The following is a 72,089-nucleotide window of genomic DNA, read 5'->3' as shown; positions in this document are numbered from 1 at the left end:
CTTCTTACATCTTTTAAACCGTTTATATGCACAACTATCACCGTTATGTCATCTGTACGGGCTTCATATTGTAGCCAGCGACGATATGATTCAGCAACAATCGCAGCACAAGCATCACGAGGATCCTTATGCTTTGCAACCTGAATGAAGGGCAAAAATAAGCTTCAGAGGCACATGGAATCCGAGCACGTATACTAATTAATTAGCATGATGAGGGAAGACATAAATTACCATGTCTACTACAGTTTGGCTGGAGAGAAACTCAAAGACACCATCACTTGCAATTACGAAGAAAGGATGACTCTGTGTAAGCTCCAGAACAACAATCTCGGGGTTTGCAACGACGCCTATGGTCTCAGCAATAGAATCGCCAATGCTTCTCGTGAAAGCTGTACCAGGGTACATACCATCCTGGACCCATAGTCTAGGCGGATCACCATCATCGTCGTCTTCTTCCGTTCCCCAACACTGAGCATGTGGATTCTTGAGTCCTTCAATCTGATCCAAAGTCAAAACTCTAGCTCCACAAAGCTTCACCCTTTCAAGCTCATCAGGCCGAAAAGGCGTTTGATCAATGGAGAGATCAACAGCTACAACGTCGTTACCCCTTTTCTCGCCTACAACAGCCCTCGAATCACCAGCATTGGCAATGTAAAGCTTCCTACCACGAACCAGGATCGTTACTGCAGTTGTTCCACTCATGCTGTCATCCACTATATCAGCGTGCAATTGGGAGTTCGTTGTCAAGAATGCTCCGTGGCAGGCTTCAACTGCATCCGTGTGGAATCGACTATTCCCGAGCAAATTTTCACATAACCTCTGCTTCACAAACTGCGAGCATTGAGCTCCAAACTCGCCATGACCATCAAAAACACCGAAAAAATGGTCGTCTGGGCTCGTCCCAAATGGCGCGTGAATGCAAAAACTGTCTTGGTTGGCCTTATCAAGAGCATCAGGGTAGTAGCCTCTTTGAGAAAGAAATGAGTAGTGTAATTCATATTCGCCAGACGGAACTTTCACAGCTTTCGAGCCATCTGACGCCCTTGACAGTCGAGCAATACCTGCCTCGTGATCAGTGGCTGTACTAAACTGATATAGTTGATCTCCTTTCTCTTCTGTTTTTACAGCTCCGTTTTCTAGCAACTTAACATCTCGAGGGGCACAAAACTCGTTAATCCACGCCTTAGAATAAACACAACCCATCACTCGGAACTCCCAAACCCGAGATGTTAGGTATCCATTATACCGAATCCTGTCACAACAACACCACAACGATTCCTCACACCAGGACTTGCAATGAAAATGTATGACTAGCTTTATCAGCAGTCAACAAGATCAAATCAAAATGCTACAAAATCAGTTCTAGCAATATAGGAAAATACAGAAAAAAATGGAGGATAAAAAAGATGAATACAATTTCAATGAAAATGCAAAAGCACTAGAAATTAAGTTTAAAAACAGGCATAACTTTTTTACTAGTCTAGTATCAAACTAATTCCGAAAAAAAAACATTCAAATTCAATTAACATCAACATCCCTACGCCAAGCTGATGAAATCAAAAGCATTCAAACCCACTGTGCCACCAGATTCCATGATCTATTACTCTCTATTCCGCCAAGCAATAAGATTATAAGATTAAGACATCAAACGAAACAATCACATACAAAGCAATGAAACAACAAGCTTCACATGCCACCAAAACAAAGCGAGTTAGAAAAGTAGTAATAACAGTAGAAAACAATAGAAACACTAGTGCATGTGTTTGTGTGGGTTGAATGAGACTCTCGCTACAGATAATGCTGGACCCACTTCCCATGAGGAATGTTTGGATGTAATTTTACAATTTTGTCTTTTAATATACCACTGCTGTATTAGTGGAATTTGAATGATCGAATATAACATGATCTTTATTAATTTTATAAATCAATTGCTTTAATTTTATAAAAAACTAATCGATTTTCATTAGTTATATTATAAATTAATGTGTCAGAAGATAATCTCATTTTATTTAAGAAATAAAGTTATAAACGAGGATGTTTGGTACTCCCTCCGTCTCATAGTAGATCTCACTTGGAGAATGACACGGGATTTTAGAAGATGTTGTTATGAATGTTAGATGCAGAGAGAAAATAGTATATTTATCTAAGAATGACGCGAGATTTTAGAAGATGTTGTTTTGTACTCCCTCCGTTCCATAATAATGGAGTTATTTTGTCATTTTGGTACGTTCCATAGTAATAGAGTCATTTCCCATTTTAGTAAAAGTCAACACATTTTTCCACACCTACTTTACTATCTCTTACTTTTTTCTCTCTTCATCTCTCTACTTTTTTCATTTTCCACTTTATTCTCCATTTACTTAACTCACCTAGCACAATTTTTCTTAATCTTCGTGCTGAAAAGAAACGCCTTCATTACTATGGAACGGAGGGAGTATATTAAAATGAGAGAGAAAATAGTATATTTATATTAATGTGAGAGGCGGCTTTTTTGATAAAAGGAAATGTGACATCTTTTGTGTGACAAATTAAAAAGAAAAATGTGACATCTATTATGGGATGGAGGGAGTATTTGACATCAAGTTGGAGATATCGTGAATGATTCTTTCTCATTAGTTGAAATAGGATTTCGGATATAATTTTTTTATTTAATATTAACAAGTGAAGTACTTTATATGATTAAGCACTGTTAACAAGTTAACGGTACTTAATTGAGAATTAAATTCTAATTTTAATTTATAATAACTTTAGTTGACAATTACGTCAAATTTAAGTAATTCACCTACGAAAATGGATAAATCGATAAATATCATGATAATTCGATTCGTACATCACACGATACTCATGTCATGCATTTTCTTACATAATCAACAAAAAACATGTAAAACTCATAAATACAATGGAACAGAGAAATTAATTAACTGGAGAACAAGAAATTAAGAGATGTAATTATGGTAAGAATAATGAAGGAAATCAATTAAAGATTATGAAAAATAAAACAAGAAGATACTTATGGCAATTAGAATATATTTTTCATGCATAGCTAGAATTGGAGCTATAAAAGTTGGTGTAACCATTGACAGAATTCATAGTCTAATACAACGTACTCCTTCCAGCTCATAGTAGATGTCATACTTTCCTTTTTAGTTTGTCCCACAAAAGATGTTACATTTCCTTTTTTTTTTTTTAAATTCTCTCTTACATTAATATAAATATACTATTTTCTCTTTCCACTTATCAAACAAAATAATATCTCCTAAAATCTCATGTCAATTTCCAAGTGTGACATCTACTATGGAGGAGGAAGTAGTTGATAAAGCTTTTAGTGTCTTTTATTTTTCGCATTTTACTTTTTAACATGGTAGCAGAGTATGATCCATAGGATCGATCACCGTCTCTAAAGCAAAAATAAAAATAAAAATCCAGGAGGATCCCTGCATTTAGCAACTGAAACTCTGCCCAACAGGGAACAGAGACGGCGAGCAGGCTGGGCGAAGGCAGCATGGCGCCATGAAGGGTGGCATTTCCAAAGAAATCACCGCCGAGAAAGGAGCTGATGGAGAGAAGAATAGAGGCCTTCGAGAGGAAGGCCGAGAAAACAGAGGAGACATCCGAGAGAGATTATAATGGATGAAGCGTTTGGGAATGGGATGTCGTCGGGAGGACGTCGTGAACCCGCTGCCAAAAGACGATCTTGAAGGAACAAGCGATGGTAAACCCAAAGAGAGTTCAACATGAGGAGGAATTGTCTGATGTGTTAATATTTGACATATTTTGGGAAGGAATTGTTCGGTCGGATTTTCCTCTTCCCCTGTCAATAGAAGAAAACAGAGGAGGAGTCCTCGGTTTGTCGAGGGGTAGAGGAAGTATCCGAACAATCCCACTTCAATATATGTCTAATATTAACACATCGGGCAACTCTCGTAGTAGGTCCTCATGTTTAAATCTGTTTGGGCTTTCTGTTCAAGCTCCATAGCCATCGCGGAGAATAACTAGCGTGTGGATAGCTACCAAACCTAGTTTTCTTGTTGTTTTTGTGATATTGCATTACTGCAGAGAGAGTTATAACAATTGAGAAACTTTTCCTTTTTTTAATTGAGAAATAGTAACAAGCAATAAAAAATGATTATCTTTATGTGGATCGAGTTCTTAAAAATACAATTATGGATACATAATTGAAGAATGCTTGATTACTTATAGAGTTACTAGCTCTAATACACACTGCACATCAAGGAGTAGTGTAAAATTTTATCATCAGTTGGTGATGGTGATAGGCCCATTTGGTCTGGAGAGTGTGCAATACTTTCTAGAGCAGGGAATAACAATAATGATGCTTCATTTTCTAGATATTGATGATATGTGGGCTGGTTAGCCACCCCTGTCTCCATTTCACTTCTCCATCCATAATCGTCGACCCGTTCTTTTGAATTGGCCTTCATTATTTCGGTTATGGACCCGAACTCACCATCGGATGACTGGTTAGTCATCCTCGATCCATGATTCTAGACTCGGTCTTCTGATTTTTGTTTCTTTATTCGGGGCATGACCAAACCGCCTCAGCTTGTAGCTAGACGCCTCGTCATTGGATGACTTGGGATTGAGCCTTAGGGTTGATTTTCAGTCTTTGGGGGATCGACATATATTCCTCATTACGACATTTCTAAAAAATAATTTTTAATTTGAAATTATTAGGGTTTTCTTATATTCTGTCCCATTTTAATATATACCTCAAGTTTCGAACCAAATATGTTGAAAACATAGATTTTAGTAAAATAAGAACGAAAAGGTAATTTTTATACTTATAAAAAGTTACTATGATAGAAAAAAGAATATCAAAAAGCAAGCGGAACAAGTGGACTATAATGACAAATGATATAAATAATGGAAATTTATTAGGCATTGAATATACCCCATAATTTAGATAGTAACCTATAAAAATTGAAATGTCAAAATACTTTAGATACTAGTATAACTTATTGAATATAAGTATAAGTTGTTGAAAAACAAACCTGAAGATGACTTGCCACTTGCGCTTTAATTTGTTAGTCTAGACACATTCATCTTCTCCAATATCTCCTTTGGATAGATATCTATAATTTATCAAATTGAAGCAATTATTAAATGAATGTTAGCTAGTTGCAATATACCGTATTCATGTTACACAATTTTATATCTATGACAACATTAGTGTAGGAAAAACTCTTACTTCCCTTCCCTAGTTGTTCTACAGCATCAACAAATTTCTGGTGTAGCTCATCAGTCCAACGGATACATATCTTTCTCTTCATATTATTATCGAAGTTGTACTCCTTTTCAACATATTTTTCGTTATAGTAATAGTTCATTTTATTCTTCCCTTTATCAATGGCGAACAAGTTGCTAGGGTTTTCAATTTCCCCAAACCCAACGCCACATTGAGGCGTGGCATAGCTGGCTGCCATCGGCCTTTCACTCTCTCTCGTCAGCACGCGCCTGGTCTCCCTCGCCACGTGCTGCCATAGGTATCTTAGCATTTCGGGCTTCGTTGGCCTCTTGATGTAGAGAAACGCCCCATTCTCAATTGCCCACGCGCCCATGTTCATGATGTCGTCATCGTTCGACATCACTAGATGGGTACAAGATGAAATATTAAATTACATACATGCATGTACATGGTCAAAATAAATATTGAAATAATTAAAAGGGTCCAAAAATCACAAAAAAAAAATGTTCTTACTATTAGAAATGGGTCACTCACCATTTTAATAGTAAAAGCTAGGATCATCACATGTCGATGTGGGACACGATTTAAGAATTTTAACACGCCCTCTCACGTGTGGGCTGGAATGACGCATCGGACTTCCATCACAGAGGTAGGCAAGAGAAGATATAAAGAGATAATCCATCATCGACTTGGGTCCGGTCTAATATCATATTAGAAATGAGTCACTCACCCCTTAAAAAAGCTTATAAGAGGGAGGGTTATCCATACTTATATAGATGAGCTAGGATCTTCACTAATTAAGTCGATGTGTGACAAAATTTAAGAATTTTAACACTTACGAATTGTTGGTATCTCCATGCTTAGTGCTAGTTCAAGAATCTTTAATGCATCAAGTGTGGTGATATTTGCTATGATCAAATCGATTTTCGTCTTTCCATTTAATAATATTGCGATAGCATCGCCAGCAAGTTGGACAGGGTAACTAAAATACGAAAAAAGGATAAAATAAATAAAAAAGAAGATAATTTAAGTTATTGAAAATATTTAGAAATTAATATAAAAGAAAATGTAATGTATAGGGATCAAATACATAATTATAGATAGAGTTAAGCTTATGAAATATACTATAACATATATAGATTTTTGTAGGTGAAATACAAGATTATTCATGGAAATTAACTATAAATTAAAATAATCATTATATATCTTTATGACATGTTATTGGATCTTTCTTTCATTTTTTATTGTAAATACTTATGTTATAATGTTTGGGGCTGCGTTAAAGGCAAAACACCTCAGAACGCAAAACCAAATAAAATAGGTCAATATAAGAAGGCATCTAACGTCATTATTATTTTATTTTTAGTCTATAATAGTAAATTAAAATTTGAAGATGAATTGAAATGAACTGAAATTTGTGATGTTAATAAATGTGATTCCATAAAAGCTTATTTTTCAAACTCCATAATTAACTACTAATGTTAGATACAAGTGTTTGTTTTTCATCATTGACTGAATGTTGACAATTGAAGAAGATGAGTAAACATCAGTCAAAGCAAAATTAGGAAAGTCAGACACGTTTATGTCTTTTTTTTTTAATGTGTAATAAAGAGCAGTATTCTTATATGACTATACCGATACAACTTGCACATAAATTTATTGAAACATCAAAAGTATATATACCTCTGTACTGGCATAATTCCATCAGGCTTGTGGTGTATAAACAACTCCATTCATGGTTCACAAAGAGAACATGAAGTTCACTCATAACCGAAAGATATTAAGTCATTTTGAATTAGTGTTTTTGATCTTAATTTAATGCAACAAAATCTGCAAATGGGCACGAAAATGTATTAGAGTTTGAATGAGACGATTATGTTCATATAAAAAGTGAAAAAAGAACTAGAAACTTATGCTAGAAAATAAGATAAACACAAACCAAAAGTATATATAACATCAATAGATCAATGTTCAATTTTCCATACTGTCATGTAGTGCTTGTTGTTTATAACTCTAATTATAATGCGGAAGATAAGAAATGTGAATTAGTTTTAAAGTTCAAAGAATCAGTTGATAACCTCAAAAAATAATTATTATATATTTTGATGCAATCCAATTCATGAAATTGAGAAAAACACCTATATATGCATGTTTAATCTCTTCTATGTATTATTCTCTTTTTTATTTTACCATTTTTTCGCTTTAATTATTTGTTATCATTTTTATGAAACGACTGCAGAAAAGTGATCGGGACTGCTAAAGCGGAATGGGGGAAGTATTTTATTCTAATTATGAAGACGAGCTAGCCCACCACCATACACACCCGTTCCAAAGTTTTTCACAAATAAAATAGGAGAGACTAAAAATCTTATTTCTTATAAAAAAATGAAATATATGTATCTTATATTATCATGTCCCCGTTAAGATTACAAATCACTTAATTTGAGACGAATTGGGCAATAATTTATCTCTTCAAATTGAAAAAACAAATAAAGTTAGAATATCTTTCGATGCTGAATATCATAAAATTTGATTATCATTATTTTATAAAAAGGTAACTGAAAAAGTATATTAAAAATTATATTTTTGAAATGTGAAAGGTACGTCATTGTAATATCGCACTAAAATCTCAATAAATATTAGGTAGATATAATTATCAAAATAAGAAACCACAATTGTATCCCTTGTATATAGAGGAAGCGGTGGACTTGATGGGGACGATCAGCCGGCGGCCACCAGCACGGGCAGCACCAAGCCACTCGAGCTCCACCACGACGACACTACTAAAACAAAAGGAATATGACATTTTTAATGCAATTAAAGACACTAATTTCTAAATTTACTGCCAATGTTTCATAAATCATCCTTCTTTATTGGGTCCTAACTAAAATTAGGGGACACAAATGAAACATTCTAAAAGAACCAAAAGATTAAGATAATTTGTCATTAATTTAGGATGTTTTGTTTTGCATATTAAATTGTACTCTCCCCGTCCAAGAAAAATGAAGATATTTGGAATGGCACGGTAATTAATGTATAATTGGTAAAGTAAGAGAGATGAAGAAAAATATAGTTAAAATAGTGTTAGTCGATAGTATGACCCACATTATTAGTGTTTAATGGTGGATCCTGTGATATAAATTGTAAATAAATTAATGTATATTGGTAATGAGTTTAGAAGAACTTTCTAAATGAAAATGTGATATTTCTATGGGACATATGAAAAAGAAAAGTGTCCTTATTTTTATGGAACTGATGGAGTATATTTTAACACAAGTACCACGTCTCTGTTTTTGTGTCCTAAATATTGCAAGGGCCAGTGCCATTGCCATCATCGCTGCACCTGAAAAATCCTCGCTTATGACAATTATACCTCTTATTTGAGTCAAATCATCTTCTCAAATAAGTAAAAAAAATAGATAATGATATAAGTAAAAATAGATAATGATACAAAGATGATTGAACATTAAATATGATAATTAATTAATTTTATTCGAATTAACAAAGACACACATTGTAATTGCATGACTTCATTTATATATATAGAGAAATAAAGAATGTATAAGCAATAAAATTATTATCATTATGTGGATCGACTTCTTCAAGCTAGTTTAAACAAAACAATTATGGATACATAATTGAAGAATGCTCAATTACTGCACACATCAAAGATCACTGAAAATAGGAATAATCATCATATGATAAGTGGCTTGAAGAAGAAGAGTGTTTGTCTTGTGCAATATTTTCGGGATTTGTGTAGAATGTTTCGTTTTCCACATTATCATTTGTGGACTGGTTAGCCATCCCTGTTTCATTAGCCACACCCTCCATTTCTCTTCTTGATCCATGATCGCCGACTCGGTCTTTTGATTTGTCCTTCATTATTTCGGGCATGGACCCGAACCGACTTGGATTGTGGCTTGACCCCTGACCATCGGATGACTGGACCCGCTCTTTAAATTTGTCATGCAAGATTCGGGGCATGAGCCCAAACCGCTTCCGCTTGTTGTTGGACCTCTTACCATCAGATGACTTGGGATCTGTTTGGGTTGACTCTGGGTCTTCACCGCCAAGCTGGCGCATTTTCTAAAAATAATTTTAAAAAATTAGGGTCTTCTCAATACACCGTCCCCTTTAAATAAGCTTCATCAAGTTTACAACCATTAGTTTTTAATAAAATAAGAAAAAAAGTTAACAAGTAAAATTATTTTATCTATGAGTTTAAGAGAGAAAATTAATTTCAAAAAGCAAGCAAAAATAAGTAGGCTATAAAAATTGACATGTCTAAATATTGTTGATATAACTTATTGTAAGTTTAAGTCGTTGAAAAACAAACCTGAAGATGACTTGCTACTTGCAATCTTGTTAGTCCAGGCACATTCATCTTCTTCACTAATTCCGTTGGAAAGATATCTAAATTGAAGCAATTATTAAATAATAAATGTTAGCTAGTTTCAATAGTATGCATTATTCACGTTTTAAAATTTTATATTTAGGAAAATATTCTTACTTCCATCCCCTAGTTGATACAAGCCTCGTCAAATTTCTCGCGTAGCTCTGAGGTCCAATGGATGCACATCTTTTTTTTCACATTTCCTTGGCTCATCATACTATTATCGAAGCTGTGTTCGTTTTCAACATATTTTTCGTTATAGTAATCGCTTCGTTTACGCTTACCTTTATCCACACTGAACAAGTTGTTAGGGTTTTCCATTTCCCAAAACTCGATGCCACACGGAGGCGTAATGTAGCTGGCCGCCAGCCTTTCGCGCTCTCTCATCACGCGCCTGGTCTCCCTCGCCACATCCTGCCATAGGTATCTTAGCATCTCGGGGGTCGCTGGCCTCTTGATGTAGAGAAACGCCCCGTTCTCAATCACACTCTTGGCCATGCTTGGGTTGTCATCGTTCGACATCACTAGATGTGTACAAGATGAGATATTAGAGAAATAAATAGGTTACAAATTGAAACAAATATTGAAATGAAAAGGTCCAAATTTGGAGAAAATTAAATAGCTTACAAATTGCTGGTATTTCCATGCTTACTGCTAGTTGAAGAAGGTTGCCTACGTCAGATGAGATGATATTTGCTATGATCAAATCGATTTTCGTATTTCCACTTGTTAACATTAACATAGCCTCGCCAGCTAATTGGAAATGAGTAACTAATGTACCAAAAAAAAAAAAAAAAAGAGAAATAAAATCAAAAAGAAGAAGATAAATTTAAGTTAATTGAAAATATTTAGGGGTTTCAAACAAATACATATATGTAGAGTTAAGCTTATCAAATATACATAATAGATTTTTGTAGGTGACATACAAGATTATTTATAGAAACTATAAATTAAAATAATCACTATATATCTAAAATTTATGACAATTTGTTGCATCTACTTCCATTTTTTTTCATATGTATAGGTATGTGATCCAAAAACAACTCAATCTAAAAATTGTTTAATTGTTTACCGATATCTTTTTCGTAGGATTATGGACGATCATCACCAATGCAAACTATTTTTCATTATATGGCAACCTATAAATCAATACTTTGCAAGATTAAAAATTGCAAAAAGATGTTGATTCTCAGGTTCAAATTCACTGATGAGACCCCTTAAATTTATTTTCATTTAACTATAAAAAAGACCATGTATGAATATATCGGTAGAACTTAAATAAATAATTAAAACATTAAAATATCTCTACCTCTATACTGGCATGCTTCAATCAGGCTTGCGGTGTATAAACGATTCAATTCATGGTCCACAAATACAACATGAAGTTGATTCCTAAGTAACGAAAGATTTGAACTCATTTCGAATTAGGGATTTTGCACTTAATTTAATGCAACAAAAATCTGCAAAGAGGCAAAAAAAAATGTATAAGTTGATATTGAAATAAAAAGTGAAAAAGACAAGAAACATATGCAAGAAAATATGTATTAAGACCTCAAGAGAACTGAGTTCTATATTTTTGCACAAATAGAAAGTATGGATACAAGGTGGTATTTATAGTGTGTTGTGGATTTCAAGTAACTGATTAAAAATGTTTAATTAATTGAGTGTTTTTTAGTTTAGTGATTTTCTACTAGTTTTCACACGGCTGCTTTTAATAAAAGTGTTTTTTTTTAGGTAAATGATAGTACATGATTATACTTACCATTATATAATAAATTTTTATTTTATATAGTTACCCTTCAATGCAACAACTTTTGCTTACCTATTTCACGATATTAGTCGCAATTCTTTTTTCAGCTTTCCTTGTAACGGATAATTTGCACAAAACATTCATCAAATTATAGTTTTGCTTAACATATTTGAAATCCAACTGTAGATGATAGAACTAAAAATTTATTTTGATTTTACAATAAATTAATATTTCAGCGTTGACATAGCTTACATTATCGGATGTCAACCAAAATCATGTCATGTTTTACGCAATGAAATAATATCATTTTATACTAAATTCAACAATTTCATTGTTGAAGAATACTCCCTCAGTCCCCCAGTAGGAGTCACACTTTGACCGGACACGTATTTTAAGAATATAAAGAAAAGTTGGTTGGAAAAGTTAGTGAAATGTGGGACCCATTTTTTTATATTGGTTTATAATAAAATGTGAGTGAATTGAGTTAGTGGAATGTGAGACCTACTTACTATTTATGGTAAAAATGAAGTGTGACTCTTAATTGGGGATGGACCGAAATGGAAAAGTGTGACTCTTAATCGGGGACGGAGGGAATAGTTTATATGGGGTGCAGTTAAAATGATAACCAAGTCAATCAATCTGCTATACATAGACAATCTGTGATACGAAATCATAACACTATAATGATATCAACCTAGGCAAGCAATCTGCAATACATAGGGAATCAATCTACAATACATAGACAAACAACTCGTCATATGGTTCCAAGCAATATGTGATACGAATTCAAAGATAATCAAACAATCTACGATACATAGGCAAGCAAGCCTGCCACGTGGCAAACTAAGATTGAATCTGCTCCTAAATCTAAGAGTTCTCATTGTGTGGTACATTGTCATGTTAAAAGTGGTTGTCATCTTAATACAATCCTAGTTTATATTAAGCCATGTCAACACCAAATTTGTAATTTATTACAAATAATAGAACAAATTAATAGTTTAATAATTTGTGGTCCGATTTCAACTTCAAAGCTGGTGTACAAAACTTAATTTGACAAAAGTTTATAAATTTATAGGCAAAATATCCTTGAAAAAAGCATGAAGTATTTTTTTTTTGTTTATATTTAAAGATCCAATAATCAGTTGATAACCTAAAAAATAATTTTATATTATATTATATTTTGATGCAATCAATGTATAAAATGTGTTCTAACTTCATGAAATTGAAAAAGAAACACCTACGCATGTTTAATTTCTTCGTAATGTTGAGATATTATATATAATTCTTGTATTTCTCTTACTAATATCAATCAATTGATCTTTGAATTCTTGTCACAATTCTATTTGAGTGTCGTTAGATTATTGATTGTCTACAAAGTAGCGCTAAATAATTATAATCAGATTTTATCTTCCTTCTAAAATAATACTCCATAATTAAAATCACATATTATCTTCCTTCTAAAATAATACTCCATAATCACATTTTATTTTAGGCACAAAATTAAGTAATTTTATCAAGATTAAATTGATATTAACTTAACTAGTTCTAGTCATAATTATTATTTTATTCTACAGTTTTTTCCAAATAAAATAAGAGAAACAATGAATAGGAGAAATTAGAAAACTTAATTCTTATCAAGTAATTAAAGATGAAATGTATTAATTAGTACTTATATTTTAAGAATACAAATTAGTATGCTTGATTTGAGAATTGAGATGAAAGGGACAGTAATTTATTTCTTAAATCGCAATAACAAATAAAGTTAGAATATCTATGATGCTGGAAATTTTAAAATTTGATCATTTATTTTATAAAAAGGTAACTGAAAAAAATATTGAAGACCATATTGTGGTAATATGAAAAAGTACGTCATTGTAATATCGCGACTATAATCTCAGTAAATATTACGTTGATATGATTATTAATATAAAAAACCAAAAGTGAAGCCGAGCAAAAATTTCATACTCCTTCCATACTTCAGTGACATAATAAGTTAGTGTGTCACACCACTAATTCTCTGAAAAATGGCAGCATAGTTTGACTCATTACAATTATTAGAAATCCGGGAATAATTGTTTTTATAGAAATGCATAATCTTAAAATGGAAATTACTAATTGATGTGTTAGCCGTCCTTGTACGATACTGGCCTTATAATATATAATTCATTATATTACACATAAAAAATAATCATATTTCATCACTTTTGATACCAAATTAAAATTATAGCTTTAACATAATTTTTTTAGTATATTAAGTAATTTAAATTTTCAATATCTTTTTAGTAGCATGTTAAGATTCAAGAAATATCTAAAACAATTAATAAAATAAAAAATAAAAGATGAAATATTATTTTATGTATGTACTCCATAAAACAAGAAAAAAAGTCGTACCTATCAAATCCCACACTAGTACTCCTAATATCAAAGTGTTGTATAATATGCTCATTTTCTTCTTGTCGTGAAGAGTGATGCAAAATTAATACTACTCCATTTTTTTATATAATTTTATTATGTCATTATGGGGCCAATATGAATGTGTATTATATATGGAAGGCTAATTCATCAATCGACAATTTTCATCTTTTAACATTATGCTGTTTTTCATAAAAATGATCAATGCCGGTATAATTGCATCTATTTATGTTTTCATTTGTTAATGAATTATCGGTGAGTCCAGGGACGGAGCTAGAAAATAATCTCAAGTGGGCAAAATTATATATATATATATAAAATTTTGAAGAATTTAAGAAGGTGCATTTAGTGAATAAGAAGTATAAATTAGCAAAAAAGTATAGATATTTATATAGGGTAGTGATAAAATGAAAACTTTATATATGGTACAAACTCTAAACTATATTCTGAACTGTTAGAAAATGTCAACCGATGAAAAAATATCTACAACACAATGTCAACACATTGTCAACAGTTGACATTGTGTTGACATTTTTTGTTACTGTTATTTCGTCATTTGTCGACATTTTCTAACTGTCCAAATTATAGTTTGAAGTTTGTACAATATTTAAAGTTTGCATTTGATTACATCGCGTGTATATATATATATATATATATATATATATATATATATATATATATAAATTTGAGGGGCATATGCCCCACCTACCAATATATTGGATCCATCCCTGGGTGAGACGGATCAAACTCATTATGTATATGGAATGATTGAAATTTTTGCTAAATGAAGCCTCTGGTGTCTCTTCCATATAGATATAAACTGAGTCAATTGAATATAATTGTATATTTTACAGAGTTACTCCTTAATAGATCATTATGTCACTTGATATGGAATGATTGAAATTTTTGCTAAATGAAGCCTCTGGCGTCTCTTCCATATAGATATAAACTGAGTCAATTGAATATAATTGTATATTTTACAGAGTTACTCCTTAATAGAAGATTATTAAATGTAAAAGATGGTGAAAATAAATATCCAAAATACAAAAAGTCTATGCAAGGTAAGAGATCCTTTAATTCATGTGCTTCCTTTGACCTTCTTTTATTTTTGGTTCGTTCTATTCTTGCTTGGTTGATCTAAATGGATAAGGTCATCGATATTTAACTTGCCACGTACATTTGCAAAATTCTTCGAACCAAAAACTTTGGACATGTGGCTTATATAGTCACAGTTCAAGATTCACCTAAAAAATATACTTATGACAATCATACCCTCTTATTTGAGTCAAATCATCTTCTCAAATAAGTAGAAATAGATAATGCTATAAAGATAATTGAATATTCCCTCTGTCCCGCTTTAGCAGTTCTATTGACTTTTCTGCACTTGTTTTGTAAAAATGATAATAAATAGTTAAAATGGAGAAATAATAAAGTAAAAAAGAGAATAATATAGAGAAGAGTCTTATCTATATTATTCTCTTTTTTGTTTTATTATTTCTCCACTTTAACTATTTATTATCATTTTTACAAAACGAGTGCAGAAAAGTCAATAGGACTGCTAAAGCGGGACAGATGGAATATTAAATAAGATGATTAATTTAGTAATTATTTTAATAAAATTTACAAAGACAAACGTTGTGGCCAGCCATAATGTAATTGCATAACTTTATTTTTATTGAATATATTCAGCTAACTTTCCACTATTTTAAGTTCTTTTTCGAACTTTTCCTTTTTTCTATTGAGAAATAACCCCACACCTCGTTAAAGAATGCATAAGCAATAAAATTTTGTTGTCACAAGTGTGAGTGTTAGGCTCCAATTCCAAATCTAATGTTCAGTATCACAACAACAATTTAATATGAAATTGAATTCTAATTCCATTAATTCCATAATTTAACAAGAGAATTGTAATCAAATTCCATGAAAAACGGGTCAAATTAAAAATAAAAAAAAAGACACGGATATTTTCCGTGTAACATCCCGGCGTTTCCTTTCTTTTTAATTGAACTCGAAAGGACGTCGAATGGGTAGCCGAAAATTTTTATATAATCTTCACCGATTAAAAAAAATATTAAATGCTTAAGATCGATAAAGGGAAATCTTAATTTATATTTAGTTTTGGCATAATACCAAAGTCTTGAGTGTCAAATTTTGTGAAAGGAATTTAAAATCCAAGAAATAAAGCATAATGAAAATAAAAGGATTTATTTCTAAAAGCAATTGTGGGCTTAATTTTATACTATAAGAAAATTTTATATTTTTGGAGTCCAATTGTGAAGTTTAACCAAAGTAACCAATGAGATCAATTCCTGCTTCACCCCAGGCGTGGCTTTCATTCCCCACTCCACGCGTCCCCATTCCTCCTTTTTGTTACACGTTGTAACTCCTACTCACAATTTTTCCAACTACTTATTTTGCAAACAAAATAGAGAGCAGAGGTGAGAGGTTCAGTCATCAACTTTGGAGTGGATACCAAGTCTTCAAACAATTCTCCCTCAAGAAAGGTACAGTCCATCGATCCAGTTTCAATACCTCTTCTCCTTCAGCTTGTTCACATAAATATTTTGCATAAGTTGCATAAACTGTAATTCAAGCAAGAAATCCTAACAATGGCCCGAAACTAAACCGATAACCAATAATTCTAATAACTTGATTTCAATAACTGGAATTTAAGAACAGAAACGAGAGTTAAGACTTAGCTTTGAAGCTGAGAGGACCGATTGCTGCCGAGCTGTGATGTTGCGGCGCCAAGCGACGACAGCGAACGGCGATGATGCAGCACGGTGGCGGAGAAACAACATGAATCAATGACGGAGGTCCTCGATTTGGGTGTCGGAACTTGGGAGCAAATTTCGGGAGAAAGAGAGGGAGATGGAGAGGAGCGCCGCCGGAGGCGGTGACGGACGGCAGCGCTGGGGCATGATGGCCGCGGCAGTAGCTGGTAGTGAGAAGTGGGAACTTCTCTCACATCTAATTAGGATGATGGAGATGAAGTGGGTACTCATTTGTGTGTGTTATTTTGATTGTTGGGCTAGGAAATACTAATTCATTTGACTAATTGAATGGAAAAGTTTAAATCCGGGCCCAACTCCTTTTAATAAATTTGGGGGCTGCGGTAAATATACCAAGGAGGCCCAGTTTCAAAAATTTAATTATTTGGGTTCAAAATAAAAGGAAGTCTTGGCCCAATTTTGAAATATGAATTTTTTTTGGGAGGGATTTAATATTAAATCTTAGCCTAAGTTTTAAATTAAGCTTCAATTAGTATTTATATATATAGTTCCTTTTAACGTGTAGCTAAGCTAAAATAATTGATCTTTGGTTTTGTTAAAGTTTTGCGGGAGTAAAATTCATAGTAAAGTATGGAGTTCCAAATTAGTCGAAGCCGGGAATAGTGAAAGGAGTATTAAATAATATATGAGTTTCAAAAGTTTTAAAGGATAAGCGAAAAATGAGAGGACTTAATTAGGAGGCATGCATTCCTATTAAAATTTAAGAATTTCTTGAAGTCTGATTAGTATTTTATATTATATTATACTATCTTGAAAAAGGTTATCTCCGCAAGTTAAGGTCGGAACGAGAAAATCAAGCTAAGGAAATTAAACGAACGAGGTGAACTTTTCTATCCTACATACTAATTCGGATGAAAATATGAAAATGTGAATCTATGTTTGTTGTTTATGTAAATGATGTTGTCTTGCCATAAATGATTTGTTTTATGCCTATCTGTTTGGTTGGAACGTAAAAATCGAATTCGGGTCCAAGTGAGGGTGGTGTCCCTACTCGGATTAGTGTACACAAGTGGCTGTGGAAGGTGGCCACCTTCCACGGGTCACAAATAAAGTTATGGAGGCCGTGGGAGGTGGCCACCTCCCCGGCTGGAGAAAAAGTTAGGTGACCGTGAGAGAGCACCATCTCCACGGCACTTGGTGTTCAGATATGGCGAAAAGAAAGAAAGAACTTAGACTGATTGGTCGAACTTTAGCTCACAAAGAATTTAGTAAGCTTGGGCCTTTTAAGAAAAAACCCTCGAGTGTTACTGTGATGGCATGACAATATTTTCATTTTATGTATGTATATTTCGGCAATGTGTACACTGAGTATTTTTATACTCAGCCCTGCATATATTTCTAAATGTGCAGGTTGAGCAGTGACGGTGGAGAATGCTGCAGAGTTATGATTTTCCTTTTATTTTAAGTAGAGGCTCTCGGCGGTGCATGTCCCCATACATGTGACCGTGTTCGTTCCACTGCGTACTAAGGTTCTAGATGACATCGACTGTTACTCTGATAATTATTTATTAAAATGTAAGATTTTCATTCAAGTTCTGGTGATTAAAAGTTGGTTTGAAATTGTTTTCCCCCTTACTTCTAAGTATATATTCAGTCATTGTTTTATCCCCTTTCTGTTCCCCTCTTCTTATTTTCCACCCCTAGCCACGGTTTCCGGCTTTGCTATTAGCAAAGTGCGGTCGTGATATTCCGGGTCAAAATTGAAAATGGGTCATATTAAAATGAAAAAAAATATGATGTGTGTTACTTCCCCCTGTTTCGCTCTCTTCGTTGTGTGCTGCCCGCTCTCTCTGCATCTGTGTGTGCCCTAGCTACTTCATCTCTATGATCAATAGATTAATAATTAGGTAATAATCCAAATTTGTTACCATCAATCCGATTTGTTGAGTTTCGTATTTAATGAAAAGCTGATGGAAATCGAAATTGAAATTCTAAATCCTCTAATTTTGATGTATTAAATCTTCTTAGCCCACCATTTCTCTTCGATCAAAAGTCCTTGGCCTCAAAACTAGGTTTTAGCTGAATTTCTTTGAAATTATGAAGTTATGATAAATTTTTTGTTCAACTTTGAATTTAATTTGGTTCTTTGATCAAATTTATGGTTAATCTGTACTGTGTTAACTCGTGAATGTTGAATGTTTATGTGGAGTTTATGCACAAACTTGTCTGGACATAGTCCAAATTACAATAGTAAGTAGAAAAAGTTACCGGCAATGTTTTAAAAATCGGACTGGCAAGCAAACCGACGAGGCTACTGATTCACGGTTCAACTGATTCGACCGGTTGAACCACTGGTCAAACCGTTATACTGTATATAATTAAATATATACTATAAAAAAAACTTAAAATTTTATATATAATCAAATAGGGGAGTGTTATATTGCTAACTCAATACCTAATTGATAACTACAACTAAATAATAGCCATTAGATATTCAAATTAAGGGCCTAGATCATCAACCAATAAATATCAATACGATCAACAAAAAACGTCAATAAAGCCATATGATTAATTCCATAAAATATCAATAGGGGTATTAATGTCAATTAACTACATGTTTAGTTATAACTAACTTTTAAAAGAAATCCCAAAACTTTAAATTCATATAACATATATCAAATTAAAGATAATTTTATAAGGATTCCAACGATATCATATATGCATATGTTCAGACGTCAAAATTTGAAAAAAAATTCAAAAATTTTTCAATTTTTTCGTAAAGCAGAAATGTCAACATACTATATAAAAATATGCCAATATAATACATTTAAAATGTCAATATAAGCAATGGGTTAACATTCTTAAAGCATCATGTTGACATTCTCAAAGCATTGTGTTGATATTTCCGAAACACTATATTGACATTTTCATCTAAAACCCTAATTTGGCGTTTTTTTAATCTTTTTATTTTATTTTATTAATAAAAACGAAAATTACACGTGGCAAATTGTAGACCACACGTTTTCTAAAATCCTATGGCCTTAAATTAGTTGTAGTTAGCAATTAAATGATGAGTTAGCAATTGATCACTCCCCTAATCAAATATTGTATTATTTATACATCACAAATAAAATTTAATCATATTATATACATAGTATATTTAATAAAAATATATTTAGTCATGATCAAATATACATTATTATACAAAAATAATTAAAAAAAGTTGTGTTTCATTTAAATAAAATATAATTAAAGTATAGAAATGGTGGGGAGTGATCAATTGCTAACTAATTAACAATCCCAAATTAAAACCAAATCTTAGCCATCAGATAGGAGATCTAGTGGTTGAAATAATGTCACATGGACTATATTTTTAATTAAGAAAATTATTAAATAAAAATATGGGTTATTAATGTCAATTCCCTCTCATTAAAATCATTTTAAAACTTTAAATTTACGTAACTCTCTCGATTTAAATTATTTTTCGCAAAAAATATATCAAATTAAAGATAATTTTGTAAGTATTCCAACGAGATCTCATTTGCATATGTTCCGACGACATTCGGATGATGAAATTTGATATTTTTTATTTTAATTTTAGTAAATGTTGATAACCAGATTTTTATAAATAAATACATCAAAAAATTTCAATATAATGCATATAAAATCTCAATAAAACCATGTAAAAATCTCAATAAATATGTGTTGATATTTTCTTGTACTAGTCTTGATATTCTTATGTCATATTGTTGATATTTGTAATACACTATGTTGATATAAAAATACACTCACGAAAATTATCATATGATCACATAATGACGATATTACCCTTTTGTTGATATTTTGTCTACTATTTATTGAAATTCGTAAGGTTCAATCTCATCCACTCATTTTAAAATCTAAGGGTGTAGATTTGGTCTTAATTTTAGATTATGATGCTATAAGCAATGGAGGATGACCCTAGAAACGGTAAACATAATTCAAATCTAGCAGATGATAAATAAAATTAAATACTATTTTTATGCATAAAATATTAAAATTTATATATAATTATATGTAATTTTAATTTATTGGATTATAAAATATCGTTACAACATAATAAATGATAAATACAATTAAACATATGGAGTACTATAAAACATTAAGAGCCCGTTTGATAGGTTAGTAATGCCTAGATATAGATACTTACATGACTATTTCTAAATGTTTGATATCATAGTTAACCTATTATGTCAGCCCGTGGTTTTCTCTATGGCCCATCCAAGCCCGCAAATTTTTCCTTAAAATACAAAGATATGTATCTCATAAATTTGGTCGGATAGCATTTCTACCTCATTTATTATGATTTATTAATACAAAAATCTAGATAATTTCTTGTCTACCAAACAACAACGAAAAAAACCTTCATCCGAGCTTATCTTGACACGAAGCCTGCATTTCTTATCTTATTTAACAAATCTTAGTATATCTCATCTTTCTTATCAAACGAGCCCTAAATTTATACGTATTTAAGTTAAGAAACATATATATATATATATATATATATATAGGTGTGTGATCAAATACTAACTAATTTACAGTAATAACTAATAACTAACATCAATGTTGTATGTATATATATATATATAGGGAGATGATCAAAATAAGAATGCATTTAAACCCAGAAATGCAGCCCAAATCTTGGCCCTAGGATTAGATGATCTAAGGGTCAATAATTAACCCAAAACACGGAAGGTCATAATTAAGTAGTTTTAGGTCATATTATAATATTTGAGTTTATGTCATGTTAAGATCATTTTAGGTCATACTAACAAAGCATGACCTAATAATAAACTAACTATGACCTAAAAATGCTCTACGTATGACCGTGTTCTGCGTTTCTGTATTTAAATCTGGTCTTCATAGATCAAAACCCTATATATATATATATATATATATATATATATATATATGTGACACTGTGCCACCAATCTGAGCCGTTAGATTTTGATGGAGATGCAATTTTAATATGTCACTTGCCAGTTTTCGATTTTTTTGAAAAAATGAATTAAAATATGCAAAAGGCTATAACTGGAAAGCTCAGTTCCAGCTGTTTCTCTCTAAACATAAAACACGGTCTTTCCTCCTTCTCTCCTTCTTCTATTTTTTACATTAATTTATCAAATCTTTAGCAAAAAACAGCAATCTGTATTTTCAGTCTCTGCAAATCTTTTAATCTCCAGCGCTATTTTCATTTTGTTATCTGTAATTCTTCCTTCAATTATGATCAGTAGTCAATCCTTGGAGAATGATGTTCCCGATGACTTCCATTTCACTGATTTTGTAGACGGTAAGAAGCAATTCTGATTGTGTAATCGTGTAATTGTGTGGTTTCAGTTTGTTGGTTTTCGATATGTGATTCTATTTTATGTAATCGTGTAGTTGTAAATTTTGATATGTTAAATCAATTTAACGAATTTGATATGTAACTACTGAATTTGTATCTTTCTAGTTGAATTCATAAATGAAGTTTTTGAATTTGTGATTAAATCTCACGGAGTTCATATTTGTATCTTCCTAGTTGAATTCGTAAATGAGCAGTTCTATTACACCATACAGAATTCGTAAGTCAGATTGTTTGGTTAAATATGTTCGGTTGCTTACGTATTGGACTGAAATTGCATATGTTAGTTGTTAAAATATCTCTGGTTGTTGTCTCAAATTAATAATCGACGACCAATTCTATCGCTTTACATATTGTCTGTGCTTGCATGGAAGTGCTTGTTGTGCTTTTATTTAACACTGATTTTGAATCGCATGTTTGCTCGATTTCGTACCTTGTATTGCTTTCCTCTTTTATAGAAATTGCTTATTCTATATCATATGCAGTTATGGTTGCTTGATTTAGTACCTTGTATTGCTTTCATTTTTTATAGAAATTGATTATTCTATATCATATGCAGTTATGGTTGCTTGATTTAGTACCATGTATTGCTTTCCTCTTTTATAGAAATTGCTTATTCTATATCATATGCAATTCTATATCATATGCAATTATGGTTGCTTGATTTAGTACCTTGTATTGCTTTCCTCTTTAATAGAAATTGCTTATTCTATTTCATATGCAGTTGTGGTTGCTTGATTTAGTACCTTGTATTGCTTTCCTCTTTTATAGAAATTGCTTATTCTATATCATATGTAGTTATGATTGCTTGATTTAGTACCTTGTATTGCTTTCCTCTTTTATAAAAATTGCTTATTCTGTACCATATGCCGTTACTTGTGTGCCCGACTGCCCTAACAAAGTAAAATCATTCATTGGCAAGAAATTCAACAGCTTGGACGACGGAATTGCTTTCTACGACGCTTATGCTCGTGAAGCTGGTTTCGACACTCGGAAACGTGGAACCAAATCTTATATACTTTACTTTTATTGCTGCCCACTGAATCCGCAGTTGCATATCATTGTGATAGATTGATTATTACATTAGTTTTTTGCTTTCTTATTTGACTTCGGATGTAGAATATCAACATGTTTGGTTAGATGTTTAATATTGCTTGATTCCTAGTTTAAAATTGCTTATCAGTGGCATGTATTCCGGATTCGTCAATAATGTTCAAAATTGCTTTTTACTAATGTTCTATATTGCTTTTTACTATATATATTGCTTTTTACTAATGTTCTTTTACACCCTATCAATACAAATCAACTAGCCATTAATTTGGTTTAATATGGCTTTGCTTCATTTCGCTTTGTGATTAAGGAAATTTGTCCGTGAGAAAACTTTTATTAGAAGAAGTTGTTGCGTATCATCTTGCTTGGTAACATTTATTTTAATGCTTGGTTATTCTTCCCAAATTGCGTATCATATATAACATGTCAATTTATAATTAATTGAATTTGACTAGCCCTTGATGTACTTTCATAATCAACATTGGATTTGTATCGCAACTTGCTTGATTTTATAAGTATTTTTTATTGTTTATGTTTTAGAATTTGCTTGGTTTGAAAATCATTAGTTTATTTTGTTTGCCTATATATAGTGTCCTAACGTATTTTTCTATGCATGTCACATGCAAAAAGTACAACCACAAAAGAAATTCTGAAACCACCAGTAACTACACCAAAATAAACCAATATTCCTAACAAAACAAAACAAAACAAAGTTATTGTCATTTTTCTAAAACAATAGCATTCACTATTCAAGGTTTGGGGTACTCTGCCGCCATCTTTTCAACATTCAAAAAATATCATTCACCATTCATAGTTATTTGTCTTTATCAGAATTTTTCCCTGATCAACCCTCATTTTCGGATCGACTTTGAGCTTTTGCAAATTGTCTTTCGCATTCCTCTTCTATCTCAGGCTCTTCGGTTGTCTTCCTCTTTCTCAGCATTGTATAATTGCGTCCTGTGTTGCACGACCAAAATAAATACAAACAAAACTAATACTTCTTTTGAGCATTTACAAAACTAATTGTTAAGCAAGCAACTCATATGGCAGAAACAAACAATGACTCATCCATTATTACGCACACAAACGTCATTATTCTAATCAGATAATATCTTGTGAACAAGCAAATTTCCAGTCATTAATAAGCAAAAAAAATCAGTTTCCAACCAAGCCAACAATATAATAGAACCAAGCAATTACTAAGGATCAATCAAGCGTAATTGGTTTCGAGGAACCACACCCAACGTCATCCCGTATTTAAAAAAAAGGACATATATCCGATAGCAAACCACACCTAACCGGATTCACAGCATATGAATCCAAGCCAAGAAGAATAAGTTTTAAATGTAGCAACCATAATAAATACCAATCCCTTTATCAAGCAATTTCAAAGACATAACAAGCAAGCACCAAGTCATACAATGCATTCCAGGAAGTCATTAATTATAGATCCTAAATGGAGCCACCACAAACAAAGCAAATATTAGGTACAAATAAGCAATTACAAACACATTATTATGCAAAGCAACAACAACCCGTTCTGGCAATTAGCAACTAACGACGCAATACAAGAATAACCAATCAACATATACAATAAGCAATAAGCAGTTCGAAAAAAAGCAATAGAACAATAATCAATAAGCTGTAAAACCTAAATAAGCACTATGCAATCAGACTAAGCAATAATAAATCGAAAATCTACATTATTGTGCAAAGCAACAACAGCCCGTGTATGCAATTAGCAATGAACAATGCAATATAAGCAACAACAAATAAACAAAAGCAATAAGCAATCCGAATTTTTGACTGATGGTGGTGAACTGGAAATTTAGGTTTGCTTAGGGCAACGTGATGTAGCAATAAGCAATGAGCAATTAAAAAATAAGCAATAAGCAATTCAAAAATAAGCAATAGAATCTAAACAACCACTAAACAGGTCAGACTAAGCAATAATTAATCGAAAATCGGACCCAAAGATCACGAGCATGAGGCCGAAGCGTCGGGCGATGAACAACCAGCGATGACTTGCCCAACGTGGCGAATTTCGGAGCTTCGTCGCGAGATGCCTAGCAGAAAGCGCCACTGACCTAGGGTTTATTGTAAATTAGTAATGGGTTTATTGTAAATTAGGAATGAAATCGGTAATTGAATAAAAGAGAGAAAGAGAGAAAGGTCGATTGGGGAGAGAGAATGGTGATTCTGTTTTCAAGTTAGTGGGAAAGAGTTATTGCGAAGTGGGAGAAAAATATCATGAATCATCGCCCAAATTTATCGGGATTTTCCACTCCCGTATCAGTTTCAATTTCAGCAAAAAGACAGAATTATCCTTATAAGCAATAATATGTTACTAACCAAGCAATCCATGCTCTGATTCTACAAATCAATCTCAACCATCTAATTAGGAGATCGGATGGCTATAAATAGAGTTAAGTTGTCACTTTAATTAAGGTGGCACCATAGTGTGCCCATACATCCCTATATAATATATATATATATATATATATATATATATATATATATATATATATATATATATATAGGGGTGCGTTAAAATGACAACATTCTTAAAATGACACTGTGACACCACGCTAGACTGCAATATTATATATGCTAGACTGCAATAGTATAAACGCCAGACTGCAATCTATAGATTGCAGTCTGGCGTATTGGATATTGCAGTCGGGAAAAATTGCAGTCTAGTGTATTGGATATTGCAGTCCGCAAAAATTTACCCTTGAGAAATTTTTATGATTGCCACATGGCAGCTTATTATTCGTCCACATGTACAAATGATTGGCTAGGAATGGTGGTATGGTGTTACTTTAAGAGGTGTTGTCATTTTAACACAATCCTATATATATATATATATATATATATATATATATATTGGGGAGTGTTATATTGCTAACTCAATGCTTAATTGCTAACTACAACTCAATAATAGCCATTAGATATTCAAATTAAAGGCATAGATCATCAACCACAAAATGTCAATACGATCAACAAAAACGTCAATAAGGCTATAAGATTAATTCTAATAAAAATCAATAGGGGTATTAATGTCAAGTTAGTTATGACTAACTTTTAAAAGAAATCCCAAAACTTTAAATTCATATAACATATATCAAATTAATGATAATTTTATAAGGATTCCAACGATATACTACATGCATATGTTCCGACGTCAAAATTTGAAAAAAATTAAATTTTTTTTTAATTTTCGTATTTTTTACGAACAGATTTATGTCAATACACCTACATAATATGTCAATATTATGCTTGTAAAATGTCAATATGAAATTGTGTTGACATTATTATGTCTTCGTGTTGATGTATTTCATACACTGTATTGACATTATATTTCTAAACCCTAAATTTGATACTTACTATTATCTTTTTAATATTAAAAAATGAAAAACGAAATTACACATGGCAAATTGTAGATCACAAGATTTCTAAAATCTTATGGTCTTAAATTAGTTGTAGTTAGCAACTAAGGGATGAGTTAGCAATTGATCACTCCCATATATATATATATATATATATATATATATATATAGAGTTGTGATCAATGTCGAACCATTCTTAAGGGCCGAACTAGAGACTAAATCTCATCCATGCATTAATCACATCTAATGGTTATTAATAATTTCTGAATTTTTTACTCAATTAAATTGGTAAAGGGTAGTTTAGTAATGTGCAGCTCATCCTCACTTCCCAATTCCAACCAACTTCTTTCTCTACAATTCTCTCTCATCGTAGAGAAGGCGCCACCGTATCCTCTTCTCTAGCTCTCTTTCTCTCCCTCATTAGTGCTTCTATGACCACCGCTCCCTCCACCTCGCTACTTCGCTGCCCGCTTGCCACCGCCAGCCTGGCCGCTTCGCTATTGGAATTCTCATCGGATGCATCCTTGCCTCCGCTCAATAGCTCGGTGAAGGAAGCAACATAAGAAGATTTCTCTTTCTCATTTTCCTTAACCGTCTTCTCAGATCTGGAAATCGAGGTCTCGAAGCTGCTGCTACCACCGACCGCCGCCGGAAAGGGGGAATTGATCTGCGGCAACTCTGCAATCGAGCTAGCTGCTGCCGCGAGCAGCCACTCCACCGCCTTGCTCGGCTGTTCGTAGCCTAATCGGTCCTGCAAATCATAGAATTCGATCGCGGTGTTAACCGCTAATCGAACGCAGCGGTCTCTTAGCCCTCGCGATGTCAGGACCTTGCTGTGGCTGTCCTTCCCGCCGGTGGCCGTCAATTCGCTTTAAAGTAATAATACATAAAAATGAAGTAAATCAAAGTAAAAATGAAGTAATAAAATATTATAATGAAGTAACATCTTTAATTGATGTGTTGTTTGCATATTAAAGTATGCCATCAATTCGACTCTTATTGAACTAAATTGTTGTTACAACACATTAAAATGAACTACATATTCTTTTTGATAAAATAGTAAATTGATAAGATGAAGTAATAAATTATGATAATAAAGTAATATAAATGATCTGTTTTCCTATTAACTATAATCTAGTTAGTATGAAGTATTGGATTCATATAATGAAGTAATAAGTTATGATAATGAAGTAATATAAATGACAGTAGGTTTTATTACTAAAATGAAGTGATAATACATAATAATGAAGTAAATCACAATAAAAATGAAGTAATAAAATATTATAATGAAGTAACATCTTTAATTGATGTGTTGTTTGCACATTAAAGTATGCCATCAATTCGACTCTTATTGAACTAAATTGTTGTTACAACACATTAAAATGAACTACATATTCTTTTTGATAAAATAGTAAATTGATAAGATGAAGTAATAAATTATGAAAATAAAGTAATATAAATGATCTGTTTTCCTATTAACTATAATCTAGTTAGTATGAAGTATTGGATTCATATAATGAAGTAATAAGTTATGATAATGAAGTAATATAAATGATCTATTTATACAGTAGGTTTTATTACTAAAATGAAGTAATAATACATAATAATGAAGTAAATCACCACAAAAATGAAGTAATAAAACATTATAATGAAGTAACATCTTTAACTGATGTGTTGTTTGCACATTAAAGTATGCCATAAATTCGACTCTTATTGAACTAAATTGTTGTTATAACACATTAAAATGAACTACATATTCTTTTTGATAAAATAGTAAATTGATAAGATGAAGTAATAAATTATGATAATAAAGTAATATAAATGATCTGTTTTCCTATTAACTATAATCTAGTTAGTATGAAGTATTGAATTCATATAATGAAGTAATAAGTTATGATAATGAAGTAATATAAATGATCTATTTATACAGTAGGTTTTATTACTAAAATGAAGTAATAATACATAATAATGAAGTAAATCACAACAAAAATGAAGTAATAAAACATTATAATGAAGTAACATCTTTAACTGATGTGTTATTTGCACATTGAAGTATGCCATCAATTCGACTCTTATTGAACTAAATTGTTGTTATAATGAGGTAATAACACAACTGAATGAACTAAATTGTTGTTATAATGAATCCAGTTGTTGTGAATTCACCGATGAACTTATCAGTAGTCTCTTCTCAAATACTGTATACTTAATTATTTGAAATCAAGTTTATAATCTCAGGCCACAGCCACTACTCCAGTGCGTACAGCTTTATTGATGTCAGATTCGTCGGAGCTCTGTCTCGCAGCGCTCGATCTCTTGGAGGAAGAAGACCTCTTCCATTTCTTCTTCTCCATCGCCTCATCCATCTCTATCTGTTCCTGCCTGCACTCCTGGCTACAGAACGGCGTGTTCCCTCTGCAAAAATCCACCAAATTAGAAACTCCGCTAACCAATTCAGCTCCAAATCTCTTGGATTTTCACCTAATTTTACCTGTACATGAAGATGTCGTTGTTTTGGCAGAGCGATCTGCCGCAGAGGGAGCAGGAATCGAGGAAGTGCGGCTCGTAGTCGTGTTCGCATCCGGTGTAGTAGTATGCTGCTGCTGCAGCTGAGCTCATCGGAGGAGGATGAGATTCAATTCAATTGATGATAAGATCCGTTGATTTGCAGAAGATTCGTCGATTTGTAGAAGAAATTCGTCGATTTTGGAGAAGAAGATAAATAGAGAATTGAAAATGAAGAAAATCACGTGAATTGAATGAAGGTTGCTGCAAAAATTTTACCCTAAATGTATTTTGGCCAAAATACCCCTGGATTGAAGTAAATTGTTTACCTAATGAAGGAGTGAAATTAATAAAGCATGGTCTAATCTCATCCATTAAAAACTACATCTAAGGGCCCAAATTTGGTCTCTAGTTCGGTCATTAAGAGAGGATTTGTGGATAATGGGACTCTATATATATATATATATATATATATTAATGATTTTCTTAATCACAATAACTTCATATGCATAAATTGTTAGTTATTTAGTTACAAGAATATAATACTATTGAATATAGATAACAAATTTCAGAGTTTTATTGCGTATAATTATAATTAAAGTTAATGTTATGTCACAAATATGGAAGTGGTGGAGTGGCAGAGGTCATGCTTTAATAACAAATAGGTCAAGGGGTTGATTCTTGTTAGGATCAATTTTATATTTTTAAGAAAATACTAGTAAATGGAAAAAACCGGTTCAACCAGTTCCCGATTTCCGATCAAATCGGCCGGTTTACCCAGTCCAAAACGGTCCAAATGTCAACTGGTTTATTAGTGTGAACCAGACCGGGCTAAGCACCGGTTCGCGGCCAAAACCGGTCCGACCGGCGGGTCCAGTCCGGCTTTTAAAATAGTGGTTAGTGGAGTATGGGTATCATTTATATAAATTAGTGTAATAATAAAATGTGAGTGAAATAAGTTGATGAAATTTGAGGCCTACTTACCGTTTATGGTAAAATTGAAATGTGACTCTTATTATGGGATGTAGGTAATATTTTTTTTCGCAACTGCTTATTGTAGTTGTCCTCTTTTTGCTTAGTTCAAACAAGTACGCAGCATCATTGTTAGGTTTGGTTTACTGAAAAACATGTTTCGAGCACGAATAGTATATTGTTTGTGTACAAAAACTCTACAATCCACTTTTAACTCAATTCAGTATTATTCGAGCAGTTTCGCACGAATAGAATCAATATTATTATTACATTGTGTTTGCTTGTGCATTTACAAGATGGTTTCCAAACATTTAAATGCTTAAGAAATAATCGGACTGACATTGCTATACCACACGAACGTCATCTTATTTCAGTAAGGCTTAGAAATAATCGAACTGACATTGCAACCTTTCACGATAGGTAGTCTAAGCCTATCTAGGTTGTGAAATTCTTCTTTTTCTTTGTTCAGAACTGACCGTGTTATCTTAAAGTGAACGACGCCCACAACCGGTCTACTAAAACAAAGATTTAGACTTTGTTAAGTTACTTATACATTTAAACATGTAATAAACATCCATTAAATGTAAAACATAACAACATTATGACAAAAATAATCTGTTTATTCTTTTGGAAATAAAATAAGAGTTTTAACACTATTCAATCACTCGAAAGGTGATTTCTAGTATTAATTAGAAACACAAATTAGTGTCCTTAATAGTATTAAAAAATGTCGAACTCCGGTCTTTTTTGCTGTAGTGTATTTTTAATGCAATATTAATACTCCCTCCGTCCCACCACAAGTGATCAACTTTCCATTTTAACACGCCCTCTCACGTGTGGGCCGGAATGACGCATCGGACTTTACGGAGGTAGGCAAGAGAAGAGATAAAGAGATAATTTATCATCGACTTGGGTCCGCTCAAATATCATACTCCATCCGTCCCGCTTTAACAGTCCCATTGACTTTACTGCCCTCTTTTTGTAAAAATAATAAAAAATAGTTAAAGTGAGGAAATGGTAAAGTAAGAGAGAATAATATAGAAAAGAGTACTGCTGAAGCGGGACGGAGGGAGTATTAGAAATGAGCCACTCATCCCTTAAAAAAACTTATAAGAGGGAGGATTATCCATACTTATATAGATGAGCTAGGATCTTCACTAAGTCGATGTGGGACAAAATTTAAAAATTTTAACACTTGCAAATTGTTGGTATCTCCATGCTTACTGCTAGTTCAAGAATCTTTTATACATCAAATGTGGTGATATTTGCTATGATCAAATCGATTTTCGTCTTTCCATTTAATAATATTGCGATAACATCGCCAGCAAGTTGGACAGGAGTAACTAAAATACGAAAAAAAGGATAAAATAAATAAAAAAGAAGAAAATAAATTTAACCTATTGAAAATATTTAGAAATTAATATAAAAGAAAATGTAATGTATAGGGGTCAAATACATAATTATAGATAGAGTTAAGCTTATGAAATACTATAACATAGGGTCTTATTCTAATGCTTATAGCACCCTAATCCAAAATCAAGACTAAATTTTCACCCTTGGATTTTAAAATGAGTGGATGAGATTAAAGCTCACAAATCTCAATAAATAGTAGACAAAATATCAACAAAAGGGTAATATCGTCATTATGTTATCATATGATCATTTTCGTGAGTGTTTTTTTATATCAACATTGTGTATTACAAATATCAACAATATGATATAAGAATATCAACATTAGTACAAGAAAATATCAACACATATTTATTGAGATTTTTACATGGTTTTATTGAGATTTTTTGATGTATTTGTTGATAAAAATTTGGGTATCAACATTTACGAAAACTAAAATAAAAAATATCAAATTTCATCATCCGAACGTCGTCGGAACATATGCAATTGAGATCTCGTTGGAATCCTTATTAAATTATCTTTAATTTGATATATTTTTTGCGAAAAAATAATTTAAATTGAGAGAGTTACGTAAATTTAAAGATTTGAGATGATTTTGAGGAGAGAGAAAATAGTTAGTTATAATTACTACATATAGGATTTGACATTAATACCCTTTTAATTTAATTAATAATTATTTAAATTTAAAATATATTACACTTGGCATTATATTAACCACAAGATCTTCTAATCTAATAGTTGAAAATTGGTCTCAATTTGGGATTGGTAATTAGTTAGCAATTGATTACATCCCCTATAACGTATATAGATTTTTTTAGGTGAAATACAAGATTATTCATGGAAATTAACTATAAATTAAAATAATCATTATATATCTTTATGACATGTTATTGGATCTTTCTTTCATTTTTTATTGGATATACTTATGTTATAATGTTTGGGGCTGCGTTAAAGGCAAAACACCTCAGAACGCAAAACCAAATAAAATAGGTCAATATAAGAAGGCATCTAACGTCATTATTATTTTATTTTTAGTCTATAATAGTAAATTAAAATTTGAAGATGAATTGAAATGAACTGAAATTTGTGATGTTAATAAATGTGATTCCATAAAAGCTTATTTTTCAAACTCCATAATTAACTACTAATGTTAGATACAAGTGTTTGTTTTTCATCATTGACTGAATGTTGACAATTGAAGAAGATGAGTAAACATCAGTCAAAGCAAAATTAGGAAAGTCAGACACGTTTATGTCTTTTTTTTTATAATGTGTAATAAAGAGCAGTATTCTTATATGACTATACCGATACAACTTGCACATAAATTTATTGAAACATCAAAAGTATATATACCTCTGTACTGGCATAATTCCATCAGGCTTGTGGTGTATAAACAACTCCATTCATGGTTCACAAAGAGAACATGAAGTTCACTCATAACCGAAAGATATTAAGTCATTTTGAATTAGTGTTTTTGATCTTAATTTAATGCAACAAAATCTGCAAATGGGCACGAAAATGTATTAGAGTTTGAATGAGACGATTATGTTCATATAAAAAGTGAAAAAAGAACTAGAAACTTATGCTAGAAAATAAGATAAACACAAACCAAAAGTATATATAACATCAATAGATCAATGTTCAATTTTCCATACTGTCATGTAGTGCTTGTTGTTTATAACTCTAATTATAATGCGGAAGATAAGAAGTGTGAATTAGTTTTAAAGTTCAAAGAATCAGTTGATAACCTCAAAAAATAATTATTATATATTTTGATGCAATCCAATTCATGAAATTGAGAAAAACACCTATATATGCATGTTTAATCTCTTCTATGTATTATTCTCTTTTTTACTTTACCATTTTTTCGCTTTAATTATTTGTTATCATTTTTATGAAACGACTGCAGAAAAGTGATCGGGACTGCTAAAGCGGAATGGGGGAAGTATTTTATTCTAATTATGAAGACGAGCTAGCCCACCACCATACACACCCGTTCCAAAGTTTTTCACAAATAAAATAGGAGAGACTAAAAATCTTATTTCTTATAAAAAAATGAAATATATGTATCTTATATTATCATGTCCCAGTTAAGATTACAAATCACTTAATTTGAGACGAATTGGGCAATAATTTATCTCTTCAAATTGAAAAAACAAATAAAGTTAGAATATCTTTCGATGCTGAATATCATAAAATTTGATTATCATTATTTTATAAAAAGGTAACTGAAAAAGTATATTAAAAATTATATTTTTGAAATGTGAAAGGTACGTCATTGTAATATCGCACTAAAATCTCAATAAATATTAGGTAGATATAATTATCAAAATAAGAAACCACAATTGTATCCCTTGTATATAGAGGAAGCGGTGGACTTGATGGGGACGATCAGCCGGCGGCCACCAGCACGGGCAGCACCAAGCCACTCGAGCTCCACCACGACGACACTACTAAAACAAAAGGAATATGACATTTTTAATGCAATTAAAGACACTAATTTCTAAATTTACTGCCAATATTTCATAAATCATCCTTCTTTATTGGGTCCTAACTAAAATTAGGGGACACAAATGAAACATTCTAAAAGAACCAAAAGATTAAGATAATTTGTCATTAATTTAGGATGTTTTGTTTTGCATATTAAATTGTACTCTCCCCGTCCAAGAAAAATGAAGATATTTGGAATGGCACGGTAATTAATGTATAATTGGTAAAGTAAGAGAGATGAAGAAAAATATAGTTAAAATAGTGTTAGTCGATAGTATGACCCACATTATTAGTGTTTAATGGTGGATCCTGTGATATAAATTGTAAATAAATTAATGTATATTGGTAATGAGTTTAGAAGAACTTTCTAAATGGAAATGTGATATTTCTATGGGACATATGAAAAAGAAAAGTGTCCTTATTTTTATGGAACTGGTGGAGTATATTTTAACACAAGTACCACGTCTCTGTTTTTGTGTCCTAAATATCGCAAGGGCCAGTGCCATTGCCATCATCGCTGCACCTGAAAAAATCCTCGCTTATGACAATTATACCTCTTATTTGAGTCAAATCATCTTCTCAAATAAGTAAAAAAAATAGATAATGATATAAGTAAAAATAGATAATGATACAAAGATGATTGAACATTAAATATGATAATTAATTAATTTTATTCGAATTAACAAAGACACACATTGTAATTGCATGACTTCATTTATATATATAGAGACATAAAGAATGTATAAGCAATAAAATTATTATCATTATGTGGATCGACTTCTTCAAGCTAGTTTAAACAAAACAATTATGGATACATAATTGAAGAATGCTCAATTACTGCACAAATCAAAGATCACTGAAAATAGGAATAATCATCAAATGATAAGTGGCTTGAAGAAGAAGAGTGTTTGTCTTGTGCAATATTTTCGGGATTTGTGTAGAATGTTTCGTTTTCCACATTATCATTTGTGGACTGGTTAGCCATCCCTGTTTCATTAGCCACACCCTCCATTTCTCTTCTTGATCCATGATCGCCGACTCGGTCTTTTGATTTGTCCTTCATTATTTCGGGCATGGACCCGAACCGACTTGGATTGTGGCTTGACCCCTGACCATCGGATGACTGGACCCGCTCTTTAAATTTGTCATGCAAGATTCGGGGCATGAGCCCAAACCGCTTCCGCTTGTTGTTGGACCTCTTACCATCAGATGACTTGGGATCCGTTTGGGTTGACTCTGGGTCTTCACCGCCAAGCTGGCGCATTTTCTAAAAATAATTTTAAAAAATTAGGGTCTTCTCAATACACCGTCCCCTTTAAATAAGCTTCATCAAGTTTACAACCATTAGTTTTTAATAAAATAAGAAAAAAAGTTAACAAGTAAAATTATTTTATCTATGAGTTTAAGAGAGAAAATTAATTTCAAAAAGCAAGCAAAAATAAGTAGGCTATAAAAATTGACATGTCTAAATATTGTTGATATAACTTATTGTAAGTTTAAGTCGTTGAAAAACAAACCTGAAGATGACTTGCTACTTGCAATCTTGTTAGTCCAGGCACATTCATCTTCTTCACTAATTCCGTTGGAAAGATATCTAAATTGAAGCAATTATTAAATAATAAATGTTAGCTAGTTTCAATAGTATGCATTATTCACGTTTTAAAATTTTATATTTAGGAAAATATTCTTACTTCCATCCCCTAGTTGATAACAAGCCTCGTCAAATTTCTCGCGTAGCTCTGAGGTCCAATGGATGCACATCTTTTTTTTCACATTTCCTTGGCTCATCATACTATTATCGAAGCTGTGTTCGTTTTCAACATATTTTTCGTTATAGTAATCGCTTCGTTTACGCTTACCTTTATCCACACTGAACAAGTTGTTAGGGTTTTCCATTTCCCAAAACTCGATGCCACACGGAGGCGTAATGTAGCTGGCCGCCAGCCTTTCGCGCTCTCTCATCACGCGCCTGGTCTCCCTCGCCACATCCTGCCATAGGTATCTTAGCATCTCGGGGGTCGCTGGCCTCTTGATGTAGAGAAACGCCCCGTTCTCAATCACACTCTTGGCCATGCTTGGGTTGTCATCGTTCGACATCACTAGATGTGTACAAGATGAGATATTAGAGAAATAAATAGGTTACAAATTGAAACAAATATTGAAATGAAAAGGTCCAAATTTGGAGAAAATTAAATAGCTTACAAATTGCTGGTATTTCCATGCTTACTGCTAGTTGAAGAAGGTTGCCTACGTCAGATGAGATGATATTTGCTATGATCAAATCGATTTTCGTATTTCCACTTGTTAACATTAACATAGCCTTGCCAGCTAATTGGAAATGAGTAACTAATGTACCAAAAAAAAAAAAAAAAAGAGAAATAAAATCAAAAAGAAGAAGATAAATTTAAGTTAATTGAAAATATTTAGGGGTTTCAAACAAATACATATATGTAGAGTTAAGCTTATCAAATATACATAATAGATTTTTGTAGGTGACATACAAGATTATTTATAGAAACTATAAATTAAAATAATCACTATATATCTAAAATTTATGACAATTTGTTGCATCTACTTCCATTTTTTTTCATATGTATAGGTATGTGATCCAAAAACAACTCAATCTAAAAATTGTTTAATTGTTTACCGATATCTTTTTCGTAGGATTATGGACGATCATCACCAATGCAAACTATTTTTCATTATATGGCAACCTATAAATCAATACTTTGCAAGATTAAAAATTGCAAAAAGATGTTGATTCTCAGGTTCAAATTCACTGATGAGACCCCTTAAATTTATTTTCATTTAACTATAAAAAAGACCATGTATGAATATATCGGTAGAACTTAAATAAATAATTAAAACATTAAAATATCTCTACCTCTATACTGGCATGCTTCAATCAGGCTTGCGGTGTATAAACGATTCAATTCATGGTCCACAAATACAACATGAAGTTGATTCCTAAGTAACGAAAGATTTGAACTCATTTCGAATTAGGGATTTTGCACTTAATTTAATGCAACAAAAATCTGCAAAGAGGCAAAAAAAAATGTATAAGTTGATATTGAAATAAAAAGTGAAAAAGACAAGAAACATATGCAAGAAAATATGTATTAAGACCTCAAGAGAACTGAGTTCTATATTTTTGCACAAATAGAAAGTATGGATACAAGGTGGTATTTATAGTGTGTTGTGGATTTCAAGTAACTGATTAAAAATGTTTAATTAATTGAGTGTTTTTTAGTTTAGTGATTTTCTACTAGTTTTCACACGGCTGCTTTTAATAAAAGTGTTTTTTTTTAGGTAAATGATAGTACATGATTATACTTACCATTATATAATAAATTTTTATTTTATATAGTTACCCTTCAATGCAACAACTTTTGCTTACCTATTTCACGATATTAGTCGCAATTCTTTTTTCAGCTTTCCTTGTAACGGATAATTTGCACAAAACATTCATCAAATTATAGTTTTGCTTAACATATTTGAAATCCAACTGTAGATGATAGAACTAAAAATTTATTTTGATTTTACAATAAATTAATATTTCAGCGTTGACATAGCTTACATTATCGGATGTCAACCAAAATCATGTCATGTTTTACGCAATGAAATAATATCATTTTATACTAAATTCAACAATTTCATTGTTGAAGAATACTCCCTCAGTCCCCCAGTAGGAGTCACACTTTGACCGGACACGTATTTTAAGAATATAAAGAAAAGTTGGTTGGAAAAGTTAGTGAAATGTGGGATCCATTTTTTTATATTGGTTTATAATAAAATGTGAGTGAATTGAGTTAGTGGAATGTGAGACCTACTTACTATTTATGGTAAAAATGAAGTGTGACTCTTAATTGGGGATGGACCGAAATGGAAAAGTGTGACTCTTAATCGGGGACGGAGGGAATAGTTTATATGGGGTGCAGTTAAAATGATAACCAAGTCAATCAATCTGCTATACATAGACAATCTGTGATACGAAATCATAACACTATAATGATATCAACCTAGGCAAGCAATCTGCAATACATAGGGAATCAATCTACAATACATAGACAAACAACTCGTCATATGGTTCCAAGCAATATGTGATATGAATTCAAAGATAATCAAACAATCTACGATACATAGGCAAGCAAGCCTGCCACGTGGCAAACTAAGATTGAATCTGCTCCTAAATCTAAGAGTTCTCATTGTGTGGTACATTGTCATGTTAAAAGTGGTTGTCATCTTAATACAATCCTAGTTTATATTAAGCCATGTCAACACCAAATTTGTAATTTATTACAAATAATAGAACAAATTAATAGTTTAATAATTTGTGGTCCGATTTCAACTTCAAAGCTGGTGTACAAAACTTAATTTGACAAAAGTTTATAAATTTATAGGCAAAATATCCTTGAAAAAAGCATGAAGTATTTTTTTTTTTGTTTATATTTAAAGATCCAATAATCAGTTGATAACCTAAAAAATAATTTTATATTATATTATATTTTGATGCAATCAATGTATAAAATGTGTTCTAACTTCATGAAATTGAAAAAGAAACACCTACGCATGTTTAATTTCTTCGTAATGTTGAGATATTATATATAATTCTTGTATTTCTCTTACTAATATCAATCAATTGATCTTTGAATTCTTGTCACAATTCTATTTGAGTGTCGTTAGATTATTGATTGTCTACAAAGTAGCGCTAAATAATTATAATCAGATTTTATCTTCCTTCTAAAATAATACTCCATAATTAAAATCACATATTATCTTCCTTCTAAAATAATACTCCATAATCACATTTTATTTTAGGCACAAAATTAAGTAATTTTATCAAGATTAAATTGATATTAACTTAACTAGTTCTAGTCATAATTATTATTTTATTCTACAGTTTTTTCCAAATAAAATAAGAGAAACAATGAATAGGAGAAATTAGAAAACTTAATTCTTATCAAGTAATTAAAGATGAAATGTATTAATTAGTACTTATATTTTAAGAATACAAATTAGTATGCTTGATTTGAGAATTGAGATGAAAGGGACAGTAATTTATTTCTTAAATCGCAATAACAAATAAAGTTAGAATATCTATGATGCTGGAAATTTTAAAATTTGATCATTTATTTTATAAAAAGGTAACTGAAAAAAATATTGAAGACCATATTGTGGTAATATGAAAAAGTACGTCATTGTAATATCGCGACTATAATCTCAGTAAATATTACGTTGATATGATTATTAATATAAAAAACCAAAAGTGAAGCCGAGCAAAAATTTCATACTCCTTCCATACTTCAGTGGCATAATAAGTTAGTGTGTCACACCACTAATTCTCTGAAAAATGGCAGCATAGTTTGACTCATTACAATTATTAGAAATCCGGGAATAATTGTTTTTATAGAAATGCATAATCTTAAAATGGAAATTACTAATTGATGTGTTAGCCGTCCTTGTACGATACTGGCCTTATAATATATAATTCATTATATTACACATAAAAAATAATCATATTTCATCACTTTTGATACTAAATTAAAATTATAGCTTTAACATAATTTTTTTAGTATATTAAGTAATTTAAATTTTCAATATCTTTTTAGTAGCATGTTAAGATTCAAGAAATATCTAAAACAATTAATAAAATAAAAAATAAAAGATGAAATATTATTTTATGTATGTACTCCATAAAACAAGAAAAAAAGTCGTACCTATCAAATCCCACACTAGTACTCCTAATATCAAAGTGTTGTATAATATGCTCATTTTCTTCTTGTCGTGAAGAGTGATGCAAAATTAATACTACTCCATTTTTTTATATAATTTTATTATGTCATTATGGGGCCAATATGAATGTGTATTATATATGGAAGGCTAATTCATCAATCGACAATTTTCATCTTTTAACATTATGCTGTTTTTCATAAAAATGATCAATGCCGGTATAATTGCATCTATTTATGTTTTCATTTGTTAATGAATTATCGGTGAGTCCAGGGACGGAGCTAGAAAATAATCTCAAGTGGGCAAAATTATATATATATATATAAAATTTTGAAGAATTTAAGAAGGTGCATTTAGTGAATAAGAAGTATAAATTAGCAAAAAAGTATAGATATTTATATAGGGTAGTGATAAAATGAAAACTTTATATATGGTACAAACTCCAAACTATATTCTGAACTGTTAGAAAATGTCAACCGATGAAAAAATATCTACAACACAATGTCAACACATTGTCAACAGTTGACATTGTGTTGACATTTTTTGTTACTGTTATTTTGTCATTTGTCGACATTTTCTAACTGTCCAAATTATAGTTTGAAGTTTGTACAATATTTAAAGTTTGCATTTGATTACATCGCGTGTATATATATATATATATATATATATATATGTATATATATAGAAAAATTTGAGGGGCATATGCCCCACCTACCAATATATTGGATCCATCCCTGGGTGAGACGGATCAAACTCATTATGTATATGGAATGATTGAAATTTTTGCTAAATGAAGCCTCTGGTGTCTCTTCCATATAGATATAAACTGAGTCAATTGAATATAATTGTATATTTTACAGAGTTACTCCTTAATAGATCATTATGTCACTTGATATGGAATGATTGAAATTTTTGCTAAATGAAGCCTCTGGCGTCTCTTCCATATAGATATAAACTGAGTCAATTGAATATAATTGTATATTTTACAGAGTTACTCCTTAATAGAAGATTATTAAATGTAAAAGATGGTGAAAATAAATATCCAAAATACAAAAAGTCTATGCAAGGTAAGAGATCCTTTAATTCATGTGCTTCCTTTGACCTTCTTTTATTTTTGGTTCGTTCTATTCTTGCTTGGTTGATCTAAATGGATAAGGTCATCGATATTTAACTTGCCACGTACATTTGCAAAATTCTTCGAACCAAAAACTTTGGACATGTGGCTTATATAGTCACAGTTCAAGATTCACCTAAAAAATATACTTATGACAATCATACCCTCTTATTTGAGTCAAATCATCTTCTCAAATAAGTAGAAATAGATAATGCTATAAAGATAATTGAATATTCCCTCTGTCCCGCTTTAGCAGTTCTATTGACTTTTCTGCACTTGTTTTGTAAAAATGATAATAAATAGTTAAAATGGAGAAATAATAAAGTAAAAAAGAGAATAATATAGAGAAGAGTCTTATCTATATTATTCTCTTTTTTGTTTTATTATTTCTCCACTTTAACTATTTATTATCATTTTTACAAAACGAGTGCAGAAAAGTCAATAGGACTGCTAAAGCGGGACAGATGGAATATTAAATAAGATGATTAATTTAGTAATTATTTTAATAAAATTTACAAAGACAAACGTTGTGGCCAGCCATAATGTAATTGCATAACTTTATTTTTATTGAATATATTCAGCTAACTTTCCACTATTTTAAGTTCTTTTTCGAACTTTTCCTTTTTTCTATTGAGAAATAACCCCACACCTCGTTAAAGAATGCATAAGCAATAAAATTTTGTTGTCACAAGTGTGAGTGTTAGGCTCCAATTCCAAATCTAATGTTCGGTATCACAACAACAATTTAATATGAAATTGAATTCTAATTCCATTAATTCCATAATTTAACAAGAGAATTGTAATCAAATTCCATGAAAAACGGGTCAAATTAAAAATAAAAAAAAAGACACGGATATTTTCCGTGTAACATCCCGGCGTTTCCTTTCTTTTTAATTGAACTTGAAAGGACGTCGAATGGGTAGCCGAAAATTTTTATATAATCTTCACCGATTAAAAAAAATATTAAATGCTTAAGATCGATAAAGGGAAATCTTAATTTATATTTAGTTTTGGCATAATACCAAAGTCTTGAGTGTCAAATTTTGTGAAAGGAATTTAAAATCCAAGAAATAAAGCATAATGAAAATAAAAGGATTTATTTCTAAAAGCAATTGTGGGCTTAATTTTATACTATAAGAAAATTTTATATTTTTGGAGTCCAATTGTGAAGTTTAACCAAAGTAACCAATGAGATCAATTCCTGCTTCACCCCAGGCGTGGCTTTCATTCCCCACTCCACGCGTCCCCATTCCTCCTTTTTGTTACACGTTGTAACTCCTACTCACAATTTTTCCAACTACTTATTTTGCAAACAAAATAGAGAGCAGAGGTGAGAGGTTCAGTCATCAACTTTGGAGTGGATACCAAGTCTTCAAACAATTCTCCCTCAAGAAAGGTACAGTCCATCGATCCAGTTTCAATACCTCTTCTCCTTCAGCTTGTTCACATAAATATTTTGCATAAGTTGCATAAACTGTAATTCAAGCAAGAAATCCTAACAATGGCCCGAAACTAAACCGATAACCAATAATTCTAATAACTTGATTTCAATAACTGGAATTTAAGAACAGAAACGAGAGTTAAGACTTAGCTTTGAAGCTGAGAGGACCGATTGCTGCCGAGCTGTGATGTTGCGGCGCCAAGCGACGACAGCGAACGGCGATGATGCAGCACGGTGGCGGAGAAACAACATGAATCAATGACGGAGGTCCTCGATTTGGGTGTCGGAACTTGGGAGCAAATTTCGGGAGAAAGAGAGGGAGATGGAGAGGAGCGCCGCCGGAGGCGGTGACGGACGGCAGCGCTGGGGCATGATGGCCGCGGCAGTAGCTGGTAGTGAGAAGTGGGAACTTCTCTCACATCAAATTAGGATGATGGAGATGAAGTGGGTACTCATTTGTGTGTGTTATTTTGATTGTTGGGCTAGGAAATACTAATTCATTTGACTAATTGAATGGAAAAGTTTAAATCCGGGCCCAACTCCTTTTAATAAATTTGGGGGCTGCGGTAAATATACCAAGGAGGCCCAGTTTCAAAAATTTAATTATTTGGGTTCAAAATAAAAGGAAGTCTTGGCCCAATTTTGAAATATGAATTTTTTTTGGGAGGGATTTAATATTAAATCTTAGCCTAAGTTTTAAATTAAGCTTCAATTAGTATTTATATATATAGTTCCTTTTAACGTGTAGCTAAGCTAAAATAATTGATCTTTGGTTTTGTTAAAGTTTTGCGGGAGTAAAATTCATAGTAAAGTATGGAGTTCCAAATTAGTCGAAGCCGGGAATAGTGAAAGGAGTATTAAATAATATATGAGTTTCAAAAGTTTTAAAGGATAAGCGAAAAATGAGAGGACTTAATTAGGAGGCATGCATTCCTATTAAAATTTAAGAATTTCTTGAAGTCTGATTAGTATTTTATATTATATTATACTATCTTGAAAAAGGTTATCTCCGCAAGTTAAGGTCGGAACGAGAAAATCAAGCTAAGGAAATTAAACGAACGAGGTGAACTTTTCTATCCTACATACTAATTCGGATGAAAATATGAAAATGTGAATCTATGTTTGTTGTTTATGTAAATGATGTTGTCTTGCCATAAATGATTTGTTTTATGCCTATCTGTTTGGTTGGAACGTAAAAATCGAATTCGGGTCCAAGTGAGGGTGGTGTCCCTACTCGGATTAGTGTACACAAGTGGCTGTGGAAGGTGGCCACCTTCCACGGGTCACAAATAAAGTTATGGAGGCCGTGGGAGGTGGCCACCTCCCCGGCTGGAGAAAAAGTTAGGTGACCGTGAGAGAGCACCATCTCCACGGCACTTGGTGTTCAGATATGGCGAAAAGAAAGAAAGAACTTAGACTGATTGGTCGAACTTTAGCTCACAAAGAATTTAGTAAGCTTGGGCCTTTTAAGAAAAAACCCTCGAGTGTTACTGTGATGGCATGACAATATTTTCATTTTATGTATGTATATTTCGGCAATGTGTACACTGAGTATTTTTATACTCAGCCCTGCATATATTTCTAAATGTGCAGGTTGAGCAGTGACGGTGGAGAATGCTGCAGAGTTATGATTTTCCTTTTATTTTAAGTAGAGGCTCTCGGCGGTGCATGTCCCCATACATGTGACCGTGTTCGTTCCACTGCGTACTAAGGTTCTAGATGACATCGACTGTTACTCTGATAATTATTTATTAAAATGTAAGATTTTCATTCAAGTTCTGGTGATTAAAAGTTGGTTTGAAATTGTTTTCCCCCTTACTTCTAAGTATATATTCAGTCATTGTTTTATCCCCTTTCTGTTCCCCTCTTCTTATTTTCCACCCCTAGCCACGGTTTCCGGCTTTGCTATCCTTAGCAAAGTGCGGTCGTGATATTCCGGGTCAAAATTGAAAATGGGTCATATTAAAATGAAAAAAAATATGATGTGTGTTACTTCCCCCTGTTTCGCTCTCTTCGTTGTGTGCTGCCCGCTCTCTCTGCATCTGTGTGTGCCCTAGCTACTTCATCTCTATGATCAATAGATTAATAATTAGGTAATAATCCAAATTTGTTACCATCAATCCGATTTGTTGAGTTTCGTATTTAATGAAAAGCTGATGGAAATCGAAATTGAAATTCTAAATCCTCTAATTTTGATGTATTAAATCTTCTTAGCCCACCATTTCTCTTCGATCAAAAGTCCTTGGCCTCAAAACTAGGTTTTAGCTGAATTTCTTTGAAATTATGAAGTTATGATAAATTTTTTGTTCAACTTTGAATTTAATTTGGTTCTTTGATCAAATTTATGGTTAATCTGTACTGTGTTAACTCGTGAATGTTGAATGTTTATGTGGAGTTTATGCACAAACTTGTCTGGACATAGTCCAAATTACAATAGTAAGTAGAAAAAGTTACCGGCAATGTTTTAAAAATCGGACTGGCAAGCAAACCGACGAGGCTACTGATTCACGGTTCAACTGATTCGACCGGTTGAACCACTGGTCAAACCGTTATACTGTATATAATTAAATATATACTATAAAAAAAACTTAAAATTTTATATATAATCAAATAGGGGAGTGTTATATTGCTAACTCAATACCTAATTGATAACTACAACTAAATAATAGCCATTAGATATTCAAATTAAGGGCCTAGATCATCAACCAATAAATATCAATACGATCAACAAAAAACGTCAATAAAGCCATATGATTAATTCCATAAAATATCAATAGGGGTATTAATGTCAATTAACTACATGTTTAGTTATAACTAACTTTTAAAAGAAATCCCAAAACTTTAAATTCATATAACATATATCAAATTAAAGATAATTTTATAAGGATTCCAACGATATCATATATGCATATGTTCAGACGTCAAAATTTGAAAAAAAATTCAAAAATTTTTCAATTTTTTCGTAAAGCAGAAATGTCAACATACTATATAAAAATATGCCAATATAATACATTTAAAATGTCAATATAAGCAATGGGTTAACATTCTTAAAGCATCATGTTGACATTCTCAAAGCATTGTGTTGATATTTCCGAAACACTATATTGACATTTTCATCTAAAACCCTAATTTGGCGTTTTTTTAATCTTTTTATTTTATTTTATTAATAAAAACGAAAATTACACGTGGCAAATTGTAGACCACACGTTTTCTAAAATCCTATGGCCTTAAATTAGTTGTAGTTAGCAATTAAATGATGAGTTAGCAATTGATCACTCCCCTAATCAAATATTGTATTATTTATACATCACAAATAAAATTTAATCATATTATATACATAGTATATTTAATAAAAATATATTTAGTCATGATCAAATATACATTATTATACAAAAATAATTAAAAAAAAGTTGTGTTTCATTTAAATAAAATATAATTAAAGTATAGAAATGGTGGGGAGTGATCAATTGCTAACTAATTAACAATCCCAAATTAAAACCAAATCTTAGCCATCAGATAGGAGATCTAGTGGTTGAAATAATGTCACATGGACTATATTTTTAATTAAGAAAATTATTAAATAAAAATATGGGTTATTAATGTCAATTCCCTCTCATTAAAATCATTTTAAAACTTTAAATTTACGTAACTCTCTCGATTTAAATTATTTTTTCGCAAAAAATATATCAAATTAAAGATAATTTTGTAAGTATTCCAACGAGATCTCATTTGCATATGTTCCGACGACATTCGGATGATGAAATTTGATATTTTTTATTTTAATTTTAGTAAATGTTGATAACCAGATTTTTATAAATAAATACATCAAAAAATTTCAATATAATGCATATAAAATCTCAATAAAACCATGTAAAAATCTCAATAAATATGTGTTGATATTTTCTTGTACTAGTCTTGATATTCTTATGTCATATTGTTGATATTTGTAATACACTATGTTGATATAAAAAAACACTCACGAAAATTATCATATGATCACATAATGACGATATTACCCTTTTGTTGATATTTTGTCTACTATTTATTGAAATTCGTAAGGTTCAATCTCATCCACTCATTTTAAAATCTAAGGGTGTAGATTTGGTCTTAATTTTAGATTATGATGCTATAAGCAATGGAGGATGGCCCTAGAAACGGTAAACATAATTCAAATCTAGCAGATGATAAATAAAATTAAATACTATTTTTATGCATAAAATATTAAAATTTATATATAATTATATGTAATTTTAATTTATTGGATTATAAAATATCGTTACAACATAATAAATGATAAATACAATTAAACATATGGAGTACTATAAAACATTAAGAGCCCGTTTGATAGGTTAGTAATGCCTAGATATAGATACTTACATGACTATTTCTAAATGTTTGATATCATAGTTAACCTATTATGTCAGCCCGTGGTTTTCTCTATGGCCCATCCAAGCCCGCAAATTTTTCCTTAAAATACAAAGATATGTATCTCATAAATTTGGTCGGATAGCATTTCTACCTCATTTATTATGATTTATTAATACAAAAATCTAGATAATTTCTTGTCTACCAAACAACAACGAAAAAAACCTTCATCCGAGCTTATCTTGACACGAAGCCTGCATTTCTTATCTTATTTAACAAATCTTAGTATATCTCATCTTTCTTATCAAACGAGCCCTAAATTTATACGTATTTAAGTTAAGAAACATATATATATATATATATATATATATATATATATATATGTATATATAGGTGTGTGATCAAATACTAACTAATTTACAGTAATAACTAATAACTAACATCAATGTTGTATGTATATATATATATATATATATATATATATATATATAGGGAGATGATCAAAATAAGAATGCATTTAAACCCAGAAATGCAGCCCAAATCTTGGCCCTAGGATTAGATGATCTAAGGGTCAATAATTAACCCAAAACACGGAAGGTCATAATTAAGTAGTTTTAGGTCATATTATAATATTTGAGTTTATGTCATGTTAAGATCATTTTAGGTCATACTTACAAAGCATGACCTAATAATAAACTAACTATGACCTAAAAATGCTCTACGTATGACCGTGTTCTGCGTTTCTGTATTTAAATCTGGTCTTCATAGATCAAAACCCTATATATATATATATATATATATATATATATATGACACTGTGCCACCAATCTGAGCCGTTAGATTTTGATGGAGATGCAATTTTAATATGTCACTTGCCAGTTTTCGATTTTTTTGAAAAAATGAATTAAAATATGCAAAAGGCTATAACTGGAAAGCTCAGTTCCAGCTGTTTCTCTCTAAACATAAAACACGGTCTTTCCTCCTTCTCTCCTTCTTCTATTTTTTACATTAATTTATCAAATCTTTAGCAAAAAACAGCAATCTGTATTTTCAGTCTCTGCAAATCTTTTAATCTCCAGCGCTATTTTCATTTTGTTATCTGTAATTCTTCCTTCAATTATGATCAGTAGTCAATCCTTGGAGAATGATGTTCCTGATGACTTCCATTTCACTGATTTTGTAGACGGTAAGAAGCAATTCTGATTGTGTAATCGTGTAATTGTGTGGTTTCAGTTTGTTGGTTTTCGATATGTGATTCTATTTTATGTAATCGTGTAGTTGTAAATTTTGATATGTTAAATCAATTTAACGAATTTGATATGTAACTACTGAATTTGTATCTTTCTAGTTGAATTCATAAATGAAGTTTTTGAATTTGTGATTAAATCTCACGGAGTTCATATTTGTATCTTCCTAGTTGAATTCGTAAATGAGCAGTTCTATTACACCATACAGAATTCGTAAGTCAGATTGTTTGGTTAAATATGTTCGGTTGCTTACGTATTGTACTGAAATTGCATATGTTAGTTGTTAAAATATCTCTGGTTGTTGTCTCAAATTAATAATCGACGACCAATTCTATCGCTTTACATATTGTCTGTGCTTGCATGGAAGTGCTTGTTGTGCTTTTATTTAACACTGATTTTGAATCGCATGTTTGCTCGATTTCGTACCTTGTATTGCTTTCCTCTTTTATAGAAATTGCTTATTCTATATCATATGCAGTTATGGTTGCTTGATTTAGTACCTTGTATTGCTTTCATTTTTTATAGAAATTGATTATTCTATATCATATGCAGTTATGGTTGCTTGATTTAGTACCATGTATTGCTTTCCTCTTTTATAGAAATTGCTTATTCTATATCATATGCAATTCTATATCATATGCAATTATGGTTGCTTGATTTAGTACCTTGTATTGCTTTCCTCTTTAATAGAAATTGCTTATTCTATTTCATATGCAGTTGTGGTTGCTTGATTTAGTACCTTGTATTGCTTTCCTCTTTTATAGAAATTGCTTATTCTATATCATATGTAGTTATGATTGCTTGATTTAGTACCTTGTATTGCTTTCCTCTTTTATAAAAATTGCTTATTCTGTACCATATGCCGTTACTTGTGTGCCCGACTGCCCTAACAAAGTAAAATCATTCATTGGCAAGAAATTCAACAGCTTGGACGACGGAATTGCTTTCTACGACGCTTATGCTCGTGAAGCTGGTTTCGACACTCGGAAACGTGGAACCAAATCTTATATACTTTACTTTTATTGCTGCCCACTGAATCCGCAGTTGCATATCATTGTGATAGATTGATTATTACATTAGTTTTTTGCTTTCTTATTTGACTTCGGATGTAGAATATCAACATGTTTGGTTAGATGTTTAATATTGCTTGATTCCTAGTTTAAAATTGCTTATCAGTGGCATGTATTCCGGATTCGTCAATAATGTTCAAAATTGCTTTTTACTAATGTTCTATATTGCTTTTTACTATATATATTGCTTTTTACTAATGTTCTTTTACACCCTATCAATACAAATCAACTAGCCATTAATTTGGTTTAATATGGCTTTGCTTCATTTCGCTTTGTGATTAAGGAAATTTGTCCGTGAGAAAACTTTTATTAGAAGAAGTTGTTGCGTATCATCTTGCTTGGTAACATTTATTTTAATGCTTGGTTATTCTTCCCAAATTGCATATCATATATAACATGTCAATTTATAATTAATTGAATTTGACTAGCCCTTGATGTACTTTCATAATCAACATTGGATTTGTATCGCAACTTGCTTGATTTTATAAGTATTTTTTATTGTTTATGTTTTAGAATTTGCTTGGTTTGAAAATCATTAGTTTATTTTGTTTGCCTGTATATAGTGTCCTAACGTATTTTTCTATGCATGTCACATGCAAAAAGTACAACCACAAAAGAAATTCTGAAACCACCAGTAACTACACCAAAATAAACCAATATTCCTAACAAAACAAAACAAAACAAAGTTATTGTCATTTTTCTAAAACAATAGCATTCACTATTCAAGGTTTGGGGTACTCTGCCGCCATCTTTTCAACATTCAAAAAATATCATTCACCATTCATAGTTATTTGTCTTTATCAGAATTTTTCCCTGATCAACCCTCATTTTCGGATCGACTTTGAGCTTTTGCAAATTGTCTTTCGCATTCCTCTTCTATCTCAGGCTCTTCGGTTGTCTTCCTCTTTCTCAGCATTGTATAATTGCGTCCTGTGTTGCACGACCAAAATAAATACAAACAAAACTAATACTTCTTTTGAGCATTTACAAAACTAATTGTTAAGCAAGCAACTCATATGGCAGAAACAAACAATGACTCATCCATTATTACGCACACAAACGTCATTATTCTAATCAGATAATATCTTGTGAACAAGCAAATTTCCAGTCATTAATAAGCAAAAAAAATCAGTTTCCAACCAAGCCAACAATATAATAGAACCAAGCAATTACTAAGGATCAATCAAGCGTAATTGGTTTCGAGGAACCACACCCAACGTCATCCCGTATTTAAAAAAAAGGACATATATCCGATAGCAAACCACACCTAACCGGATTCACAGCATATGAATCCAAGCCAAGAAGAATAAGTTTTAAATGTAGCAACCATAATAAATACCAATCCCTTTATCAAGCAATTTCAAAGACATAACAAGCAAGCACCAAGTCATACAATGCATTCCAGGAAGTCATTAATTATAGATCCTAAATGGAGCCACCACAAACAAAGCAAATATTAGGTACAAATAAGCAATTACAAACACATTATTATGCAAAGCAACAACAACCCGTTCTGGCAATTAGCAACTAACGACGCAATACAAGAATAACCAATCAACATATACAATAAGCAATAAGCAGTTCGAAAAAAAGCAATAGAACAATAATCAATAAGCTGTAAAACCTAAATAAGCACTATGCAATCAGACTAAGCAATAATAAATCGAAAATCTACATTATTGTGCAAAGCAACAACAGCCCGTGTATGCAATTAGCAATGAACAATGCAATATAAGCAACAACAAATAAACAAAAGCAATAAGCAATCCGAATTTTTGACTGATGGTGGTGAACTGGAAATTTAGGTTTGCTTAGGGCAACGTGATGTAGCAATAAGCAATGAGCAATTAAAAAATAAGCAATAAGCAATTCAAAAATAAGCAATAGAATCTAAACAACCACTAAACAGGACAGACTAAGCAATAATTAATCGAAAATCGGACCCAAAGATCACGAGCATGAGGCCGAAGCGTCGGGCGATGAACAACCAGCGATGACTTGCCCAATGTGGCGAATTTCGGAGCTTCGTCGCGAGATGCCTAGCAGAAAGCGCCACTGACCTAGGGTTTATTGTAAATTAGTAATGGGTTTATTGTAAATTAGGAATGAAATCGGTAATTGAATAAAAGAGAGAAAGAGAGAAAGGTCGATTGGGGAGAGAGAATGGTGATTCTGTTTTCAAGTTAGTAGGAAAGAGTTATTGCGAAGTGGGAGAAAAATATCATGAATCATCGCCCAAATTTATCGGGATTTTCCACTCCCGTATCAGTTTCAATTTCAGCAAAAAGACAGAATTATCCTTATAAGCAATAATATGTTACTAACCAAGCAATCCATGCTCTGATTCTACAAATCAATCTCAACCATCTAATTAGGAGATCGGATGGCTATAAATAGAGTTAAGTTGTCACTTTAATTAAGGTGGCACCATAGTGTGCCCATACATCCCTATATAATATATATATATATATATATATATATAGGGGTGCGTTAAAATGACAACACTCTTAAAATGACACTGTGACACCACGCTAGACTGCAATATTATATATGCTAGACTGCAATAGTATAAACGCCAGACTGCAATCTATAGATTGCAGTCTGGCGTATTGGATATTGCAGTCGGGAAAAATTGCAGTCTAGTGTATTGGATATTGCAGTCCGCAAAAATTTACCCTTGAGAAATTTTTATGATTGCCACATGGCAGCTTATTATTCGTCCACATGTACAAATGATTGGCTAGGAATGGTGGTATGGTGTTACTTTAAGAGGTGTTGTCATTTTAACACAATCCTATATATATATATATATATATATATTGGGGAGTGTTATATTGCTAACTCAATGCTTAATTGCTAACTACAACTCAATAATAGCCATTAGATATTCAAATTAAAGGCATAGATCATCAACCACAAAATGTCAATACGATCAACAAAAACGTCAATAAGGCTATAGGATTAATTCTAATAAAAATCAATAGGGGTATTAATGTCAAGTTAGTTATGACTAACTTTTAAAAGAAATCCCAAAACTTTAAATTCATATAACATATATCAAATTAAAGATAATTTTATAAGGATTCCAACGATATACTACATGCATATGTTCCGACGTCAAAATTTGAAAAAAATTAAATTTTTTTTTAATTTTCGTATTTTTTACGAACAGATTTATGTCAATACACCTACATAATATGTCAATATTATGCTTGTAAAATGTCAATATGAAATTGTGTTGACATTATTATGTCTTCGTGTTGATGTATTTCCTACACTGTATTGACATTATATTTCTAAACCCTAAATTTGATACTTACTATTATCTTTTTAATATTAAAAAATGAAAAACGAAATTACACATGGCAAATTGTAGATCACAAGATTTCTAAAATCTTATGGTCTTAAATTAGTTGTAGTTAGCAACTAAGGGATGAGTTAGCAATTGATCACTCCCATATATATATATATATATATATATATATATATATAGAGTTGTGATCAATGTCGAACCATTCTTAAGGGCCGAACTAGAGACTAAATCTCATCCATGCATTAATCACATCTAATGGTTATTAATAATTTCTGAATTTTTTACTCAATTAAATTGGTAAAGGGTAGTTTAGTAATGTGCAGCTCATCCTCACTTCCCAATTCCAACCAACTTCTTTCTCTACAATTCTCTCTCATCGTAGAGAAGGCGCCACCGTATCCTCTTCTCTAGCTCTCTTTCTCTCCCTCATTAGTGCTTCTATGACCACCGCTCCCTCCACCTCGCTACTTCGCTGCCCGCTTGCCACCGCCAGCCTGGCCGCTTCGCTATTGGAATTCTCATCGGATGCATCCTTGCCTCCGCTCAATAGCTCGGTGAAGGAAGCAACATAAGAAGATTTCTCTTTCTCATTTTCCTTAACCGTCTTCTCAGATCTGGAAATCGAGGTCTCGAAGCTGCTGCTACCACCGACCGCCGCCGGAAAGGGGGAATTGATCTGCGGCAACTCTGCAATCGAGCTAGCTGCTGCCGCGAGCAGCCACTCCACCGCCTTGCTCGGCTGATCGTAGCCTAATCGGTCCTGCAAATCATAGAATTCGATCGCGGTGTTAACCGCTAATCGAACGCAGCGGTCTCTTAGCCCTCGCGATGTCAGGACCTTGCTGTGGCTGTCCTTCCCGCCGGTGGCCGTCAATTCGCTTTAAAGTAATAATACATAAAAATGAAGTAAATCACAGTAAAAATGAAGTAATAAAATATTATAATGAAGTAACATCTTTAATTGATGTGTTGTTTGCATATTAAAGTATGCCATCAATTCGACTCTTATTGAACTAAATTGTTGTTACAACACATTAAAATGAACTACATATTCTTTTTGATAAAATAGTAAATTGATAAGATGAAGTAATAAATTATGATAATAAAGTAATATAAATGATCTGTTTTCCTATTAACTATAATCTAGTTAGTATGAAGTATTGGATTCATATAATGAAGTAATAAGTTATGATAATGAAGTAATATAAATGACAGTAGGTTTTATTACTAAAATGAAGTGATAATACATAATAATGAAGTAAATCACAACAAAAATGAAGTAATAAAATATTATAATGAAGTAACATCTTTAATTGATGTGTTGTTTGCACATTAAAGTATGCCATCAATTCGACCCTTATTGAACTAAATTGTTGTTACAACACATTAAAATGAACTACATATTCTTTTTGATAAAATAGTAAATTGATAAGATGAAGTAATAAATTATGATAATAAAGTAATATAAATGATCTGTTTTCCTATTAACTATAATCTAGTTAGTATGAAGTATTGGATTCATATAATGAAGTAATAAGTTATGATAATGAAGTAATATAAATGATCTATTTATACAGTAGGTTTTATTACTAAAATGAAGTAATAATACATAATAATGAAGTAAATCACCACAAAAATGAAGTAATAAAACATTATAATGAAGTAACATCTTTAACTGATGTGTTGTTTGCACATTAAAGTATGCCATAAATTCGACTCTTATTGAACTAAATTGTTGTTATAACACATTAAAATGAACTACATATTCTTTTTGATAAAATAGTAAATTGATAAGATGAAGTAATAAATTATGATAATAAAGTAATATAAATGATCTGTTTTCCTATTAACTATAATCTAGTTAGTATGAAGTATTGAATTCATATAATGAAGTAATAAGTTATGATAATGAAGTAATATAAATGATCTATTTATACAGTAGGTTTTATTACTAAAATGAAGTAATAATACATAATAATGGAGTAAATCACAACAAAAATGAAGTAATAAAACATTATAATGAAGTAACATCTTTAACTGATGTGTTATTTGCACATTGAAGTATGCCATCAATTCGACTCTTATTGAACTAAATTGTTGTTATAATGAGGTAATAACACAACTGAATGAACTAAATTGTTGTTATAATGAATACAGTTGTTGTGAATTCACCGATGAACTTATCAGTAGTCTCTTCTCAAATACTGTATACTTAATTATTTGAAATCAAGTTTATAATCTCAGGCCACAGCCACTACTCCAGTGCGTACAGCTTTATTGATGTCAGATTCGTCGGAGCTCTGTCTCGCAGCGCTCGATCTCTTGGAGGAAGAAGACCTCTTCCATTTCTTCTTCTCCATCGCCTCATCCATCTCTATCTGTTCCTGCCTGCACTCCTGGCTACAGAACGGCGTGTTCCCTCTGCAAAAATCCACCAAATTAGAAACTCCGCTAACCAATTCAGCTCCAAATCTCTTGGATTTTCACCTAATTTTACCTGTACATGAAGATGTCGTTGTTTTGGCAGAGCGATCTGCCGCAGAGGGAGCAGGAATCGAGGAAGTGCGGCTCGTAGTCGTGTTCGCATCCGGTGTAGTAGTATGCTGCTGCTGCAGCTGAGCTCATCGGAGGAGGATGAGATTCAATTCAATTGATGATAAGATCCGTTGATTTGCAGAAGATTCGTCGATTTGTAGAAGAAATTCGTCGATTTTGGAGAAGAAGATAAAGAGAGAATTGAAAATGAAGAAAATCACGTGAATTGAATGAAGGTTGCTGCAAAAATTTTACCCTAAATGTATTTTGGCCAAAATACCCCTGGATTGAAGTAAATTGTTTACCTAATGAAGGAGTGAAATTAATAAAGCATGGTCTAATCTCATCCATTAAAAACTACATCTAAGGGCCCAAATTTGGTCTCTAGTTCGGTCATTAAGAGAGGATTTGTGGATAATGGGACTCTATATATATATATATATATATATATATATATATTAATGATTTTCTTAATCACAATAACTTCATATGCATAAATTGTTAGTTATTTAGTTACAAGAATATAATACTATTGAATATAGATAACAAATTTCAGAGTTTTATTGCGTATAATTATAATTAAAGTTAATGTTATGTCACAAATATGGAAGTGGTGGAGTGGCAGAGGTCATGCTTTAATAACAAATAGGTCAAGGGGTTGATTCTTGTTAGGATCAATTTTATATTTTTAAGAAAATACTAGTAAATGGAAAAAACCGGTTCAACCAGTTCCCGATTTCCGATCAAATCGGCCGGTTTACCCAGTCCAAAACGGTCCAAATGTCAACTGGTTTATTAGTGTGAACCAGACCGGGCTAAGCACCGGTTCGCGGCCAAAACCGGTCCGACCGGCGGGTCCAGTCCGGCTTTTAAAATAGTGGTTAGTGGAGTATGGGTATCATTTATATAAATTAGTGTAATAATAAAATGTGAGTGAAATAAGTTGATGAAATTTGAGGCCTACTTACCATTTATGGTAAAATTGAAATGTGACTCTTATTATGGGATGTAGGTAATATTTTTTTTCGCAACTGCTTATTGTAGTTGTCCTCTTTTTGCTTAGTTCAAACAAGTACGCAGCATCATTGTTAGGTTTGGTTTACTGAAAAACATGTTTCGAGCACGAATAGTATATTGTTTGTGTACAAAAACTCTACAATCCACTTTTAACTCAATTCAGTATTATTCGAGCAGTTTCGCACGAATAGAATCAATATTATTATTACATTGTGTTTGCTTGTGCATTTACAAGATGGTTTCCAAACATTTAAATGCTTAAGAAATAATCGGACTGACATTGCTATACCACACGAACGTCATCTTATTTCAGTAAGGCTTAGAAATAATCGAACTGACATTGCAACCTTTCACGATAGGTAGTCTAAGCCTATCTAGGTTGTGAAATTCTTCTTTTTCTTTGTTCAGAACTGACCGTGTTATCTTAAAGTGAACGACGCCCACAACCGGTCTACTAAAACAAAGATTTAGACTTTGTTAAGTTACTTATACATTTAAACATGTAATAAACATCCATTAAATGTAAAACATAACAACATTATGACAAAAATAATTTGTTTATTCTTTTGGAAATAAAATAAGAGTTTTAACAGTATTCAATCACTCGAAAGGTGATTTCTAGTATTAATTAGAAACACAAATTAGTGTCCTTAATAGTATTAAAAAATGTCGAACTCCGGTCTTTTTTGCTGTAGTGTATTTTTAATGCAATATTAATACTCCCTCCGTCCCACCACAAGTGATCAACTTTCCATTTTAACACGCCCTCTCACGTGTGGGCCGGAATGACGCATCGGACTTTACGGAGGTAGGCAAGAGAAGAGATAAAGAGATAATTTATCATCGACTTGGGTCCGCTCAAATATCATACTCCATCCGTCCCGCTTTAACAGTCCCATTGACTTTACTGCCCTCTTTTTGTAAAAATAATAAAAAATAGTTAAAGTGGGGAAATGGTAAAGTAAGAGAGAATAATATAGAAAAGAGTACTGCTGAAGCGGGACGGAGGGAGTATTAGAAATGAGCCACTCATCCCTTAAAAAAACTTATAAGAGGGAGGATTATCCATACTTATATAGATGAGCTAGGATCTTCACTAAGTCGATGTGGGACAAAATTTAAAAATTTTAACACTTGCAAATTGTTGGTATCTCCATGCTTACTGCTAGTTCAAGAATCTTTTATACATCAAATGTGGTGATATTTGCTATGATCAAATCGATTTTCGTCTTTCCATTTAATAATATTGCGATAACATCGCCAGCAAGTTGGACAGGAGTAACTAAAATACGAAAAAAAGGATAAAATAAATAAAAAAGAAGAAAATAAATTTAACCTATTGAAAATATTTAGAAATTAATATAAAAGAAAATGTAATGTATAGGGGTCAAATACATAATTATAGATAGAGTTAAGCTTATGAAATACTATAACATAGGGTCTTATTCTAATGCTTATAGCACCCTAATCCAAAATCAAGACTAAATTTTCACCCTTGGATTTTAAAATGAGTGGATGAGATTAAAGCTCACAAATCTCAATAAATAGTAGACAAAATATCAACAAAAGGGTAATATCGTCATTATGTTATCATATGATCATTTTCGTGAGTGTTTTTTTATATCAACATTGTGTATTACAAATATCAACAATATGATATAAGAATATCAACATTAGTACAAGAAAATATCAACACATATTTATTGAGATTTTTACATGGTTTTATTGAGATTTTTTGATGTATTTGTTGATAAAAATTTGGGTATCAACATTTACGAAAACTAAAATAAAAAATATCAAATTTCATCATCCGAACGTCGTCGGAACATATGCAATTGAGATCTCGTTGGAATCCTTATTAAATTATCTTTAATTTGATATATTTTTTGCGAAAAAATAATTTAAATTGAGAGAGTTACGTAAATTTAAAGATTTGAGATGATTTTGAGGAGAGAGAAAATAGTTAGTTATAATTACTACATATAGGATTTGACATTAATACCCTTTTAATTTAATTAATAATTATTTAAATTTAAAATATATTACACTTGGCATTATATTAACCACAAGATCTTCTAATCTAATAGTTGAAAATTGGTCTCAATTTGGGATTGGTAATTAGTTAGCAATTGATTACATCCCCTATAACGTATATAGATTTTTTTAGGTGAAATACAAGATTATTCATGGAAATTAACTATAAATTAAAATAATCATTATATATCTTTATGACATGTTATTGGATCTTTCTTTCATTTTTTATTGGATATACTTATGTTATAATGTTTGGGGCTGCGTTAAAGGCAAAACACCTCAGAACGCAAAACCAAATAAAATAGGTCAATATAAGAAGGCATCTAACGTCATTATTATTTTATTTTTAGTCTATAATAGTAAATTAAAATTTGAAGATGAATTGAAATGAACTGAAATTTGTGATGTTAATAAATGTGATTCCATAAAAGCTTATTTTTCAAACTCCATAATTAACTACTAATGTTAGATACAAGTGTTTGTTTTTCATCATTGACTGAATGTTGACAATTGAAGAAGATGAGTAAACATCAGTCAAAGCAAAATTAGGAAAGTCAGACACGTTTATGTCTTCTTTTTTTTTAATGTGTAATAAAGAGCAGTATTCTTATATGACTATACCGATACAACTTGCACATAAATTTATTGAAACATCAAAAGTATATATACCTCTGTACTGGCATAATTCCATCAGGCTTGTGGTGTATAAACAACTCCATTCATGGTTCACAAAGAGAACATGAAGTTCACTCATAACCGAAAGATATTAAGTCATTTTGAATTAGTGTTTTTGATCTTAATTTAATGCAACAAAATCTGCAAATGGGCACGAAAATGTATTAGAGTTTGAATGAGACGATTATGTTCATATAAAAAGTGAAAAAAGAACTAGAAACTTATGCTAGAAAATAAGATAAACACAAACCAAAAGTATATATAACATCAATAGATCAATGTTCAATTTTCCATACTGTCATGTAGTGCTTGTTGTTTATAACTCTAATTATAATGCGGAAGATAAGAAGTGTGAATTAGTTTTAAAGTTCAAAGAATCAGTTGATAACCTCAAAAAATAATTATTATATATTTTGATGCAATCCAATTCATGAAATTGAGAAAAACACCTATATATGCATGTTTAATCTCTTCTATGTATTATTCTCTTTTTTACTTTACCATTTTTTCGCTTTAATTATTTGTTATCATTTTTATGAAACGACTGCAGAAAAGTGATCGGGACTGCTAAAGCGGAATGGGGGAAGTATTTTATTCTAATTATGAAGACGAGCTAGCCCACCACCATACACACCCGTTCCAAAGTTTTTCACAAATAAAATAGGAGAGACTAAAAATCTTATTTCTTATAAAAAAATGAAATATATGTATCTTATATTATCATGTCCCAGTTAAGATTACAGATCACTTAATTTGAGACGAATTGGGCAATAATTTATCTCTTCAAATTGAAAAAACAAATAAAGTTAGAATATCTTTCGATGCTGAATATCATAAAATTTGATTATCATTATTTTATAAAAAGGTAACTGAAAAAGTATATTAAAAATTATATTTTTGAAATGTGAAAGGTACGTCATTGTAATATCGCACTAAAATCTCAATAAATATTAGGTAGATATAATTATCAAAATAAGAAACCACAATTGTATCCCTTGTATATAGAGGAAGCGGTGGACTTGATGGGGACGATCAGCCGGCGGCCACCAGCACGGGCAGCACCAAGCCACTCGAGCTCCACCACGACGGCACTACTAAAACAAAAGGAATATGACATTTTTAATGCAATTAAAGACACTAATTTCTAAATTTACTGCCAATATTTCATAAATCATCCTTCTTTATTGGGTCCTAACTAAAATTAGGGGACACAAATGAAACATTCTAAAAGAACCAAAAGATTAAGATAATTTGTCATTAATTTAGGATGTTTTGTTTTGCATATTAAATTGTACTCTCCCCGTCCAAGAAAAATGAAGATATTTGGAATGGCACGGTAATTAATGTATAATTGGTAAAGTAAGAGAGATGAAGAAAAATATAGTTAAAATAGTGTTAGTCGATAGTATGACCCACATTATTAGTGTTTAATGGTGGATCCTGTGATATAAATTGTAAATAAATTAATGTATATTGGTAATGAGTTTAGAAGAACTTTCTAAATGGAAATGTGATATTTCTATGGGACATATGAAAAAGAAAAGTGTCCTTATTTTTATGGAACTGGTGGAGTATATTTTAACACAAGTACCACGTCTCTGTTTTTGTGTCCTAAATATCGCAAGGGCCAGTGCCATTGCCATCATCGCTGCACCTGAAAAAATCCTCGCTTATGACAATTATACCTCTTATTTGAGTCAAATCATCTTCTCAAATAAGTAAAAAAAATAGATAATGATATAAGTAAAAATAGATAATGATACAAAGATGATTGAACATTAAATATGATAATTAATTAATTTTATTCGAATTAACAAAGACACACATTGTAATTGCATGACTTCATTTATATATATAGAGACATAAAGAATGTATAAGCAATAAAATTATTATCATTATGTGGATCGACTTCTTCAAGCTAGTTTAAACAAAACAATTATGGATACATAATTGAAGAATGCTCAATTACTGCACACATCAAAGATCACTGAAAATAGGAATAATCATCAAATGATAAGTGGCTTGAAGAAGAAGAGTGTTTGTCTTGTGCAATATTTTCGGGATTTGTGTAGAATGTTTCGTTTTCCACATTATCATTTGTGGACTGGTTAGCCATCCCTGTTTCATTAGCCACACCCTCCATTTCTCTTCTTGATCCATGATCGCCGACTCGGTCTTTTGATTTGTCCTTCATTATTTCGGGCATGGACCCGAACCGACTTGGATTGTGGCTTGACCCCTGACCATCGGATGACTGGACCCGCTCTTTAAATTTGTCATGCAAGATTCGGGGCATGAGCCCAAACCGCTTCCGCTTGTTGTTGGACCTCTTACCATCAGATGACTTGGGATCCGTTTGGGTTGACTCTGGGTCTTCACCGCCAAGCTGGCGCATTTTCTAAAAATAATTTTAAAAAATTAGGGTCTTCTCAATACACCGTCCCCTTTAAATAAGCTTCATCAAGTTTACAACCATTAGTTTTTAATAAAATAAGAAAAAAAGTTAACAAGTAAAATTATTTTATCTATGAGTTTAAGAGAGAAAATTAATTTCAAAAAGCAAGCAAAAATAAGTAGGCTATAAAAATTGACATGTCTAAATATTGTTGATATAACTTATTGTAAGTTTAAGTCGTTGAAAAACAAACCTGAAGATGACTTGCTACTTGCAATCTTGTTAGTCCAGGCACATTCATCTTCTTCACTAATTCCGTTGGAAAGATATCTAAATTGAAGCAATTATTAAATAATAAATGTTAGCTAGTTTCAATAGTATGCATTATTCACGTTTTAAAATTTTATATTTAGGAAAATATTCTTACTTCCATCCTCTAGTTGATAACAAGCCTCGTCAAATTTCTCGCGTAGCTCTGAGGTCCAATGGATGCACATCTTTTTTTTCACATTTCCTTGGCTCATCATACTATTATCGAAGCTGTGTTCGTTTTCAACATATTTTTCGTTATAGTAATCGCTTCGTTTACGCTTACCTTTATCCACACTGAACAAGTTGTTAGGGTTTTCCATTTCCCAAAACTCGATGCCACACGGAGGCGTAATGTAGCTGGCCGCCAGCCTTTCGCGCTCTCTCATCACGCGCCTGGTCTCCCTCGCCACATCCTGCCATAGGTATCTTAGCATCTCGGGGGTCGCTGGCCTCTTGATGTAGAGAAACGCCCCGTTCTCAATCACACTCTTGGCCATGCTTGGGTTGTCATCGTTCGACATCACTAGATGTGTACAAGATGAGATATTAGAGAAATAAATAGGTTACAAATTGAAACAAATATTGAAATGAAAAGGTCCAAATTTGGAGAAAATTAAATAGCTTACAAATTGCTGGTATTTCCATGCTTACTGCTAGTTGAAGAAGGTTGCCTACGTCAGATGAGATGATATTTGCTATGATCAAATCGATTTTCGTATTTCCACTTGTTAACATTAACATAGCCTCGCCAGCTAATTGGAAATGAGTAACTAATGTACCAAAAAAAAAAAAAAAAAGAGAAATAAAATCAAAAAGAAGAAGATAAATTTAAGTTAATTGAAAATATTTAGGGGTTTCAAACAAATACATATATGTAGAGTTAAGCTTATCAAATATACATAATAGATTTTTGTAGGTGACATACAAGATTATTTATAGAAACTATAAATTAAAATAATCACTATATATCTAAAATTTATGACAATTTGTTGCATCTACTTCCATTTTTTTTCATATGTATAGGTATGTGATCCAAAAACAACTCAATCTAAAAATTGTTTAATTGTTTACCGATATCTTTTTCGTAGGATTATGGACGATCATCACCAATGCAAACTATTTTTCATTATATGGCAACCTATAAATCAATACTTTGCAAGATTAAAAATTGCAAAAAGATGTTTATTCTCAGGTTCAAATTCACTGATGAGACCCCTTAAATTTATTTTTATTTAACTATAAAAAAGACCATGTATGAATATATCGGTAGAACTTAAATAAATAATTAAAACATTAAAATATCTCTACCTCTATACTGGCATGCTTCAATCAGGCTTGCGGTGTATAAACGATTCAATTCATGGTCCACAAATACAACATGAAGTTGATTCCTAAGTAACGAAAGATTTGAACTCATTTCGAATTAGGGATTTTGCACTTAATTTAATGCAACAAAAATCTGCAAAGAGGCAAAAAAAAATGTATAAGTTGATATTGAAATAAAAAGTGAAAAAGACAAGAAACATATGCAAGAAAATATGTATTAAGACCTCAAGAGAACTGAGTTCTATATTTTTGCACAAATAGAAAGTATGGATACAAGGTGGTATTTATAGTGTGTTGTGGATTTCAAGTAACTGATTAAAAATGTTTAATTAATTGAGTGTTTTTTAGTTTAGTGATTTTCTACTAGTTTTCACACGGCTGCTTTTAATAAAAGTGTTTTTTTTTAGGTAAATGATAGTACATGATTATACTTACCATTATATAATAAATTTTTATTTTATATAGTTACCCTTCAATGCAACAACTTTTGCTTACCTATTTCACGATATTAGTCGCAATTCTTTTTTCAGCTTTCCTTGTAACGGATAATTTGCACAAAACATTCATCAAATTATAGTTTTGCTTAACATATTTGAAATCCAACTGTAGATGATAGAACTAAAAATTTATTTTGATTTTACAATAAATTAATATTTCAGCGTTGACATAGCTTACATTATCGGATGTCAACCAAAATCATGTCATGTTTTACGCAATGAAATAATATCATTTTATACTAAATTCAACAATTTCATTGTTGAAGAATACTCCCTCAGTCCCCCAGTAGGAGTCACACTTTGACCGGACACGTATTTTAAGAATATAAAGAAAAGTTGGTTGGAAAAGTTAGTGAAATGTGGGACCCATTTTTTTATATTGGTTTATAATAAAATGTGAGTGAATTGAGTTAGTGGAATGTGAGACCTACTTACTATTTATGGTAAAAATGAAGTGTGACTCTTAATTGGGGATGGACCGAAATGGAAAAGTGTGACTCTTAATCGGGGACGGAGGGAATAGTTTATATGGGGTGCAGTTAAAATGATAACCAAGTCAATCAATCTGCTATACATAGACAATCTGTGATACGAAATCATAACACTATAATGATATCAACCTAGGCAAGCAATCTGCAATACATAGGGAATCAATCTACAATACATAGACAAACAACTCGTCATATGGTTCCAAGCAATATGTGATACGAATTCAAAGATAATCAAACAATCTACGATACATAGGCAAGCAAGCCTGCCACGTGGCAAACTAAGATTGAATCTGCTCCTAAATCTAAGAGTTCTCATTGTGTGGTACATTGTCATGTTAAAAGTGGTTGTCATCTTAATACAATCCTAGTTTATATTAAGCCATGTCAACACCAAATTTGTAATTTATTACAAATAATAGAACAAATTAATAGTTTAATAATTTGTGGTCCGATTTCAACTTCAAAGCTGGTGTACAAAACTTAATTTGACAAAAGTTTATAAATTTATAGGCAAAATATCCTTGAAAAAAGCATGAAGTATTTTTTTTTTGTTTATATTTAAAGATCCAATAATCAGTTGATAACCTAAAAAATAATTTTATATTATATTATATTTTGATGCAATCAATGTATAAAATGTGTTCTAACTTCATGAAATTGAAAAAGAAACACCTACGCATGTTTAATTTCTTCGTAATGTTGAGATATTATATATAATTCTTGTATTTCTCTTACTAATATCAATCAATTGATCTTTGAATTCTTGTCACAATTCTATTTGAGTGTCGTTAGATTATTGATTGTCTACAAAGTAGCGCTAAATAATTATAATCAGATTTTATCTTCCTTCTAAAATAATACTCCATAATTAAAATCACATATTATCTTCCTTCTAAAATAATACTCCATAATCACATTTTATTTTAGGCACAAAATTAAGTAATTTTATCAAGATTAAATTGATATTAACTTAACTAGTTCTAGTCATAATTATTATTTTATTCTACAGTTTTTTCCAAATAAAATAAGAGAAACGAGAAATTAGAAAACTTAATTCTTATCAAGTAATTAAAGATGAAATGTATTAATTAGTACTTATATTTTAAGAATACAAATTAGTATGCTTGATTTGAGAATTGAGATGAAAGGGACAGTAATTTATTTCTTAAATCGCAATAACAAATAAAGTTAGAATATCTATGATGCTGGAAATTTTAAAATTTGATCATTTATTTTATAAAAAGGTAACTGAAAAAAATATTGAAGACCATATTGTGGTAATATGAAAAAGTACGTCATTGTAATATCGCGACTATAATCTCAGTAAATATTACGTTGATATGATTATTAATATAAAAAACCAAAAGTGAAGCCGAGCAAAAATTTCATACTCCTTCCATACTTCAGTGGCATAATAAGTTAGTGTGTCACACCACTAATTCTCTGAAAAATGGCAGCATAGTTTGACTCATTACAATTATTAGAAATCCGGGAATAATTGTTTTTATAGAAATGCATAATCTTAAAATGGAAATTACTAATTGATGTGTTAGCCGTCCTTGTACGATACTGGCCTTATAATATATAATTCATTATATTACACATAAAAAATAATCATATTTCATCACTTTTGATACTAAATTAAAATTATAGCTTTAACATAATTTTTTTAGTATATTAAGTAATTTAAATTTTCAATATCTTTTTAGTAGCATGTTAAGATTCAAGAAATATCTAAAACAATTAATAAAATAAAAAATAAAAGATGAAATATTATTTTATGTATGTACTCCATAAAACAAGAAAAAAAGTCGTACCTATCAAATCCCACACTAGTACTCCTAATATCAAAGTGTTGTATAATATGCTCATTTTCTTCTTGTCGTGAAGAGTGATGCAAAATTAATACTACTCCATTTTTTTATATAATTTTATTATGTCATTATGGGGCCAATATGAATGTGTATTATATATGGAAGGCTAATTCATCAATCGACAATTTTCATCTTTTAACATTATGCTGTTTTTCATAAAAATGATCAATGCCGGTATAATTGCATCTATTTATGTTTTCATTTGTTAATGAATTATCGGTGAGTCCAGGGACGGAGCTAGAAAATAATCTCAAGTGGGCAAAATTATATATATATATATAAAATTTTGAAGAATTTAAGAAGGTGCATTTAGTGAATAAGAAGTATAAATTAGCAAAAAAGTATAGATATTTATATAGGGTAGTGATAAAATGAAAACTTTATATATGGTACAAACTCCAAACTATATTCTGAACTGTTAGAAAATGTCAACCGATGAAAAAATATCTACAACACAATGTCAACACATTGTCAACAGTTGACATTGTGTTGACATTTTTTGTTACTGTTATTTTGTCATTTGTCGACATTTTCTAACTGTCCAAATTATAGTTTGAAGTTTGTACAATATTTAAAGTTTGCATTTGATTACATCGCGTGTATATATATATATATATATATATATATATATATATATATATATATATATATATATATATATATAAATTTGAGGGGCATATGCCCCACCTACCAATATATTGGATCCATCCCTGGGTGAGACGGATCAAACTCATTATGTATATGGAATGATTGAAATTTTTGCTAAATGAAGCCTCTGGTGTCTCTTCCATATAGATATAAACTGAGTCAATTGAATATAATTGTATATTTTACAGAGTTACTCCTTAATAGATCATTATGTCACTTGATATGGAATGATTGAAATTTTTGCTAAATGAAGCCTCTGGCGTCTCTTCCATATAGATATAAACTGAGTCAATTGAATATAATTGTATATTTTACAGAGTTACTCCTTAATAGAAGATTATTAAATGTAAAAGATGGTGAAAATAAATATCCAAAATACAAAAAGTCTATGCAAGGTAAGAGATCCTTTAATTCATGTGCTTCCTTTGACCTTCTTTTATTTTTGGTTCGTTCTATTCTTGCTTGGTTGATCTAAATGGATAAGGTCATCGATATTTAACTTGCCACGTACATTTGCAAAATTCTTCGAACCAAAAAATTTGGACATGTGGCTTATATAGTCACAGTTCAAGATTCACCTAAAAAATATACTTATGACAATCATACCCTCTTATTTGAGTCAAATCATCTTCTCAAATAAGTAGAAATAGATAATGCTATAAAGATAATTGAATATTCCCTCTGTCCCGCTTTAGCAGTTCTATTGACTTTTCTGCACTTGTTTTGTAAAAATGATAATAAATAGTTAAAATGGAGAAATAATAAAGTAAAAAAGAGAATAATATAGAGAAGAGTCTTATCTATATTATTCTCTTTTTTTGTTTTATTATTTCTCCACTTTAACTATTTATTATCATTTTTACAAAACGAGTGCAGAAAAGTCAATAGGACTGCTAAAGCGGGACAGATGGAATATTAAATAAGATGATTAATTTAGTAATTATTTTAATAAAATTTACAAAGACAAACGTTGTGGCCAGCCATAATGTAATTGCATAACTTTATTTTTATTGAATATATTCAGCTAACTTTCCACTATTTTAAGTTCTTTTTCGAACTTTTCCTTTTTTCTATTGAGAAATAACCCCACACCTCGTTAAAGAATGCATAAGCAATAAAATTTTGTTGTCACAAGTGTGAGTGTTAGGCTCCAATTCCAAATCTAATGTTCGGTATCACAACAACAATTTAATATGAAATTGAATTCTAATTCCATTAATTCCATAATTTAACAAGAGAATTGTAATCAAATTCCATGAAAAACGGGTCAAATTAAAAAAAAAAAAAAAAGACACGGATATTTTCCGTGTAACATCCCGGCGTTTCCTTTCTTTTTAATTGAACTCGAAAGGACGTCGAATGGGTAGCCGAAAATTTTTATATAATCTTCACCGATTAAAAAAAATATTAAATGCTTAAGATCGATAAAGGGAAATTTTAATTTATATTTAGTTTTGGCATAATACCAAAGTCTTGAGTGTCAAATTTTGTGAAAGGAATTTAAAATCCAAGAAATAAAGCATAATGAAAATAAAAGGATTTATTTCTAAAAGCAATTGTGGGCTTAATTTTATACTATAAGAAAATTTTATATTTTTGGAGTCCAATTGTGAAGTTTAACCAAAGTAACCAATGAGATCAATTCCTGCTTCACCCCAGGCGTGGCTTTCATTCCCCACTCCACGCGTCCCCATTCCTCCTTTTTGTTACACGTTGTAACTCCTACTCACAATTTTTCCAACTACTTATTTTGCAAACAAAATAGAGAGCAGAGGTGAGAGGTTCAGTCATCAACTTTGGAGTGGATACCAAGTCTTCAAACAATTCTCCCTCAAGAAAGGTACAGTCCATCGATCCAGTTTCAATACCTCTTCTCCTTCAGCTTGTTCACATAAATATTTTGCATAAGTTGCATAAACTGTAATTCAAGCAAGAAATCCTAACAATGGCCCGAAACTAAACCGATAACCAATAATTCTAATAACTTGATTTCAATAACTGGAATTTAAGAACAGAAACGAGAGTTAAGACTTAGCTTTGAAGCTGAGAGGACCGATTGCTGCCGAGCTGTGATGTTGCGGCGCCAAGCGACGACAGCGAACGGCGATGATGCAGCACGGTGGCGGAGAAACAACATGAATCAATGACGGAGGTCCTCGATTTGGGTGTCGGAACTTGGGAGCAAATTTCGGGAGAAAGAGAGGGAGATGGAGAGGAGCGCCGCCGGAGGCGGTGACGGACGGCAGCGCTGGGGCATGATGGCCGCGGCAGTAGCTGGTAGTGAGAAGTGGGAACTTCTCTCACATCAAATTAGGATGATGGAGATGAAGTGGGTACTCATTTGTGTGTGTTATTTTGATTGTTGGGCTAGGAAATACTAATTCATTTGACTAATTGAATGGAAAAGTTTAAATCCGGGCCCAACTCCTTTTAATAAATTTGGGGGCTGCGGTAAATATACCAAGGAGGCCCAGTTTCAAAAATTTAATTATTTGGGTTCAAAATAAAAGGAAGTCTTGGCCCAATTTTGAAATATGAATTTTTTTTGGGAGGGATTTAATATTAAATCTTAGCCTAAGTTTTAAATTAAGCTTCAATTAGTATTTATATATATAGTTCCTTTTAACGTGTAGCTAAGCTAAAATAATTGATCTTTGGTTTTGTTAAAGTTTTGCGGGAGTAAAATTCATAGTAAAGTATGGAGTTCCAAATTAGTCGAAGCCGGGAATAGTGAAAGGAGTATTAAATAATATATGAGTTTCAAAAGTTTTAAAGGATAAGCGAAAAATGAGAGGACTTAATTAGGAGGCATGCATTCCTATTAAAATTTAAGAATTTCTTGAAGTCTGATTAGTATTTTATATTATATTATACTATCTTGAAAAAGGTTATCTCCGCAAGTTAAGGTCGGAACGAGAAAATCAAGCTAAGGAAATTAAACGAACGAGGTGAACTTTTCTATCCTACATACTAATTCGGATGAAAATATGAAAATGTGAATCTATGTTTGTTGTTTATGTAAATGATGTTGTCTTGCCATAAATGATTTGTTTTATGCCTATCTGTTTGGTTGGAACGTAAAAATCGAATTCGGGTCCAAGTGAGGGTGGTGTCCCTACTCGGATTAGTGTACACAAGTGGCTGTGGAAGGTGGCCACCTTCCACGGGTCACAAATAAAGTTATGGAGGCCGTGGGAGGTGGCCACCTCCCCGGCTGGAGAAAAAGTTAGGTGACCGTGAGAGAGCACCATCTCCACGGCACTTGGTGTTCAGATATGGCGAAAAGAAAGAAAGAACTTAGACTGATTGGTCGAACTTTAGCTCACAAAGAATTTAGTAAGCTTGGGCCTTTTAAGAAAAAACCCTCGAGTGTTACTGTGATGGCATGACAATATTTTCATTTTATGTATGTATATTTCGGCAATGTGTACACTGAGTATTTTTATACTCAGCCCTGCATATATTTCTAAATGTGCAGGTTGAGCAGTGACGGTGGAGAATGCTGCAGAGTTATGATTTTCCTTTTATTTTAAGTAGAGGCTCTCGGCGGTGCATGTCCCCATACATGTGACCGTGTTCGTTCCACTGCGTACCAAGGTTCTAGATGACATCGACTGTTACTCTGATAATTATTTATTAAAATGTAAGATTTTCATTCAAGTTCTGGTGATTAAAATTGGTTTGAAATTGTTTTCCCCCTTACTTCTAAGTATATATTCAGTCATTGTTTTATCCCCTTTCTGTTCCCCTCTTCTTATTTTCCACCCCTAGCCACGGTTTCCGGCTTTGCTATCCTTAGCAAAGTGCGGTTGTGATATTCCGGGTCAAAATTGAAAATGGGTCATATTAAAATGAAAAAAAATATGATGTGTGTTACTTCCCCCTGTTTCGCTCTCTTCGTTGTGTGCTGCCCGCTCTCTCTGCATCTGTGTGTGCCCTAGCTACTTCATCTCTATGATCAATAGATTAATAATTAGGTAATAATCCAAATTTGTTACCATCAATCCGATTTGTTGAGTTTCGTATTTAATGAAAAGCTGATGGAAATCGAAATTGAAATTCTAAATCCTCTAATTTTGATGTATTAAATCTTCTTAGCCCACCATTTCTCTTCGATCAAAAGTCCTTGGCCTCAAAACTAGGTTTTAGCTGAATTTCTTTGAAATTATGAAGTTATGATAAATTTTTTGTTCAACTTTGAATTTAATTTGGTTCTTTGATCAAATTTATGGTTAATCTGTACTGTGTTAACTCGTGAATGTTGAATGTTTATGTGGAGTTTATGCACAAACTTGTCTGGACATAGTCCAAATTACAATAGTAAGTAGAAAAAGTTACCGGCAATGTTTTAAAAATCGGACTGGCAAGCGAACCGACGAGGCTACTGATTCACGGTTCAACTGATTCGACCGGTTGAACCACTGGTCAAACCGTTATACTGTATATAATTAAATATATACTATAAAAAAAACTTAAAATTTTATATATAATCAAATAGGGGAGTGTTATATTGCTAACTCAATACCTAATTGATAACTACAACTAAATAATAGCCATTAGATATTCAAATTAAGGGCCTAGATCATCAACCAATAAATATCAATACGATCAACAAAAAACGTCAATAAAGCCATATGATTAATTCCATAAAATATCAATAGGGGTATTAATGTCAATTAACTACATGTTTAGTTATAACTAACTTTTAAAAGAAATCCCAAAACTTTAAATTCATATAACATATATCAAATTAAAGATAATTTTATAAGGATTCCAACGATATCATATATGCATATGTTCAGACGTCAAAATTTGAAAAAAAATTCAAAAATTTTTCAATTTTTTCGTAAAGCAGAAATGTCAACATACTATATAAAAATATGCCAATATAATACATTTAAAATGTCAATATAAGCAATGGGTTAACATTCTTAAAGCATCATGTTGACATTCTCAAAGCATTGTGTTGATATTTCCGAAACACTATATTGACATTTTCATCTAAAACCCTAATTTGGCGTTTTTTTAATCTTTTTATTTTATTTTATTAATAAAAACGAAAATTACACGTGGCAAATTGTAGACCACACGTTTTCTAAAATCCTATGGCCTTAAATTAGTTGTAGTTAGCAATTAAATGATGAGTTAGCAATTGATCACTCCCCTAATCAAATATTGTATTATTTATACATCACAAATAAAATTTAATCATATTATATACATAGTATATTTAATAAAAATATATTTAGTCATGATCAAATATACATTATTATACAAAAATAATTAAAAAAAAGTTGTGTTTCATTTAAATAAAATATAATTAAAGTATAGAAATGGTGGGGAGTGATCAATTGCTAACTAATTAACAATCCCAAATTAAAACCAAATCTTAGCCATCAGATAGGAGATCTAGTGGTTGAAATAATGTCACATGGACTATATTTTTAATTAAGAAAATTATTAAATAAAAATATGGGTTATTAATGTCAATTCCCTCTCATTAAAATCATTTTAAAACTTTAAATTTACGTAACTCTCTCGATTTAAATTATTTTTTCGCAAAAAATATATCAAATTAAAGATAATTTTATAAGTATTCCAACGAGATCTCATTTGCATATGTTCCGACGACATTCGGATGATGAAATTTGATATTTTTTATTTTAATTTTAGTAAATGTTGATAACCAGATTTTTATAAATAAATACATCAAAAAATTTCAATATAATGCATATAAAATCTCAATAAAACCATGTAAAAATCTCAATAAATATGTGTTGATATTTTCTTATACTAGTCTTGATATTCTTATGTCATATTGTTGATATTTGTAATACACTATGTTGATATAAAAAAACACTCACGAAAATTATCATATGATCACATAATGACGATATTACCCTTTTGTTGATATTTTGTCTACTATTTATTGAAATTCGTAAGGTTCAATCTCATCCACTCATTTTAAAATCTAAGGGTGTAGATTTGGTCTTAATTTTAGATTATGATGCTATAAGCAATGGAGGATGACCCTAGAAACGGTAAACATAATTCAAATCTAGCAGATGATAAATAAAATTAAATACTATTTTTATGCATAAAATATTAAAATTTATATATAATTATATGTAATTTTAATTTATTGGATTATAAAATATCGTTACAACATAATAAATGATAAATACAATTAAACATATGGAGTACTATAAAACATTAAGAGCCCGTTTGATAGGTTAGTAATGCCTAGATATAGATACTTACATGACTATTTCTAAATGTTTGATATCATAGTTAACCTATTATGTCAGCCCGTGGTTTT

General features: G+C 31.4%; 4 protein-coding genes and 3 long non-coding RNA genes across 10 annotated transcripts in view; 3 read left to right on the top strand and 4 right to left on the bottom strand.

The window, feature by feature from the left end:
- LOC125212070 (protein phosphatase 2C and cyclic nucleotide-binding/kinase domain-containing protein-like) overlaps positions 1-1,847 on the bottom strand; it is a 6,146-nt gene extending 4,299 nt beyond the window's left edge. The window contains exons 1-3 of one of the 2 annotated variants that reach the window (XM_089069163.1): positions 1,666-1,847; positions 232-1,252; positions 9-140 (exon numbers count right to left, since the gene is read on the bottom strand). In XM_089069163.1, the coding sequence (XP_088925289.1) occupies positions 9-140; positions 232-1,252; positions 1,666-1,817 (1,305 nt within the window). In that variant the 5' untranslated portion in view covers positions 1,818-1,847. The remainder of the gene's footprint in view (positions 1-8; positions 141-231; positions 1,253-1,665) is intronic. The other variant, XM_048112108.2, reaches the window with a different exon arrangement.
- Positions 1,848-5,034: 3,187 nt separating this feature from the next.
- On the bottom strand, positions 5,035-5,603 carry LOC125210288 (putative two-component response regulator-like APRR4). The gene is made up of 2 exons (XM_048109843.2): positions 5,207-5,603; positions 5,035-5,090 (listed from the first exon to the last, which is right to left on the bottom strand). Exons 1-2 carry the CDS (start codon positions 5,601-5,603, stop codon positions 5,035-5,037), a joined length of 453 nt encoding a protein of 150 aa, XP_047965800.2.
- Positions 5,604-16,177: 10,574 nt separating this feature from the next.
- LOC148931032 (uncharacterized) lies at positions 16,178-18,112 on the top strand. Of its 3 annotated transcripts, XR_016136873.1 has the most exons (4): positions 16,178-16,262; positions 16,438-16,699; positions 17,310-17,370; positions 17,901-18,112. It is a non-coding gene; the product is annotated as an uncharacterized LOC148931032 (long non-coding RNA). The 3 variants fall into 3 exon arrangements; XR_016136874.1 differs by lacking the exon at positions 17,310-17,370; XR_016136872.1 differs by lacking the exons at positions 17,310-17,370; positions 17,901-18,112 and having other exon boundaries at positions 16,438-16,947.
- Positions 18,113-28,543: 10,431 nt separating this feature from the next.
- LOC148931031 (FCS-Like Zinc finger 3-like) lies at positions 28,544-28,928 on the bottom strand. Its single transcript, XM_089066779.1, has 2 exons — positions 28,801-28,928; positions 28,544-28,724 (listed from the first exon to the last, which is right to left on the bottom strand). Exons 1-2 carry the CDS (start codon positions 28,926-28,928, stop codon positions 28,544-28,546), a joined length of 309 nt encoding a protein of 102 aa, XP_088922905.1.
- Positions 28,929-41,841: 12,913 nt separating this feature from the next.
- On the top strand, positions 41,842-42,611 carry LOC148931030 (uncharacterized). The gene is made up of 2 exons (XR_016136832.1): positions 41,842-41,926; positions 42,102-42,611. It is a non-coding gene; the product is annotated as an uncharacterized LOC148931030 (long non-coding RNA).
- An 11,595-nt stretch (positions 42,612-54,206) lies between these two features.
- Positions 54,207-54,591, bottom strand: LOC148931029 (FCS-Like Zinc finger 3-like). The gene is made up of 2 exons (XM_089066775.1): positions 54,464-54,591; positions 54,207-54,387 (listed from the first exon to the last, which is right to left on the bottom strand). Exons 1-2 carry the CDS (start codon positions 54,589-54,591, stop codon positions 54,207-54,209), a joined length of 309 nt encoding a protein of 102 aa, XP_088922901.1.
- A 12,934-nt stretch (positions 54,592-67,525) lies between these two features.
- On the top strand, positions 67,526-68,295 carry LOC148931028 (uncharacterized). The gene is made up of 2 exons (XR_016136844.1): positions 67,526-67,610; positions 67,786-68,295. It is a non-coding gene; the product is annotated as an uncharacterized LOC148931028 (long non-coding RNA).
- The last annotated feature ends 3,794 nt before the right edge of the window (positions 68,296-72,089 follow it).

This window comes from Salvia hispanica, chromosome 3 (assembly GCF_029641045.1).
Source record: "Salvia hispanica isolate PSC_SH4W2 chromosome 3, Shi_PSC_v1, whole genome shotgun sequence".
In the NCBI taxonomy this organism is placed as follows: domain Eukaryota; kingdom Viridiplantae; phylum Streptophyta; class Magnoliopsida; order Lamiales; family Lamiaceae; genus Salvia; species Salvia hispanica.
Note: the sequence above shows the minus strand (reverse complement) of the source record. Positions and strands in the feature narration are given on the sequence as shown.

Coding starts and splice junctions, on each gene's coding strand:
- LOC125210288 (XM_048109843.2), bottom strand. CDS start 5,603: ATGTCGAACGATGACGACATCATGAACATGGGCGCGTGGGCAATTGAG. Junction 5,091..5,206: donor AGAACAACTAGGGAAGGGAA/GTAAGAGTTTTT, acceptor GATAAATTATAG/ATATCTATCCAAAGGAGATA.
- LOC148931031 (XM_089066779.1), bottom strand. CDS start 28,928: ATGAGCTCAGCTGCAGCAGCAGCATACTACTACACCGGATGCGAACAC. Junction 28,725..28,800: donor AACGACATCTTCATGTACAG/GTAAAATTAGGT, acceptor GGATTTTTGCAG/AGGGAACACGCCGTTCTGTA.
- LOC148931029 (XM_089066775.1), bottom strand. CDS start 54,591: ATGAGCTCAGCTGCAGCAGCAGCATACTACTACACCGGATGCGAACAC. Junction 54,388..54,463: donor AACGACATCTTCATGTACAG/GTAAAATTAGGT, acceptor GGATTTTTGCAG/AGGGAACACGCCGTTCTGTA.